The sequence below is a fragment of the Oncorhynchus clarkii genome, chromosome 5 (genome assembly GCF_045791955.1).
Source record: "Oncorhynchus clarkii lewisi isolate Uvic-CL-2024 chromosome 5, UVic_Ocla_1.0, whole genome shotgun sequence".
Classification (NCBI taxonomy): domain Eukaryota; kingdom Metazoa; phylum Chordata; class Actinopteri; order Salmoniformes; family Salmonidae; genus Oncorhynchus; species Oncorhynchus clarkii.
In genome coordinates this window covers 71,856,872-71,928,960 of record NC_092151.1, presented here as the reverse complement: position 1 = coordinate 71,928,960, position 72,089 = coordinate 71,856,872, and the positions used below count along the sequence as shown (strand labels likewise).

General features: G+C 43.7%; 3 protein-coding genes and 2 pseudogenes across 3 annotated transcripts in view; 2 read left to right on the top strand and 3 right to left on the bottom strand.

Annotated features, from left to right (window-relative positions):
• Positions 1-10,048, top strand: part of LOC139409749 (cadherin-24-like) — a 24,530-nt gene extending 14,482 nt beyond the window's left edge. The window contains exons 6-13 of the mRNA XM_071155135.1: positions 1,095-1,351; positions 1,501-1,637; positions 1,799-1,920; positions 6,429-6,546; positions 6,825-7,133; positions 7,294-7,480; positions 7,585-8,026; positions 8,179-10,048. Coding sequence (XP_071011236.1) covers positions 1,095-1,351; positions 1,501-1,637; positions 1,799-1,920; positions 6,429-6,546; positions 6,825-7,133; positions 7,294-7,480; positions 7,585-8,026; positions 8,179-9,078 — 2,472 coding nt within the window. The 3' untranslated portion in view covers positions 9,079-10,048. The remainder of the gene's footprint in view (positions 1-1,094; positions 1,352-1,500; positions 1,638-1,798; positions 1,921-6,428; positions 6,547-6,824; positions 7,134-7,293; positions 7,481-7,584; positions 8,027-8,178) is intronic.
• Positions 10,049-12,828: 2,780 nt separating this feature from the next.
• On the bottom strand, positions 12,829-15,357 carry LOC139409341 (magnesium-dependent phosphatase 1-like; annotated as a pseudogene).
• A 6,622-nt stretch (positions 15,358-21,979) lies between these two features.
• LOC139410203 (collectrin-like) lies at positions 21,980-27,469 on the bottom strand. Its single transcript, XM_071155666.1, has 6 exons — positions 27,101-27,469; positions 26,373-26,431; positions 26,074-26,159; positions 25,523-25,639; positions 25,083-25,277; positions 21,980-24,991 (listed from the first exon to the last, which is right to left on the bottom strand). The coding sequence occupies exons 1-6, from the start codon at positions 27,171-27,173 to the stop codon at positions 24,859-24,861; spliced, it is 663 nt and encodes a 220-aa protein (XP_071011767.1). The 5' UTR covers positions 27,174-27,469; the 3' UTR covers positions 21,980-24,858.
• Positions 27,470-32,563: 5,094 nt separating this feature from the next.
• LOC139410202 (ciliary microtubule-associated protein 2-like) lies at positions 32,564-35,611 on the top strand. The gene is made up of 10 exons (XM_071155665.1): positions 32,564-32,613; positions 32,737-32,824; positions 33,386-33,559; positions 33,640-33,759; positions 33,974-34,114; positions 34,494-34,637; positions 34,724-34,897; positions 35,054-35,185; positions 35,266-35,396; positions 35,524-35,611. The coding sequence occupies exons 1-10, from the start codon at positions 32,564-32,566 to the stop codon at positions 35,609-35,611; spliced, it is 1,242 nt and encodes a 413-aa protein (XP_071011766.1).
• A 4,755-nt stretch (positions 35,612-40,366) lies between these two features.
• LOC139410201 (delta(24)-sterol reductase-like) lies at positions 40,367-50,563 on the bottom strand (annotated as a pseudogene).
• Positions 50,564-72,089: the final 21,526 nt, after the last annotated feature.

The window sequence follows — 72,089 nt, the reverse complement described above, 5'->3', positions numbered from 1 at the left end:
AGCTGGCCACCTTGGTTAGCGTGCACTGCGCCCGGCCCGCCACAGGAGTCGCTGGTGCGCGATGAGTCAAGGATATCCCTACCGGCAAAGCCCTCCCTAACCCGGACGACGCTGGGCCAATTGTGCGTCGCCCCACGGACCTCCCGGTCGCGGCCGGTTGCAACAGAGCCTGGGCGTGAACCCAGAGTCTGTGGTGACACAGCTGACGCTGCAGTACAGCGCCCTTAACCACTGCGCCACCCGGGAGGCCCTGGAAACAGTAATTTAACAGTTTTCCCTTGCAATCCTGTTGTGTGGTTGCACGAGTCCTGCAAATTTAAAGACATCCTCCGGAACATTGGTGACTACTAAGTATTTTTTAAACCTCCCGCTTTTGACCACCAAAATCCCTAATTTGAAGGCAACTGTTTTTCTGGACGCTGCTCCATTTTCCCCCGCATGGGCCAGACCCCAAGCAATTCGAGTTCAACCAATGAGCTTCAGCCCCTCGCCATATGAGTGACAGCTAGCAAGATGCACATGATGCACACAGAGCAGAGCACGAGAGAAAATATGTGATGTACTACCCAATTTTTGGGGGACATATTTTGTCTCGAGTGCTCCTTTCTAACCTACTGGCTAAAAAGTATACAAGAGTTCCAGAGAATCCCTTTAATTATCTCAAACAAAACATTGTCTCACTGTGGATAACTTGAAAATAAGTAATAGACAAAAAGGGGATTCAAATACAATGGAATTTATGCACAACTAATTCATAAATTAAATATTCCGACTAGCAGTTGAATTTAAATCACCAACCGGAAAATAGGCTGTGAGCCTGTGTATTTTTCAGTGTGGTGTTGAGTACATGGGGCATCGCAAGCTCCATTTAACAAAGTTTGTGTGACAAGCGTGAGAGTATGAGATAGGATGAGGTGATGATGAGTGAATGTGGGAGCAAAATAATTATGGAACAAGGGTAGGAAAAGGGCATGATGAAAAGAGGGAAAGAAAGAGTGTTCGAGTTAGGGAGGGTGATAGAGAGGAAGCAAAGGAGATAAAAATGGTTCTAGAAAAGTATAGTAAAACATAATTGGCTGTATTTCTCTCCTCAGTTGCTGGACTATGAGAGTCGCAGTTCATTCTCATTCTCAGTGGAAGTTGTGAACCCCATGGTGGATGCACGGTTCCTACGGAAGGGACCCTTTAAGGACTGTGCGACCGTATGGGTCATGGTCCTCAACGCAGACGAGCCCCCCCGCTTCTCCCGATCCCGTTACCGTCTGGACGTGTCTGAGAACTGTCCTCCTGTCTGCAGCGTGGGCCGAGTATCTGCTGTTGACCCAGACACAGGACAAAGCACAAACATCAGGTAGGCTACACTCACTTAGTCAGCCCGTCAGTCTGTCTGTTCGTCCGTCAGTCCGTCCATCTGTCTGTGTGTCTGTCACTCACTCACTCACTCACATTTTCTTTACTCAAACTATTCTCTCTCCCCCTCCCCTCCCGTCTCTCTCTCAGGTACTCCATTGATCCCCAGTCTGACCTGGAGGCTCTGTTCCGTATTACTTCTGACAGCGGCCTTATCACCACGGTGATGGAGTTGGACCGGGAGCGTGAGCAATGGCATAATATCACTGTCATCGCCACACAGAGAGGTATGAGGTTCAAGTCCTTTCAGACCCAGCTGCCCACAGACAATACCTTCACTCTGGCTTAGTACAGAGTCATGTTTTCCCTCATATCACTCATTGTAGCCCTGGTGATGGCTGTGATGAAGTTGAAGTTAAACTCACTAGGCATTCCTTTCCTTTTCTAGACAATCCAAACCTTGTGACCAGGGTTGTGGTTGCCATAGAGACACTGGACCAGAATGATAATGCACCAGAGTTGGACAGACAGTACACAACATCTGTGTGTGACTCCAGTACCCCTGGACAGGTCAGTGCTGCTAACACTTACCCATGTAACTTTGACACTCCACTTTATCAATCTGTCTATCTACAGCCCTGCATGCTGAAAACCTTAATGCTAATTTCTGATTACAACCTTCAGTACAATTATTTGTAGAAGTCTTTGAAGATTTCCTATTCCTTTTATTGCGTCTCCTTTTGACTCAAGAGCAATTGATGTCAGATCACTGTTTCTGTTTTTCTTCTTCACCTTATTGGTGTAATGAGTCCTGTTTCTCCAGAGTTATTTTTCTCCATTGCCATTGGCTGAGTTATTATTATCAAATTTTTATCCAATGCCATTGGACACCAGCTGGCTGGTGTGTTTACGGACATATTCAATCAATCCTTATCCCAGTCTGCTGTTCCCACACGCTTCAAGAGGGCCACCATTGTTCCTGTTCACAAGAAAGCTAAGGTAACTGAGCTCAATAACTACCGCCTCGTAGCACTCACTTCGGTCATCATGAAGTGCTTTGAGACGTGCTTTGAGACGGCAACTGCTCCACTTATAACCGTAAGGCTCTCCAGAGCGTAGTGAGGTCTGCACAACGCATCACCGGGGACAAAATACCTGCCCTCCAGGACACATACACCAACCGACTAGTCAAGGACCATATCACCTCCACCCTAACTGACACCCTAGACCCACTCCAATTTGCTTACTGCCCCAATAGGTCCACAAATGACGCAATCACTCTGCACACTGCCCTAACCAATCTGGACAAGAGGAATACCTATGTAAGAATGCTGTTCATCGGTTACAGCTCAGCATTTAACACAATAGTACCCTCCAAACTCGTCATTAAGCTCGAGACCCTGGGTTTCGACCCCACTCTGTGCAACTGGGTCCTGGACTTCCTGACAGGCCGCCCCCAGGTGGTGAGGGTAGGTAACAACATCTCCACCCCGCTGATCCTCAACACTGGGGCCCCACAAGGGTGCGTCCTCAGCCCTCTCCTGTACTCCCTGTTCACCCACGACTGCGTGGCCATGCACATCAAGTTTGCAGACGACACTACAGTGGTAGGCTTGATTACCAACAACGACGAGACACCTCCTACAGGGAGGAGGTGAGGGCCCTCGGAGTGTGGTGTCAGGAAAATAACCTCACACTCAATGTCAACAAAACAAAGGAGATGATCGTGGACTTCAGGAAACAGCAGAGGGAGCAGCCCCCTATCCACATTGACGGTACAGTAGTGGAGAGGGTGGAAAGTTTTAAGTTCCTTGGCGTACACATCACGGACAAACTGATATGGTCCACCCACACAGACAGCGTGGTGAAGAAGGTGCAGCAATGGCTCTTCAACCTCAGGAGGCTGAAGACATTTGGCTTGTCACCAAAAACACTCACAAACTTTTACAGATGCACAATCGAGAGCTTCCTGTCGGGCTGTATCACCGCCTGGTACAGCAACTGCTCCGCCCATAACCGCAAGGCTCAGTACAGGTGCATCAAAGCGGGGACCGAGAGACTGAAAAATAGCTTCTATCTCAAGGCCATCAGACTGTTAAACAGCCATCACTAACATTGAGTGGCTGCTGTCAACACACTGACTCAATTCTAGCCACTTTAAACAATGCCACTAATGTTTACATACCCAACATTACTCATCTCATATGTATATACTGTACTCTATACCATCTACTGCATCTTGATGTAATAAATGTATCACTAGCCACTTTAAACAATAGCACTTTATATAATGTTTACATACCCTACATTACTCATCTCATATGTACAGTGCCTTGCGAAAGTATTCGGCCCCCTTGAACTTTGCGACCTTTTGCCACATTTCAGGCTTCAAACATAAAGATATAAAACTGTATTTTTTTGTGAAGAATCAACAACAAGTGGGACACAATCATGAAGTGGAAAGACATTTATTGGATATTTCAAACTTTTTTAACAAATCAAAAACTCAAAAATTGGGCGTGCAAAATTATTCAGCCCCTTTACTTTCAGTGCAAGAAACTCTCTCCAGAAGTTCAGTGAGGATCTCTGAATGATCCAATGTTGACCTAAATGACTAATGATGATAAATACAATCCACCTGTGTGTAATTAAGTCTCCGTATAAATGCACCTGCATTGTGATAGTCTCAGAGGTCCGTTAAAAGCGCAGAGAGCATCATGAAGAACAAGGAACACACCAGGCAGGTCCGAGATACTGTTGTGAAGAAGTTTAAAGCCGGATTTGGATACAAAAGATTTCCCAAGCTTGAAACATCCCAAGGAGCACTGTGCAAGCGATAATATTGAAATGGAAGGAGTATCAGACCACTGCAAATCTACCAAGACCTGGCCGTCCCTCTAAACTTTCTGCAAAAGACCTGAGACTGGGACGGAGATTTGTCTTCCAACAAGACAATGATCCAAAACATAAAGCAAAATCTACAATGGAATGGTTCAAAAATAAACATATCCAGGTGTTAGAATGGCCAAGTCAAAGTCCAGACCTGAATCCAATCGAGAATCTGTGGAAAGAACTGAAAACTGCTGTTCACAAATGCTCTCCATCCAACCTCACTGAGCTCGAGCTGTTTTGCAAGGAGGAATGGGAAAAAATGTCAGTCTCTCGATGTGCAAAACTGATAGAGACATACCCCAAGCGACTTACAGCTGTAATCGCAGCAAAAGGTGGCGCTACAAAGTGTTAACTGGCTGAATAATTTTGCACGCCCAATTTTTCAGTTTTTGATTTGTTAAAATGTTTTGAAATATCCAATAAATGTCGTTCCACTTCATGATTGTGTCCCACTTGTTGTTGATTCTTCACAAAAAAATACAGTTTTATATCTTTATGTTTGAAGCCTGAAATGTGGCAAAAGGTCGCAAAGTTCAAGGGGGCCGAATACTTTCGCAAGGCACTGTATATATTGTACTCTGTACCATCTACTGCATCTTGCCTGTGCCGTTCGGCCATCACTCATTCATATATTTTTATGTACATATTCTTATTCATTATTCATATTCTTATTCATTCTTTTACACTTGTGTGTATAAGGTGGTTGTTGTGAAATTGTTAGGTTAGATTACTTGTTAGATATTACTGCATGGTCGGAACTAGAAGCACAAGCATTTCGCTACACTCGCATTAACATCTGCTAACCATGTGTATGTGACAAAACAAATCAAATTTGATTTGATTTGGAGTTGTGTGGCTGTAACCAGGTTTCCATCCAACCTTTTTTCATGTGATTAAAGTACATCAGATAAAACATGTAATGATGGAAATTTGTAAGTAAAATGTCCGGTCTGGAGCGTGAAGTCACGAGTGTTGTTGGACGGCTACTGCGTAGCAACTGTTCTTATTATACCTCAGTAGTAGCAACCTAGCGGTGCCAAAAGCCCTGGTCTGACCTAGAAAGCCTATGTAAATTACGATCATCAGAACGGCCAAACACCCCCAAAAATTTACCCCCATTTTGGGATCTAAAATGGCCTTATTATGATCAAATTCGATCCCCACTGTGAATTATTTTCAAGTTCGCTACAAATCGAGATTAAATAGAGATCCATTCTGACTACTACATTTGTTGTCACGCAGGACTACATGCTGACCCAGACCAATCATGGGCTGGTAGGCTACAATGAGGTTCCTAGTTAACTCTCTCAGGCAAGATGAAAACATTTACATCAACCTTGATCCTGTGCTAGTTACGGTCACTTTCACCATGATTTTATGGTGCCATTCAAACCCATTCAGCAATATCAAAGATTTTTATAACTAACCCAAGATAGACCACAGCCTGTCGTTTCCAATGGGAGCAAATTAATCATAGTGGGCAAAACAAGCAAGGAGGTGGGCCAAGCCAAGCACGAGTTAGCGAGATCCTTTTGGAATGTTCTAGCATGTATTTGAATATTTCCGTTAGGAAACGCCTACTCTATGAAGTGAGCGTGTGCAATAACTAAATTCTCCCTTGCACTCCTACTAAACAATAAAACAAATTGAAACTTTAGCAAAGGGAAAAGTTTACCAATCTTAGTCCACTACAGATTATAGTTTTCAGGAAAAGAAAACTGTATTGAGATCAAATGTTTCATTGATGAGAGAATTAGCAGAATGACAGCCAAAATCCATCTGTCTCCATCTTCTCCCACTTCTGGCCACTGGGCCATTTGTTGGTGAGGGAAAATGTCAACCGGAGGCTTCAGATTTATACATCTGTTGAAACATCTAGCTCATTGTTCTATCTGTGGCAATATGGCGTTCTTCAAATTCAAATACTTCCGTCTTCATACGCCATCGAGAGTTTTCCAAAGGAATACATGGATGACGTCAGCGCTATCACCATCTACTGGCTTTAATGTCAATGCTTCATGCACAGAATTTTATCCGCAACAAGTCAATTTGATGGAATCACATCTCTGGTGGGAAAATGTACATGCAGATATTTGAATATTCGTATGAAAATCTGTCGCCAATTGGATGGAAACCTAGCTTGTGAGGTCCAATAGAAGTTCTCCTCTCTCTGCTCTGTCTCGCAGGTTGTTCAGGTGGTGAGGGCAGTGGATAGGGACCAGGGAGGACAGGCCGTCACCATCCACTTCAGCATCCCTCCAGAGTTCAGCTCTGCTCTAAACCTCACCATCAGGGAGAGTGGAGGTGAATTATAGCCATGTTCAACCTCTATGTCAAGCTGTCACCCTCCTCAAACCCCTTATTTCAAATCAGAAATTCTGCAACTGGATTATCATTGACAATATGCTTATTTTTATTTTACATGCTTGATGACAGTGCGCCTGCATCTTACAGTGACGATATAGACCTGTTGAATTTAACTGAAATTCCTATTATGACGTATAACTGGAGAATGGCATTCATGTACAAGTGACCTGATGACTGACTTGAGTTTCTGGTGTTATTGTCTTATTCAATCCCAGGTGCCACAGCCAGCCTTGTTCTCCAGTCGGCACTGCAGCCCCTCCCTGACTTCTCCTTCTCCCTCCTCACCCTGTATGTGCCCATTGTGCTGCGGGATGGGGCGTCTGGCCTCACCAACACCGGGACGGTCACTGTGAACGTATGTCCCTGTCTGAGAGGGGGCATGCGGGCCGAGGAGCAGGGGAGACAGAGGGACAGGGGCTGGGAGAGACAGACGGTATGCCTGCCCCGGCCCTCAACCTCTCCATCACTGATCTTCAGTATGGTCACCCTGCTGGCCCTGCTGGCCTGTGTCACTACACTGCTAGGTAAGACTTGAGGTCTACTGTCTGATGTATAGTACACATGCCTGTTTCTACTGTTCTCAGTATACTGCCTGTGTCTGTCTGAAGATCAGTATCCCGTGAAATGGACTGCAGTGTCAGTGTGTGGTATTTACGATAATGTGCCTCTCTCTCTCTCCCCCAGTGGTGTGTGCTCTGTCTCTGCGGCATCAGAAGCAAGACTCCCACTCCCCATTTGAGGAGGAGGATGTGAGGGAGAACATCATTACCTACGATGACGAAGGGGGAGGGGAGGCAGACACTGCTGCCTTTGACATCACCGCGCTCCAGAGCATGCACAGAGTAGAGAGCATGCAGGACAGCAGGAACATGTGAGCTGTGACGTCTGTTTGTGTGCGTGTGTGTGTGAGCATGCGTGAGGGAGTGTGGGCGTGCACGTGTCTCTGTGTTGCTCTGCCTTATGCTCTTCCCCCAGATGGTACACCCAGCAGAATCAGGCCAGGGACATGACGTACAGCTGGAGCCGGACCCCACACTCTACTGCGGACCCACAGCGTCCAGGCTCAGCCCCTGTATACGGACGCCTCTGCTACAGCATTCACACCCTGCCTGTCCTCAGAGACTGTCACAAGGGGCCAACACCGTTCCAGTCAGGTCTGCAGCTGGCCAAACCGATGGGAACCTATGAGCTTCCTGGCAATCACATGGATAATAACTCCCTAGTCATCCAGAACCAGGGCACCTTTGATCTACTGGAGCCTGAGGCGATTCATCTCAACTCTGCTGAGCCATGGTGCCCCAGCAGAGATGGACCAGAGATCTGGGTGGCTAACAGCAGACCCACAGAAAAAGAGGGAGGCAGGGAGACCAACACTGACACCCAGCAGCAGCTGCATCCAGAGCAGGGCCCAATCAGAGTCAGATATTAGCTTTCATATATAATGGATGTAACAATGTTGTTATTATCAACCTCAGCTGTCTCAATATTATTTTTGTAAATCTCTCAGGCTATTTTTCATTTTAAAGTATTTGATAATCGTTATAAAAGTATTGTGTATTTCCTCCCCAGGCACAGCCTGAGTCTGTACTGACAGATGAAGCACTGGTTCTGACCTATTCTGTCCCAAATGGCTCATCCTCTCAGAGTCACAGCAGCAGCATCTCTTCATCAGAGCAGCAGGAGAACAATCCAGACCTCATTCCCTCCCACACTACCACCACCACCGGAGCTTCTAGCTCTGCAGTAGAAGACACAGACACAGATTCCTCTTCTCTCCCCAGCTCAGAGAAGAATGAATACGCTGTTGGTGTTAGCCAGATAAATACTAATCACATCCACACTAATCTACTGGGGGACTCAACATACAGCATTGTGGGTTCACTAAACCAGGGCAGTGGAGGGATACCTGTGACTGGGACTACTTTGTATCCAGGCAGTGCAGAATTCCTGAACATGTATGCGCTGAGTAGGAGGGACCTGACCCCACAGCTACTACCCCTCTCTGGAGGCATGCTGGGATACGGCAGGGGGTGGGGTTGTGAGCGGGGACTGGTGGCTGACATGGTAGGGGGTGGGGCTAACTGTAACTCCTCCCTGCCTGTGAGGATGGAGGACTTCCTGAAGCACCGTCTGGACCAGGTGACCTTAGACCTATCCCAGCCACCCTACGACTCACTGCAGACCTACGAGTTTGAGGGGGGGGACTCCCGAGCGGGGTCGCTGAGCTCACTGGAGAGCGAGGGAGAGAGAGAGGAGGAGAGGGTGAGGGAAACAGTAGACAAGTTGGACCAGAAGTTCCAAAGGCTGGTGAAGATAATCAAAGAGAGAGAACAAGAAAAGGAGTTTGACAGAAGGTCAGTGGAGGAGGAGACACTGGTAGGAGATAGAAGCCAAGGTTTGGTTGTCAATGACACAAGCAAAACAGAGAGTGTGGGTGAAGAAAAAGAGGTCTCAAGGTGGGATTTTTAGAGAACCTGCGAATCAAAGACACTGAGTAGCAGTTTGAAAAGGAGAGAGACTCCAACGGATTCAATTTAAAAGCAATGCGAGGGTGTTATGCACAACTTCAGAGAGAAAGTTATGTTCTGTTCAATGACTAAACTTCCTGCTCATTGGCAATGCAGCACAGCCGAGACATGCCAGAGGATCCATTCAGCACACCTCATGAACTCACCCTTCTGTGTTTATTAAAGAGCATATAAAATCCGTCACTTTTAGACTTCTCTTGTAACTGATATGAATAATTCACTTAGCTAAAGTTATGAAAAATTAACTTTCTGAAATATTGATTCCCAGCCCTGAAAGCCGCATTGTTGGAAAATAGGCCTCATGAAAAATGTAATGGAATTGTGATATTTAATATTGATAGTTTAATAGGGGCACTCTCACTCAGAACACTGTGTTCCCAAATGCATCATTTAAACTGAATTGAACCAATTTAAAAAGCACACTTTACATGGAGTTAATATAAACATATAGGCATGACTGAAGAATCTGTCCACATTACATCCAGTCAAATGGAAGCTGTTCTGATGACATCATCTTAGTAGACACCATGTAGTATACAGGTGCTATGTTGCTTCACAATCAGGAGGGAGCTCCTCTGAATTGAATTGTGTAGCCAACAAGCTATGTATTGTGTAACTCCCAGTAATTATAATCCCAGTAGTAAATTATATGAAACACTATGCAATTTGCACACATACCTGAGATAATATGTCCTTGAAGGAGCCTTGTAAAAAGTGTCATGTTTCCTACTATAGCGACATGATTATGTGCATTTTGTAAATATCAACCTCTGCAATGTGGTGATTATTCAGTGGAGGATTTCACACAAACCAAGAAAGCGTCCCTTTATGAGTAACACTGTCATTATTTCACTCACTGAATACAAGAAATGACACCCATAATTTGAAGTGATTAAATGGTCGTTGTTGAATATGTCTCGTGACATGTTATTTCCCCCAGATAGTTCAGATATAACATTTTGGGCAATATAAACCTGTTCATTGATTTTAGGGCTGTAGTGATATTCTGGTCTGCTTTCATATTTGCAACTCTTCCTACTACACAAGCTGGCTCTTTCTTTAAACCTGAGATGGAACTGGGAAAACATTCACACGCAATCTTACTGTTGACTATACTATGAATCATTTAACTGAAGAATGATTCATATGACCACCAATCAATATTTCCCACCAAAAGATCAAGATGATCTGATTTGCAAACAATATGGCTAATTTCTACTACTACTGCAAAACTCATCGCTTTTAGAATGAGCTATTAAAATGATAACAATGTTACTTTCGATTACTATGTGACGACTACATTTAGCATAGACCAGGAGCCTTGGTCAAACTGACATTTGTTTGTTCCACCAGGCCTCTATGTAATCACCAAGGGGAATTAAATCTCAATCAACCAACCATCTTAATGAGAATTAGATTTGTACTTGATACATTTGACAACAAAAATCCTTAGTTCTTTGGGTAGAAAAATTAGGTGTGGAGATTGTCCTGGGGCTTCTAGGAAGAATAGGCAATGAGAAAGAGGAGTAAATTAAAACTATGAATGAATAGTCTAAGGCTAAATTAGAGAAAATAACAGTGCATAAATTATAGAACATGCGAGTTGAGTATTGAGGTTAGAGCGTTGGACTAGTAACCGGAAGGTTGCAAGTTCAAACCCCCGAGCTGACAAGGTACAAATCTGTCGTTCTGCCCCTGAACAGGCAGTTAACCCACAGTTCCTAGGCCGTCATTGAAAATAAGAATTTGTTCTTAACTGACTTGCCTAGTTAAATAAAGGTAAAATAAAAAAATTAGCATGACTATGTACAGTTGATATGGAATAGAAAATTAATTAATATGGAAATAAGACAAAATGAAGCCAGCTATATTCATTAAAAAAAAATATATATATATATTTTCTCTGCAACAGTAATAATAAGTGTAATAGAATTGGTCAAATTAAAAAACAAGACAGAGAACGTTATTTCATGTACCTTGAATTCCAATTCAACACATTTATAACATATTGATTGCATGGCTCTGGCCACCCTTGAAGTATCGTTGATTATACACATAAAAAGCCATGAAGAAAACATTCGTCCATCTTCTCAAACATTGCTCTCATCTTGCAGTAACACTGAATGAAGTGAAGTAATGAGGTTTGAGATCACAGCCTGGAGTTTAAAAAAATTCTGTATGAATCAGGTTTGTGGCAGTACAACAATGTCCCAAGAGGTAAAGTATACAGTGGCTTGCAAAAGTATTCACACCCCGTAGCATTTTTTCCTATTTTGTTGCCTTACAATCTGGAATTAAAATCGATTTTTGGGGGGTTTGAATCATTTGATTTACACAACATGCCTACCACTTTGAAGATGCAAAATATTTTTTATTGTGAAACAAACAAGAAATAAGACAAAACATTTTTTGCCTTGAGCGTGCATACCTATTCACCCCCGCAAACTCAATACTTTGTAGAGACACCTTTTGCAGCAATCATAGCTGCAAGTCTCTTGGGGTATGTCTCTATAAGCTTGGCACATCTAGCCACTGGGATTTTTGTCCATTCTTCAAGGCAAAACTGCTCCAGCTCCTACACGTTGGATGGGTTCCGCTGGTGTAGAGCAATCTTCAAATCAAATCAAATGTATTTGTCACATACACATGGTTAGCAATGTTAATGTGAGTGTAGTGAAATGCTTGTGCTTCTAGTTCCGACAATGTAGTAATAACCAACGAGTAATCTAACCTAACAATTCCAAAACTACTACCTTATACACACAAGTGTAAAGGGATAAAGAATATTTAAGTCAGACCACAGATTCTCAATTGGATTGAGGTCTGGGCTTTTCCTAGTCCATTCCAAGACATTTAAATGTTTCCCCTTAAACCACTTGAGTGTTGCTTTAGCAGTATGCTTAGGGTATTGCCCTGCTGAAAGGTGAACCTCCGTCCCAGTCACAAATCTTTGCAAGACTGAAACAGGTTTCCCTCAAGAATTTCCCTGTATTTAGTGCCATCCATCATTCCTTCAATTCTGACCAATTTCCCAGTCCCTGCCGATGAAAAACACCCCACCCCCTGTGGTCAGGGTGATGAGAGGTGTTGGGTTTGCGCCAGACATAGTGTTTTCCTTGCTGGCCAAAAAGCTCAATTTTAGCCTCATCTGACCAGAAAATCTTCTTCTATATGTTTGGGGAGTCTTCCACATGCCTTTTTGGTGAACACCAAACGTGTTTGCTTATTTTTTTCTTTAAGCAATGGCTTTTTTCTGGTCACACTTCCATAAAGCCCAGCACTGTGGAATGTACGGCTTAAAGTGGTCCTATAGACAGATACTCCAATCTCTGCTGTGGAGCTTTGCAGCTCCTTCAGGGTTATCTATGGTCTCTTTGTTGCCTCTCTGATTGGTCGGCGAGTTTTGGTGGGCGGCCCTCTCTTGGCAGGTTTGTTGTGCTGCCATATTCTTTCCATTTTTTTAATAATGGATTTAATGGTGCTCCATGGGATGTTCAAAGTTTCAGATATTTTTTTATAACCCAACCCTGATCTGCACTTCTTCACAACTTTGTCCCTGACCTGTTTGGAGAGCTCCTTGGTCTTCATGGTTGGTGGTGCCCCTTGCTTAGTGGTGTTGCAGACTCTGGGGCCTTTCAGAACAGGTGTATATATATACTGAGATCATTTGACAGATTATGTGACACTTAGCTTGAACACAGGTGGACTTTATTTAAGTAATTATGTGAATTCTGAAGGTAATTGGTTAAACCAGATCTTATTTAGGGGCTTCATAGCAAAGGGGGTGAATACATATGCAAGCACCACTTTTCTGTCATTTTTAAAATTTCCCTTTACCAATTTGGACTATTTTGTGTATGTCCATAACATGAAATCCAAATAAAAATCAATTTAAATTACAGGTTGTTATGCAACAAAATAGGAAAAACACCAAGGGGGATGAATACTTTTGCAAGGCACTGTATGTATTGCATCAACTCTGTCCTCAAGTCCTCATTTTGCACCCTGGGAGAACTGCAGAAGCGCTTCATTGACTAATTTCATAGTCACTCCTTCAGGGACCAGAACACAGTGCACACCTGAGAGAGAAACCAGAGTTCAGGGACCAGAACACAGTGCACACCTGAGAGAGAAACCAGAGTTCAGGGACCAGAACACAGTGCACACCTGAGAGAGAAATCAGAGTTCAGGGACCAGAACACAGTGCACACCTGAGAGAGAAACCAGAGTTCAGGGACCAGAACACAGTGCACACCTGAGAGAGAAACCAGAGTTCAGGGACCAGAACACAGTGCACACCTGAGAGAGAAATCAGAGTTCAGGGACCAGAACACAGTGCACACCTGAGAGAGAAATCAGAGTTCAGGGACCAGAACACAGTGCACACCTGAGAGAGAAATCAGAGTTCAGGGACCAGAACACAGTGCACACCTGAGAGAGAAACCAGAGTTCAGGGACCAGAACACAGTGCACACCTGAGAGAGAAACCAGAGTTCAGGGACCAGAACACAGTACACACCTGAGAGCGAAACCAGAGTTCAGGGTAAGTTAAAGTACTTGTGTTGTTATCTCCTTTGGGTGTGAATGGTTTATGCAATATACAGTACTTGCTAATTTGCTATACTTCAAAACAGATGTCATGTCATAATGTCCGTGGTCAACTCATGATATGGAATCATTTTAAATCATCTATATTTTGAACTACCCTGTTGTGCATGCATTTTAATGACTTTACGAAATTATAAATTGGTTTGAGTTGAGGTGGAAAGTTATGAAAGTTGTACCTAGTCGACTGACTGCTGTGATGTTCCTGTGTTCGTCATCAAAGAACATCATCTCACTGAATTTGAATCCACTGTCTGCCTGGAGCCTGAACAAAGACACAATGAGAGTGAGTTCCACTATAAACACTCTTTCACGGCCAGACATGAACACAAACACACACTTCCATCCTCACAGAAGAATCGTCCAGTGGTAGTGGTCGTTAATGCTGCATTCACATGCTAGAAATGTCAGATTTGCTAATTTGTTTAACGTGGCACGTGATTAACTACAACCAGTTATAGCAAGTCAGAAATGTCAGAGTTTCCTAGTTCCAACTAGCACGTGAACACGGCAATCTCAAATTCAGACACTTACTTTTTGAAGTGAGGGACCTTTGACCCCGGGTATATTTCCTTGAAGGATATGTATTGGTTGAGATTGAAGAGGGACAACAGCTGATTGGCTCCATCTACCTCATCTGTGCTGAGAAATATAAATAAAATGTTGATTTACAATATACATATACATGTTATTTCAAACAATCATCTAGAGGCTAAAAACAGAAATGCCTGTTGTCTAAACACATTTTACATAGATGTTAAAACATATTTTTAATCAGGATTATAAAATAGCATGATTTTGTTTTACAATTCGTTGATCATTGTATGAACTGACCGTGATGCCACTCCAATCTGGATCCCTTGGCCATGTAGAGAAGTCAATATGTCCACTGTTTCGGGGAACAGTTGGAATTTTCTCCCTCCGTGCATTCAACACCACTCCCCTGTCGGGAAAGGCAGATGAGATATTATTTGAAATTTGAAAAGACATGGCTGATGTGTGTAAGAGTTGGAAGGGAGAGGATTTAGAGAAAGATATAGCCTAAAGCCATCATTAGCTTGATACTCAACAAGATTTTAACCAATAAACTCACTCTTTGTCTTTGTGAAATTGTGGGTCCACATAGCTATTCACCCAGAAGGGCCAAAGAGTATAATCTGAGATAAGGAAAAAACAAAACAGAGATTATGGAGGATGACAGAAACACATGACAGATAGCTACTTTAGCTGTAACAATATTCTTGTTCTGCTTTGGTATTAGCAAGATTTGCTATTTGTTGAGTCTTCATTCTCATAACATTGCTAGCTAGCTACACAGCTAGATAAAGTTAGCTAGCTAACGTTACAGTAGTTATATTTTCAATTTACCCAGGTCAAACACAACAAACTTTGGTTTGGACATAGCTAGCTATTTCCTGAGTTAAGCAGTAACTGTTTCAATTATCTAGTAGCTAACTGACCCTGATAATCGTAAAATCTACGACAAGCTAGCTACATCCAGTGTGGTAGTTGTGGTTATGTGCTCAGAAGATCTAGATGCGGAAGTAAAAGTACAAATAGATCACATTGGTAGCTATACCAGTGATACTTTGAGGAGATGGGGAAACTACATTGGAATCGTATCTGCCAGAGCACAGATTAACTGATGAATTTACGAACGCAAAACATCCTTTGAATATGACATGTGTCAGTAAAGGTTGACAAAAAACGGAATTAAATTGTTGCTAGCAACACAGTTACAGCCACTAACGCTCTAGATAACATGAACACAGCCTAACTAGTTCTGCTATGGCGAGCAAAATTGTCAGAGTGAAGTGTTCTCAATGTCTGGAAGTAATTTACGTTCGCAAGCTATCAACCCCCCCAAAACACTAGCAGGCTATCCAACTTTAGTCAGTTACATTGGGCGCTTGACTGCCTTTGGTATGTTCGTAATTTCATCAGTTATTCTGCGCTCAGGCACACTCAGGCGAGAGTGCTCTGAAATCGGAGTAGATAGCGAATTTACCAACGCACCCTTTTTGAGGTCAGAACGCTCGGATCAACACTGAGCGCTAGCTCAAAAACCCAACATTAGCATGAATTTCGTGAAAAACAAGTACAACATTACAAATATTTTCCGATATGTAAGATATTTAACTTATCTGTAATATTGTGTCGTTTTTGAATAGTGACATTGCGTACTTTCGATGAAAATAGTCAGGTTTGTCTACTCATACCCTGACTTTGAGAAGGACTTGCGGGACGATTTGCTTAGCAACCGCGTGATGCAGAATGACAACGTGAACGCGATTGGACGACAGCCAGTTTGGTGGGGCGTGAGCTCGCCAGTTTGTAGTCCTAAAACCCGAAAATAGTTACCTCTGGTTCGTTCCGCCATCCCTATGGGAAAAAAATGAATGGGGGAAGAATGGGGATTTGGAATAAACGCAGAAAATAAGGTACGAGGTTAACACATGCTTAGGAGATATTATACGGTTTCTATGAGATAATAGCAGTCAGTTTACATGACCATTGTTAATTATGAAGCCTTAATTCACAAAAAGTGACGTTAACTGATGAAGATAATCTCATAGAGCAAAACGTATAAACTATCCGATGCCTGTGTTTACCACATACCTTATTTTCAGCGTTTATCCAAAAACCCTATAAAACGCCAATAATTTTCATCATAGGCTTTGTCCAATGAACCATGTTAGAGTTAGTGCCTACAAAAAGACGCAATTACTATTTATCTGTCTATACGGTCCTCAATTCAAAGTCCAATGGGGTGTCCTTTTTTACATGTTTTATTTATTTCACCTTTATTTAACCAGGTAGGCTAGTTGAGAACAAGTTCTCATTTACAACTGCGACCTGGTCAAGATAAAGCAAAGCAGTTCGAAACATATAGCACAGAGTTACACATGAAATAAACAAACATACAGTCAATAAATACAATAGAGAAAGTATATATACAGTGTGTGCAAATGAGGTAGGATAAGAGGGGTGAGGCAATACATAGGCCATAGTGGCGAAATTATTACAGTATGTATGGCAAATTAAACACTGGGATGATAGATGTGCAGAAGATGAGTGTGCAAGTAGTGGTACTGGGGTGCAAAGGAGCAAAATAAATACAATAATACAATAAATGGTGCAGAGGGGGAAAAATATATATATAAATCAAATAAATAACCATATGGTGATGAGGTAGTTGGATGGGCTATTTACAGATAGGCTTTGTACAGGTGCAGTGATCTGTGAGCTGGTGCTTAAAGCTAGTGAGGGAGATATGAGTCTCCAGCTTCAGTGATTTTTGCAGTTAGTTCCAGTCATTGGCAGCAGAGAACTGGAAGGAAAGGCAGCCGAAGGAGGAATTGGCTTTGGGGGTGACCAGTGAAATATACCTGCTGGAGCGCGTGCTGCGGGTGGGTGCTGCTATGGTGACCAGTGAGCTGAGATATGGCGGGGCTTTACCTAGCAACGACTTATAGATGACCTGGAGCCAGTGGGTTTGGCAACGGATATGAAGCTCAGAGGGAAGGGACCTTTGTCTTTCAATTAAATTCAAATGGTTTTATTGGCATAGGAAAAATGTGTACATTGCCAAAGCAAGTGAAATAGAAAATAGACAAAAATACATTTAACAAGGGAAATAAACAATCAGAAATGAACAGTAAACATTACACTCACAAAAGTTTTAAAAGAATAGACATGTCAAATGTTATATTATTGGTTGTAAAAATGAGCAAATAATTGAAGTACAAAAGGGGAAAATATATAAACAGATAAATATAGGTTGTATTTACATTGGTGTTTGTGCTTCACTGGTTGCCCTTTTTTGTGATGGCACACTGTGGTATTTCATGTAATAGATGTGGGAGTTTATCAAGATTGGATTTGTTTTCAAATTATTTTGGGGTCTGTGTAATCTGAGGGAATCTAATGGGTTTTGAGAAGGTAACAAGGAGAGAGGAGTATTCAATTGAGATCTTTCCACACTTTAGCGAAACCATCTTCGGTATACACTTATCGACCAGCAGAGGTCATACTTCAGTCTGTCGATGGTCTCCGTAGGCCTACAATACATGCTTTGGAGGTGGAAGTTATCCCCTTATCTATCAAATGAATAGCCATAATAAGACTGCAAACCCACATGATAATATAATCACTATACACACACATACACATGGATTTTGTGTTGTAGAGTAGTGGCACACACTTAATGTGTTGTGAAATGTATTGTAATGTTTTTACAATTGTATAACATCCTTAATTTGGCTGGAACCAAGGAAGAGTAGCTGCTGCCTTGGCAAAGGACAATCTAATCGACCTTGGCTCATATTACACATATATAGCTAAAACAACTGTATGTCCTAAACAACTGTATGTTCTGACCGCATGGCTAAAACCTCCCCCTTGTGTCTAGAATAAGAAATGGCTATGATGTGGGAAGAAAACAATTCAGCCAGTGAACAGAATGTTCTCAAACAAATGACTCACAGAAGCTTTCCCTTTGTAACATGTCCTTTCTGGAGAAGGATCAAAGGCACTTGAGCGCCACACTTGAGGTTGTTGCAAGCTGCTTTAGTTGCTGATGCTACATTTGATTCAAAAAATCTAAGGCCCTTGTGTGTTCCACTACCAGAGCTGAAACTGGTAGAATACCTACCCATTAGAGGTTGTAGGAAGTTAATTGCCACCCATTTTGTCACACCCTGATCTGTTTCACCTGTCTTTGTGATCGTTTCCACCCCCCTCCAGGTGTTGCCCATCTTCCCCATTATCCCCTGTGTATTTATACCCGTGTTCTCTGTTTGTCTGTTGCCAGTTCGTCTTGTTTGTTCAAGTCAACCAGCGGTTTGTGTCACAGCGCCTGCTTTTTCCAGTCTCTCTTTTCTCGTCCTTCTGGTTTTGACCCTTGCCTGTCCTGACTCCGAGCCCACCTCCCTGCCCCTGAGCAGGCCTGCCGACCTGTACCTTTTCCCCCCTCTGGATTATCGACCTCTGCCTTACCCTGAGCCCGCCTGCTGCCTGGTACCATTGCCCCACCTCTAGTTTACTGACACCTGCCTTGACCTGTCTATTGGCTGCCCCTGTTGGAATATTAAACTATTGTTTATTTGATGTGGTCTGCATTTGGGTCTTACCTTCATACCTGATTTTACTTTTTTATTTTTTTATTTAACCAGGTAGGCCAGTTTACAGCTGCGACCTGGCCAAGATAAAGCAAAGCAGTGCGACAAAAACAACAACAGAGTTACACATGGGATAAACAAACATGCAGACAAAAACACAATAGAAAAATCTATGTACAGTGTGTGCAAATGTAGTAAGGTTAGAGAGGTAAGGCAAAAAGTAGGTGATAGATGGAGAGCCAATCACCTGTTTTTAGCTCAGTGTGCCCCCATTTTCGAGCTTCAGCCCTCCTCCTTCCCCTTGGATTCGCTCCAAAATAGCCTACCTCATCACGCTGATGTCTGAAAGGGCTCTCACCTGGGCTACTACCATATGGGAACAGCAGCCGGCCGTATGTGCGAGCCTGGAGGGGTTCGTGGGAGACGTGAGGAAGGTCTTTGATGCCCCGTTCTCCAGGAGAGAAGCTGCCCGGAAGCTAATCTAGCTCCGGCAGGACGCCCACACTGTGGCCGACTATGCGGTGGATTTCTGTACTTTGGCAGCGGAGAGTGTGTGGAACCCGGAAGCACTGTTCGACATGTTCCTGCACTGCGTCTCGGAGGAGGTTAAGGACGAGCTTGAGGTTTGGGAGTTACCCACTGATTTTGATTCCCTCATCGCTTTGACCATCCGCATTGATGGGCGACTGCGGGAAAGACGAATGGAGAGGAAATTCGATTTCACTCCTACGTCCAGGGATTCCACCTTGCCTCCGAGTCATCCCGGAAGTCACCGGCGGTCCCGTGGCCGAGAGCACCCGAGATATCCTGACCTTCCTCGAGAATTACAGTGGAGGGCTGAGGCACTGTTTCCCAAGCCCATGCAACTAGGCAGGGCTGGGCTGTCGCCAGCGGAACGGCAACACCGGAACAGCACAAGGAACTGTCTGTATTGTGGGACTTTTGGTCATTTTGTGTCCTCGTGCCCAGTAAAAGACCAGGCTCACCGGTAGGAGCAAGTACTCTTGTGGGCCATATGAGGAACTTTTCTGCTTCCCTTACTTGCACCCCTTTTCATGTCATTCTGCTGTGGGGAAACCAGTCCAAATCTCTTCGGGTCTTCATTGACTCTGGGGCCGATGAGAGCTTTTTGGAGGCGACACTGGCTTCCGAGCTGAACAGCCCCTCTCCATTCCCGTGGATGTTAGAGCATTGGATGGGCGCTCTATAGGTCAGGTCACCCATAACACCAATCCCATCAACCTACGGGTGTCAGGGAATCACAGCAAGATCATTCAGTTCCTGCTCAACAATTCCCCCCAGATCCCCATGGTTCTGGAATTCTCCTGGCTCCAGCGACAAAGCTCACTCATCAACTGGTCTACGGGTGTCATCATGGGCTGGAGTCGGTTCTGCCACGCCCATTGTCTGAAGTTGGTGCAACCTTCCCCAGGCCATCTTCCTGGGTCCTCGGAAGTGGTTCTGGATTTCTCCGCCATTCCCGCGGAGTACCAGGATCTCCGGGAGTTGTTCAGCAAGTCCTGGGCCACATCCCTTCCGCTGCACCGCCCCTGTGACTGCGGGATTGACCTTCCCCCTAGCACCACACTGCCCCGGGGGCGTCTGTACTCGCTGTCGGGACCTGACAACTCCGAAGGGGCCACTGTGTTCTCCAAGCTGGATCTACATAATGCCTACCACCTGGTGCAGATACGAGAGGGGGACGAGTGGAAGACTGCCTTCAACACGGCCAGCGGCCACTACGAATATCTGGTCATGCCCTTTGGTCTCACCAACGTCCCTGCTGTGTTCCAGGGTCTGGAGAATGACGTTCTCCGCAACATGCTGAACCGGTTCGTCTTCGTCTACATTGAAGACATCCTCGTCTTCTCTCACTCTCCCCAAGAACACTAGCTCCATGTCCGGCAGGTTCTCCAGCGCCTTCTGGAGAACCAATTGTTTGTTAAGGTGGAAAAGTGTAAGTTCCATCGCTCCACCATTCCCTTTCTGGGCCACATCATCTCTGCTGGGAGCGTCAAGATGGATCCCGAGAAGGTGAAAGTGGTGGTGGATTTGCCTCAGCCTACGTCCAGGGTGCAGCTGCGATGCTTCCTGGGGTTCGGCAATTTTTTCGCCGCTTAATCCAGGGTTACAGCACCCTAGCCTCCCCCTGTTTGCCCTCACCTCTACCAAGGTTCCGTTCACGTGGTCTACGGCCACGGACAGGGCGTTCAGGGACCTTAAACACCGCTTCACCACGGCTCTGATCCTGGTTCATCTGGACCCTTCCCGTCAGTTCGTGGTGGAGGCCGATGCTTCGGATGTCGGAGTGGGGTCTGTTCTGTCCCAACATTCTCTACTGGACCTTAAACTACATCCCCGCGCTGCCTTCTTCCACCACCAGAGAGAGAAATTACGATATGGGGAATCGGGAGCTTCTCGCAATGAAGATGGCATTGGAGGAATGGAGGCACTGGCGCGACGGGGCGGAACATTCGTTCATTGTGTGGACCAACCACAAAAACCTAGAGTATCTCCGCACCGCCAAGTGCCTCAACTCCAGGCAATCGAGATGGGCCCTGCTGTTTATCCGGTTCAACTCTTCCCTCTCCTACAAGCCAGATATTCTGTCTCGCCACTATAATCCCACGGCTACCACCCCGGAGCCCAAGACCATCCTTCCCAGCTTGTGCCTGGTGACGGGACTCAGCTGGGAAACAGGTCCCAGCCGTACCCTGGGGGAGTCCCAGATAACCGGATGTTCGTGCCTGATGCTGTCCGCTCCGCTGTCCTGGAGTGGGCCCATTCCTCGAGGCTTGCCTGCCACCCAGGCTCCCGGCGGACCCTGGCCTTTCTGCGACAATGCTTTTGGTGGCCTAACACGGTTCAGGGCGTTGCCGCATTTGTCGCCGCCTGTACAGCTGACCCCACATCTACCCCTTATGCATGTGTAATTGCAGGCATTGACTGAATGTGTGTTGCATCATGTGTCCATAATCTTTCGTCGTATGCTGTAGCTGAATAGAGGTAACACTTTTTTTTTTTTCCCAGGTAAATTGACTGAACACATTCTCATTTACAGCAGCGACCTGGGGAATAGTAACAGAGGGGGATAAATGAGCCAATTGGAAGCTCAAGTCCTTAATGAAGTTTAATTTGCTTTAATCTCAACAAACTGGAAAGGTTCCATCTAAATCACAGATGGTTTGCACATCCTCTGATTCACACGATTTGTATATTTTTCCATAATTTAGCAATCTACAGTAATATCAAAATGGCCATTATGTCAAACTACTAGAACATCCACTATAAAACCTATTTAAAGTTTAAACCAATCTGTTCACGTGTTCTTCCCCAGTGGTTCACATTGTGCAAAACAAGCAGTAAAAAACATTAATAGGCGTTTAACACTTAACTACATGCATTTCTTAGTTAAATCAATTATCGTGGGGTTTTCCTCCCTCTCAAATACATTTATTGAACTGTTGCTCCATTTGGATTATTTTCAGATCTGCGATCACTGAGAAGAAGCATTCATGATCTCTAAATGAACATGCTTATGGATTCTTTCTATGTTTTCACAGTTTTGACAATATTAAAATTGTAGACCATTGTCACCTCCTTGGTTTGCAGAAATACTTAACTAAAGCCATGGATAACCCATACTGTACAGTTGAAGTTGGAAGTTTACATACACTTAGGTTGGAGTCATTAACTTGTTTTTCAACCACTCCACAAATTTCTTGTTAACAAACTATAGTTTTGGCAAGTTGGTTAGGACATCTACTTTGTGCATGACACAAGTAATTTTTTCAACAATTGTTTACAGATTATTTCACTGTATCACAATTCCAGTGGGTCAGAAGTTTACATACACCAAGTTGACTGTGCCTTTAAACAGCTTGAAAAATTCCAGAAAATTATGTCATGGCTTTAGAAGCTTCTGATAGGCTAATTGACATCATTTGAGTCACAGGTGTACCTGTGGCTGTATTTCAAGACCTGCCTTCAAACTCAGTGACTCTTTGCTTGACATTATTGGAAAATAATAAGAAATCAGCCAAGACCTCCACAAAATAAAAACATTTGTAGACCTCCACAAGTCTGGTTCATCCTTGGGAGCAATTTCCAATTGCATGAAGGTACCACGTTCATCTGTACAAACAATAGTATGCAAGTATTTCTTTTATTTTAACTAGGCAAGCCAGTTAAGAACAAATTCTTATTTCAATGACAGCCTAGGAACCGTGGGTTAACTGCCTTGTTAAGGGGCAGAACAACAGATTTTTACCTTGTCAATTCGGGGATTCAATCTCGCAACCATTACGGTGTACTAGTCCAACGCGCTAACCCCTAGGCTACCTGCCGCCCCAGTATAAACACCATGGGACCACGCAGCCATCATACTGCTCAGGAAGGAGACGCGTTCTGTCCCCTAGAGATGAACGTACTTTGGTGCGAAAAGTGCAAATCAATCCCAGAACAACAGCAAGGGACCCTGTGAAGATGCTGGAGGAAACCGGTACAAAGTATCTATATCCACAGTAAAAACTAGTCCTTTATCGACATAACCTGAAAGGACGCTCAGCAAGGAAGAAGCCACTGCTGCAAAACCACCATAAAAATCCAGACTACGGTTTGCAACTGCACATGGGGACAAAGATCGTACTTTTTGGATAAATGTTCTCTGGTCTGATGAAACAACAATATAACTGTTTGGCCATAATGACCATCGTTGTGTTTGGAGGAAAAAGGGGGATGCTTGCAAACCGAAGATCACCATCCCAACCGTGAGGCACGGGGGTGGCAGCATCATGTTGTGGGGGTGCTTTCCTGCAGGAGGGACTAGTGCACTTCACAAAATAGATGGCATCATGAGGTAGGAAAATTATGTGGATATATTGAAGCAACATCTCAAGACATCAGTCAGGAAGTTAAAGCTTGGTCGCAAATGGGTCTTCCAAATGGACAATGACCCCAAGCATACTTCCAAAGTTGTGGCAAAATGGCTTCAGGACAACACAGTCAAGGTATTGGAGTGGCCATCACAAAGCCCTGACCTCAATCCTATAGAAAATTGGTGGGCAGAACTGAAAGAGCGTGTGCGAGGAAGGAGGCCTTACAAACCTGACTCAGTTACACCAGCTCTGTCAGGAGAAATGGGCCAAAATTCACCCAACTTATTGTGGGAAGCTTGTGGAAGGCTACCCGAAACGTTTGACCCAAGTTAAACTATTTAAAGGCAATGCTACCAAATACTAATTGAGTGTATGTAAACTTCTGACCCACTGGGAATGTGATAAAAGAAATAAAAGCTGAAAGAAATCATTCTCTCTACTATAATTCTGACATTTCACATTCTTAAAATAAAGTGGTGATCCTAACTGACCTAAGACAGGGAATTTTTTACTAGGATTAAATGTCTGAGTTTAAAATCTGAGTCTAAATGTATTTGGCTGAGGTGTATGTAAACTTCCGACTTCAACTGTAACTGAATTGTGATATTTGCCATACCACAAAAATAAAGTAAAAAGGAAACCCAACCATATAATCTTGTGCTTGATTTATAAACTACCACTGAGATAATGTTTATTCATTCATTGAGTATAAACAAATATGCAATACACCTTTTCATACATATACAATTGGATTGAACCCACTGGGCAAAAGCTGCTTGAATCAACGTTGTTTCCACATCATTTCCACAAAAATTCAATGTGATGAAGTTAAATCAATGTGGAAAACTGATTGGATTTTTTAAAAGTCATCAACATAAGGGATTTTTTTTCTTTTTTTCACAAAACTTTTAACCTAAATCCAATGTCATGTTTTGTTGATTTCACATTGAATTCACATTAGTTGAAGGCTACCCGTCTTACTGTTCTTTTCACTTATTTATTTACCTAGTGGCTAGAGTCTTTTTTTACCAAATCTCATAGCCGCTGCAGTTTGAAACTGTACACAGTGCATAAAGGGGTCTTTGGAGTGCTTACTTGGCAGCATTGTACGGGAAACCTTTACAGCTTTGTAAAGCGATCATCATCTGTGAATCCTCTATTGTAAGTGCCATCCAGGTTGATGCCATTCTCCACTCCTTTCACCTGCATGTCCTCTTCATCCTGCCCATCCTCTGTCATCCCTTTCTCTTTCCTAGATCAAGATGAACCATCAACACCAGTTAAATAACCAAACATATCATTATGAACAGAAAGACTGAAGTATTGTCAAAGGGTGGACTCACCGTCTCTTTTGAAGCAGAGAGGATACGAGCAGGGCAATGATTCCAGCACACACAGCACCTATGACCACTCCAAACACGATGAGCCAGGGAGGGGTGTCAGGGTTGACTGGCGCTGCTAGTGTAGGGTAGATGCCCAGAAACTCCAGGGTCCTATCTGACAGGAGGAAGGCATTGTTGATGCGATGCCTTGACATCCTGTTGGTTATAGAAGGGGTTCATTTAGGTCCAGATAGTACATCTCTTCTTTTACAGGTCTGTTATCTCAAACTGTACTTGAATCTGTCTAAATACCGCTTGCCTTGTGTTTCACATTGTAAGCATAATATCTATTTTCTGTTTTATAAGGTATTTAGGTGGATGCTTATGTTCATTTTCTTACTTTAGTTTTATCCACAGGTGTAGACCAGAACATTTTCTTTTAAAGTAGACCAGAGCATTACCTCACAGCTTTCTCCACATCTGCCTTAGGAATAAGCATGGTGGTGTTGTCTGGTGATGTCACCACAAACCAGAAGGACACCCTCGAAGTCTGAACACACAGGATAATGTTGTCGACACTGGAAAAGTCCCACAAACATCATAATGCCAGAAATGCCATGTTGACAGCATTACACAACACACCAGGAAGACAATTTTATTGACTTAAACAGAAGTCATAAAACATGCTCACAGGAAGGCTGGAAATAAACCTTTTTTTTAAGAAGTGAAAAAACATATTTGGCCATATACAACAACCCCCGAGGTGCCTTATTACTATTATAAACTGCTTACCAACTTAATTAGAGCAGTAAAAATAAACATTTTGTCATACCTGTGGTATACAGTGATATACCACGGCTGTCAGCCAATCAGCATTCAGGGCTCAAACAACCCAATTTATAATGTACTACATACATGCTGATGTACTGTAGCATGTGCTTTGTATTGAGTTCAAACAGCGACTGATTAAATAATGTGTCAGACATTTTTCGGGCACTGTAGATATTCTTACTTGTATGTTTCCATTTGGAAGTGCCTCCTCATGGCAAAGGCCATAGTAGCTTGGAAAAAGAACATTTCACTCTGATTCCATTCATACTGCAGACAAAAAAAGTATCATCTCATCACCAATCACAATATTCAAACACATTTTTCTGTGTTGATAATGTTGAAAATAATAAATGAATAGCATTTCAAAGCTCTTGATCGATAGGACCCCTTCTGTATTTTAGAGCATATCACTGATTTCAGAGAACATTTCTGAAAATAATGGAATAATCTGCTGTATCTTTTGGTAAGCATAGTACTCACAGCATCCTCTCCCAAAGCAGTTTTGAGGCTGATGCGCACTTTGTAGCCATTTGGAGCATCTACAGAGAGAATAACAGTTTTTTTTATCTCTCTCCCCTACCTCAAATATTGTATGCTCAATGTTTTAGACATCATGAAACATTAGCATACAATAGTCTAGTCTAATAAGTCACGAAGATATTGACTTGAGTCACATCGGTTGATACAACTGTATAATAACAAAAAAACAGGACACCAATGAAACAAACAGTACAATAGCAAAAAACAGGACACCAACTAAACAAACAGTGAATAGGACACCCTGCTCATCTAGTCTCACAGTTCTTTATCAGGACAGTATGAAGGACACTATCTGTACCACAAACCATAAAGTATTTTAATATTTACTGCGTTCGCCCTCTGCCCACTCAGGCACTCGCTGCTGTTAAACTAGCCAAATGTAATGCAAAGACAAGATAACAACATCCTGTGTAGACCATTTGAAGTCATGAAAACACTCCCAACCAGTACCTTCTTCCTCAAGACTCTGAACAGCTGACATATTAAACTGTCTTTCTCCCTACATTAAACTATTGGAATATTAGCTGAAACAAACATTCATGGAAGCAATAAACTGGTATTGTACAAATTGTAATACTTACAAACTAAATAATAAAAACCAAACACCAAGTAATTCCAGCTATGAGGATGTGAGCGTCTTATGAACCTAGCTACTCTGAGTCACTCACCGCGCTGGCAGAGGTCTTGTGCCAGAGCAGGTGCCCCCACCTGGCAGAGCAGAAACAGGATCCACACCAACATCCCCTCCTGAGGATAAGAACAGAACTAAGAAAGAGTCTGCTGTGCTGCTGGCTCAGTCAAAGTCCCAGTGGTCAGACATTAAAGTTGAAGGAGCAGTCCAACAATGGAATCAAACAGACCTTGGAGTGGCCACTACCAGGTTTTATTGGTTAAACTATGACACACACAGCTGCTAGCTAAAACTCTCCCTGCCCACCTTTAAAAATGTAACAGCCCTATAACAATTGTCACCAACAGTACAGATAGCCTGCCCAAAGAGCAGAATGATGTGAGAACAGCAGTGCGTGCGCAGCAGTGTCAGCACTATTTGTCCAAGCCTCAGAGAATTGGAAGAGGTTTGATAATGTGAGAGGGAGGCAGACCCCGAGAAGATAAACACACAGACCTAGTCTTGTTTTGTTTACCCAGTGGGCCTGCTTTACTGCACAGATGGGATCTTAAAATGACCAGTATTGTTGCAGCACAATAATCATGCAGCAACAGGATCTTAAAGTTTAGTCCAGTCACACTTTTCCGCTGATGTAATGTTGCTTGATCAGTGGTTAGGCTATTAGCTGGACAAAATCAGGCTACTTGAAGTGCAATACTGTTAATATAACCGTGTGTTATTGCAGGGTTTCAGTGAATTTATGTCAATCATGCAGAACATGTTTCACAGGAAAATTCTCAGCGACAACCGAGTGATCAAATTCAGATCCCTCAACAAGGGTAGAGCCTAAGGGGAATTTGGCCAGACAAAATAATATAATTGACAATAATTGATAATACAGTACATCCTTGTAACAACCCACTCGTAGGAGGTTTGTAGCATCTATGAACATATTTTTAGTACTTTTCCCAACCTGGAGAGCTGACACCTTCAGACTTATGCTCCACCACAGGTCACACTGAGGTCAAGGAAGACAGCTGACACTTCTCTTCTGGGTGTTTACAGTTAATAATACCTTTATTACGAGTATCGGTGATTCTGTCCCAAATGGCATTCTATTCCATACATAGTGCACTACTTTTGACCAGAGCCCTATAGGGAATAGGGTGCCATTTGGGGGACACATCAGTGTCACATCAGCTTCTACAGTACTAAGGTAACATAACAAAGATGAAGGTAGACCTAATGTAACATTACACTTTTACAATTCAGGGAAACTGTCATGATTAACCATTCACACTTGCCCTGGATACATTACCTATAATGTGGTACATTTTTCACCAGTGAAGGTTTTTGTCAAGCACATCTTAGGTTCAAATTCAATCATTGATTGTTCATGAGAAACATGCGTTCACACATTACACTTGGTCTGCCTGTGGAGGATAGCTCTACTCTTCCAGCTGATTGCTGGCTATTAACACCAAATTAGCTGATTGCAAATCTATTTGGAAAGAAGAACATTCAGAAGCATATTAAATGTAATAGACTCCGGGTGAAGCCTCCTTGTTAGCTCATGAATACAAGACATACAATAACGCATTATCAGTAAATGATCTTTGCTCTCATAAAATGCTAGGGTATTTCACCATACAGGAAACACCCATCAGAAATTATACTGAAATCATTTTATTGAAAGATATATTGCTGGTTGAACTCCTCTCTTGAACTAAAACTGGGGTTGATGTGCATTTTGCAGTTTGAAGTTGAGGAGTCCCTGCAGGACAATTGTAGAATAGACTTCATGCTCTGTAGCCACTGAGGTATATTAAGTCTGTAGCCTATGCATGCTCAACTAACCAGTGGCATGTATTCGTGGATGCCAAGGGAAGCCTGTCACGCTCTGATCTGTTTCACCTGTCCTTGTGCTTGCTTCCACACTCCTCCAGGTGTCGCCCATCTTCCCCATTATCCCCTGTGTATATCTACCTGTGTTTTCTGTCTGTCTGTCTGTCAGTTTCCAGTTTGTCTTGTTTGTTCAAGCCTACCAGCATTTTGGGTCTCAGCTCCTGCTTGTTCCAGTTTCTCTTTTCTCGTCCTCCTGGTTTTTGACCCTTGCCTGTCCTGACCCTGTACCCGCCCGCCTGACCACTGCCTGCGCCTGACCCTGACTGCCGTCCTTTACCTTTGCTCCACCTCTGGATTACCGACCTCTGCCTGACCTGAGCCTGCCTGCCGTCCTGTACCTTGGCCTCTACTCTGGATTCTCGACCCCTGCCTACCTTGACCTGTTGTTTGCCTGCCCCTGCTGTTACAATAATCATTGTTACGTCACACAGTCTGCACTTGGGTCTTACCTTGATTCCTGATAAAGCCAGACTTCCCCAAAAAAGATATGAAATCATTTATCTTTCATCTCTCTGTGTTTCATAATTTTCATTCAACGCCCCTCTGTCTCTGCATGTGTAGGCCATCTATCTGATGCTGTCTTGTCCAAAAGAGAATGACATTGTTGCCACAAGTAGCATTGCATGCAAGGTAAGCCAGCAAGCATTTGGCCTTCCTTGATAAAAATAAATAATAAAAGCCAATCAGCATTCAGCTAAACTGAGTGAGCTCAACTATGAATGGTCTTCTTTTTTGGCGCACCAAAAAAAAGGGAAGCCAGTTTGGATTTGGCTTCTCTCCAATGACATTGCATTGAGAGCATATTTCATTGACAGAAACAACTTGAATTGTTGCATCTCATTGTGTTGTTGTCCTCCAGTTGCTAGCTTGCTAAAATGGTACCTTTTCTAAATTAGCAATGGAGATAAGGATTTGCACTTGTGGTTTTAGTTCATTCTCCGTACTGGCCAATGACTATTAAGGCGATTCTGATCAAACCATAAATTCATACATTGTGCCCCTAGTTGGACAGGATGAAAGTTCAATATGTAGCTAGATGTAGAAGGCTAATGTTAACTAGCTAACGATGAACATGAAATTAAGTTAGGCTAGCGAACAAGCATTTTAGCCAGGTAGCGGAACAACATAAAATAAAAGCTTGAACTGTATGACAGAGACCATTTTTCAAAATGAAAGATAGGAGGATGGCATTGGCATTTCTCTACAATTAGGGCGAGTCAACATGTTTTTCTACTTGCACAAACACACAAATCAGAACCATGGACAGCCACATCATATTTAGCTTAAGTTGATTGGACTAAATTGTTTTTGGTATATTTTAGTTGTCATTGTATTAGACTATGCATAGGTGATTTGATTATGTTGAAATGTTGAAGTTGAAATGGTGCTGGAATAGTGGAGGCAGCTCCTATTTTCTTTGAAACTTGTGGTAACTCTCCATGGTTTTAAATCAATAGTTGTTTAGTGGTCTGAAAATGTTGGGAACATTAACTTACATGACCATGCTGTAGGTCATGTAACTGTTTGTTGCATGCAATAAGCTTTGTGCACTTCACCCAACAGTGGTTGCTCTCTGGTTTTGTGAAGAAACAAAGGTTTGAATTATTCTGCCAGCGTCTTCATATTGTATCGGCCTTAGGCCTATATAACAAGCCATATGAACTAACAGGTTTTAGCGCAAACAACACAATTATAACAACCCATTGGCTATAATATGTTTTTTTATTCTTGCTTGGCTTCCCCAGTGATTTTACTCACGCACTGCTACTGCAACTAACTAGGGATTTCCGTGGGTTTGATATATAATTTACTGGTATTCAACTTTGTATGACGAGAGTTCTTTGTAGGCTACTTTCCTGTTTATTGTCTCCAGCATCATGATGATGATGTCAAGAAGCTGATATCGCATGCCCGGATCAGCACATTCGGAATCGCACATCCGGAACCGCCCTGCCAGGGTTGCCAGGTATAGCTAAGACTTTACTCCCAATGACTACTCAAAACCCGCCCACAAACCCTAAAAACTAGCCCACATTGTTTTTGCTGCAGCAAGACGAGTTGCAACATTTAGCCAATGAACCCTTTTTCCATTACGTTATCGAGGAAATTAATTAAGAAGGAATATCAAAGTCATTTGTAACGACATAAGAAGCTAAATTTGGTTTTCCATTAAAATAATTGGTCTAATTATTGCTGAAAATAATTGGTCTAATTATTGCGAGCTAATAATGTCGCCAGATAATGTTCCATCAATGGATGTTGATTTAACTAGTTTGACTGCTATGATTGTAAATTAATCCCTTATGTGTATGTGCATAACTATAGATACATCCAACAGGAGAGTTTGAGGGATGAAAGTTGGACAGATCATCTCGAAATCTCTGTGCAAGAAGCACTTGGACGAACGTCAACATAATGTTAAAACTATTTTCTGGTGATTGTGCCGTTATTATGTGCCAGATGTTAAGACTACAATATGGCCTATTAGCGAGATTGACTTGTCATTTCAATAGGCATAGGCTAGGCCCACTAAAATCAGAGTTTATGATTGTAATTCAATTTGGTTTAGTTATGTTAATCGCAGGTAGCCTATAGCCCCTGATAGCCTACAATAGCTTAGGCAAGCTTGCATAGTTCATATTGACAGACTAATGTATATAACATGAATAGCGAGGCGATTTAGAGTTAAGAAGTGCTTCTGTTGCCCGATAGCCTGCTGGAAGAGGCTACCGAGGATGGGGTCTTAATTTCGATCACTAAATCGTATATTAATCATATGGATATGAACTGAATAGGCCTATGCTTGTCAACAGCCAGTGTTTTTTGTTGTTGTTTTAAACCTGTAACTAATCTGGGAAACTAATCTGATTGACTGTTACCTTCAATCGAATGTATTGTAACGACCCTGGGTATCCCACTTCTGACACCAATGTTATGAAACAGCAGGGAGCAGGTCTCGAACCCTCGACCTTCGGAAAAAAAAGCATGCTCGTGCGGCATAGTCGATTTCCGCGGTTATAAACCCAGGGTCGTTACACTATTCTAACAGCTGATAGAGCTGTGATCATGATTGATAACTTCCAATTGCATTAACTAAACATGGCCATTAATAATTGCATAATAACACAAGGCTACAACAACAATAAACTGAAGTTATAGCCTATTTATTAATCAGTTTGCCAGCTCCGGTAGGCTACACAAGTGCAGCGCTCAGTCTCGCACACCCCTCCGCCCCCTCCCCACCACTAACACACTCAGCAACAGGCTGCCTTACTACCTGATAGTGAGCAGCAGGTCACAGTGAAATATTTGAAAGAAAAATGCCATGGCGGCCGCGGTGCAATTTAGAAGTAGCCCAAAAACCTGCAACCGGCGATCAATACAGTTTGACCGGCGACATCGTTTTGAAAGTAGCCAATCAGGCAGCAAACTGGAGATCGCAACCCTGCCTGCCAGAGTGCTGCTGTATAAAGAGAATAAAGATAGTATCTCCTAGCAACGCGAATTCTATCAACAATACGTTATGGGATATTCGTATACGTCACTGTTGCCATAGCTACGTCTCTGTCAAATACACAGGTTTCATTTCTTGTGTCAGGGGAGGCTAAAATAAACAATGGCTGAAAAAAAGTTCAAAGGAGCTCCGTTTGGAACACAGACATCGAGGTAAGACATTAGACAAGCGCCAAAAGGACGTGGAGAATCATGAAGATTAATAAGGAAAACAATATATATGTTGTTATCCGTAGCACTGCCGGCCTGATGTCTTACTGCAATGTGCGTTTGCAGGTTTGATGTGTCAGCGGTCCATCCAGCCAATAAGAGAGTAGGGACCTACACAGAGATCCCCTACTGCAAAAATATGACCAATGACCTGGTATGACTTGTAACTCCCAACCTCTCTCTCTCCCCCTCGATTCAATTCAATGGGAAACATATTGTAACGATCCTGGGTTTATAAGCGCGGAAATCGACCATGCCGCACGAGCATGCTTTTGCGACACAGTCGATAGCGCGCCGGACCTCGGGCTAGGCCTGTTTCATTACATTGGTGTTAGAAGTGATCGGACCTCGCATCCACGACAGTGCGTGTGCTTGGCTGGTGAGCGCGTTCCTGTAAGAGTAGAGTCGCAAGCTAGCGCGAGGGCGCGCTCTTTGAAAGGAGGGAGTAGTGTAACGACCCTGGGTTTATTAGCGCGGAAATCGACCCTGCCGCACGAGCATGCTTTTGCGGCAGTCGATAGCGCGCCGGACCTCGGGCTAGGGTTCGTGACATGCTCCCTGCCTGTTTCATTACAATATGTTTACATTGCCAAAGCAAGTGAAATAAATAATAAACAACAGTGAAATAACTCTTTCTCTCTCTCAAACGTCCTCTCTATGCTTCAAAATCATAACAAACATTTTCACTTATAAGGATATGTGTGTTGTTTGTCAGGAGAGGCGGCTGGGGCCGGGGTCCTATGATGCTGCAGGCCATGGGGACTTCAGTAAACGGTCGGTGGCAGAGCGGGCCAAAGGGCCGGGGTGGCAGAGGGCCCAGGAGACTGCCAGGTTGGCAGCCATACCTCACCTCCTCTACAGGGAGGCCTGGGAAAACAAACGCTTCCTGGTGGGTCACACACACATGCACGCATGTGTGCACACACACACACCTGACCCCTAACCTCTGTCTCTCTGTCTGTCCCATAGAAAACTAAAGTGGGTCCAGGAACCTACAGAGTAGCAGACTTTATAGAGGAGCTGCAGAAGAAACCAGGCAGTGTGAGAGGAGTGTGTGACAGCAGGGAAGAGCGGTTCAGAAATGCACAGGTACCACAACACACACACACACAGAGGTACCACAGTGCAGCACTAGAGGGCAGGAGGACACAATATGTTATACTCAGCATACTGTTGGTAGGTCACATGTTAACACCATGTTAATAGCAGGTGTAAACTGGCTACAAACTACTAAGATCAATCTTTCTCTGTGATACTCAAAGTGCCTTACACCCCAACCCCTTCTCAAACTCTGTGTTTACAGAGCTGGACGCCAGGCCCTGGTTGCTATGGTAATGGGGGTGTTCCATGGGCAGCGCTGGAGGAGAAGAGGTCGGGGTTAAATGGGGCTCCTAGCATGCACCTCAGCTCCTCACTGCAACGCTTCCCAGAAGGCAACAGTACAGTATGACAAACACAAACACAACACTATAACTGAAAACAACAAGGTATAGGTTACTTACGCAATAATGCACAAGGGGGTGTGGTATATGGCCAATATACCACGGCTAAGTGATGTTCTTAAGCGCGACACAACGCAGAGTGCCTGGATACAGCCCTTAGCCGTGGTATATTGGCCATATACCACAAACCCCAAGGTGCCTTATTGCTATTATAAACTGGTTACCAACATAATTAGAGCATTAAAAATAAATGTTTTGTTATGCCTGTGCTAAACGGTCTGATATGCCATCATGGCTGTCAACCAATCAACATTCAGGGCTCGAACCACACAGTTTATAAAACTCTCTATACTACAACTAACTGTGTGTGCATCTGTGTAGGACTGTGGGCTGAGTCCCTGTACCTATACTCTAAAGAGCAGCACAGAGGTGTTGTTGGCCAGCGGCAGCAGCAGGAGAGGTGCATATGACCTCTTCACTGGACCACGAGACAAACCCATCACCGCTGGATACTTCGCTACCCCGGTAACACACTCAAATCACACACACCTCAGAACACATCAAATTGCGAGGGACCACCATCAACTTATTGTGTGTGTGTACATGTGTAGAAGTGTGTAAATCTAACTCCAGGGGAGTACCCTAGTGGGTGTGGGGGCTTTGGAGAGGAGTTGTGTCGTCGTGAAAAGCGGAACCACGGTGTGTTTGGAATGTTGGATCAGTACCCAGTTGTTCCAACAGAGAGAATCTACCACAGCACCCTGTCCCAATGCCCTCGACCTGCTGTGAGTACCCTAACCTTTGACCCCTAACCCTGCCCCAATGCTCTCCAACCGTTCTAGCTAACCTTTAACATCCAACCCCTGCCCCAAAAAGTGAAAGAACAATATAATATATTTCTCTTCTCCCTCTATTCCTCCTTTCTATCCCTCTCCCCTCAGACGTTCCCAGGGCCAGGGTGGTATGAGGTCGTCTCTCCACAGTCCCGTCCAGAGAGTCACACCCATCCCCCCTTCCTCTCCTCTGCCCCCCGTGCCAGCCGTAGGACAGAAAGATTGCAGAATGGAAATTATGTGAGTTAAGCCTAACCTTCACCTCTAACTCTGACCTCTAACCCTGTCCCCTAAACTCTAACATCCTCTCTTCCAATCAGAGCATGGTTGGTCCTGGTCGTTATGACATTGCAGAAAAGGGGTGGAGTAAGACTGACAATGGCTACACCTCCTCCTTCAATTCCCGGACACAGAGATATCTTCACAAACCAGACAGAGACAAACACACACAGTAAGACACACACACACACACATACAGTGATACCTCACCTGAAATTAAAGAAATATCACATTTTCTATCAGTATACAGTGATTGTTGTGTTGTGTTGTGGGTGTGTGTATTGCTCTGTATGTTTCAGGGAGAGGTTGCGTGCGATAAATGTTCCGGTGGACAGACTGAGTTTCCTGGTGCAGCCTGGAAGGAACACTTTGATGAAATCAGCTTAGACACACACACACACACACAGAAGCAGCATGGAACAAAAACTCAGGATACATGTTTACAACCCATCAGATTTCAAGTTTAGTTTTTCAACTATATTAAAATCAATATTGATCAACATGAGATGTTTTTATGTTTGGTAGAAAGTAGTAGAGATTTACTGTGGACAAAACCAACTTTATTATCATCATACACCAACAAAAACATTTGTGGACAATAGCAGTGATCTCCTTTCTCTCTGCCAGGCAGTAGAAATAACCAGATTAGGGTTGGGGGTCAGAACAGGCAGTTGTTGGGGTTAGGGGTCAGAAGTTGTACACTACTCTTCAAAAGTTTGGGGTCAATTAGAAATGTCCTTGTTTTTTAAAGAAAAGCAAAACATTTTGTCCATTAAAATAACAAAAATACAGTGTAGACACTGTTAATGTTGTAAATGACTATTGCAGCTGGAAATGGCTCATTTTTAATGGAATATCTACATGGGCGTACAGAGTAGAGGTCTACCGATTCATCGGAATAGCTGATTAATTAGGGCCGATTTCAAGTTCATAACAATCGGAAATCGGTATTTTTAGATGCCAATTTTGCAAATTTGTATTATAATATATTTTTTTACAGGCAAGTCAGTTAAGAACACATTCTTATTTTCGATGACGGCCTAGGAACGGTGGGTTAACTGCCTTGTTCAAGGGCAGAACGACAGACTTTTACCTCGTCAGTTCAGGGATTCAATCTTGCAACCTTACGGTTAACTAGTCCAACGCTCTAACCACCTGCCTCACGAAGAGCCTGCCTGTTACGCAAATACAGTAAGAAGCCAAGGTAAATTGCTAGCTAGCATTAAACTTATCTTATAAAAACAATGAATCATAATCACTAGTTATAACTACACATGGTTGATGATATTACTAGTTTATCTAGCGTGTCCTGCGTTGCATATAATCGATGCGGTGCGCATTCGCGAAAAAGGACTGTCGTTCCTCTAACGTGTACCTAACCATAAACATCAATGCCTTTCTTAAAATCAATACACAGAAGTATATATTTTTAAACCTGCATATTTAGCTAAAAGAAAGGTTAGCAGGCAATATTAACCAGGTGCAATTGTGTTACTTCTCTTGCGTTCATTGCACGCAGAGTCAGGGTATATGCAACAGTTTGGGCCGCTTGGCTCATTGCGAACTAATTTGCCAGAATTGTACGTAATTATGACATAACATTGAAGGTTGTGCAATGTAACAGCAATATTTAGACTTAGGGATGCCATCCGTTAGATAAAATACGGAACGGTTTGTTTTGTTTTCAAAATGATAGTTTCCGGATTTGACCATATTAATCACCTAGGGCTCGTATTTCTGTGTGTTATTATGTTATAATTAAGCCTATGATTTGATAGAGCAGTCTGACTCAGCGATGGTAGGCACCAGCAGGCTCATAAGCATTCATTCAAACAGCACTTTCATGCGTTTTGCCAGCAGCTCTTCGCAATGCTTCAAGCATTGCGCTGTTTATGACTTCAAGCCTATCAACTCCCGAGATTAGGCTGGTGTAACCGATGTGACATGGCTAGGTAGTTAGCGGGGTGCTCTGTATGTGTAACGCTGCTTCGAGGGTGGCTGTTGTCGATGTGTTCCTGGTTCAAGCCCAGGTGGCGGCGAGGAGAGGGATGGAAGCTATACTGTTACACTGGCAATACTATAGTGCCTATAAGAACATCCAATAGTCAAAGGCATATGAAATACAAATCGTATAGAGAGAAATAGTCCTATAATTTCTATAATAACTACAACCTAAAACTTCTTACCTGGGAATATTGAAGACTCATGTTAAAAGGAACCACCAGCTTTCATACAGTGCCTTGCGAAAGTATTCGGCCCCCTTGAACTTTGCGACCTTTTGCCACATTTCAGGCTTCAAACATAAAGATATAAAACTGTATTTTTTTGTGAAGAATCAACAACAAGTGGGACACAATCATGAAGTGGAACGACATTTATTGGATATTCCAAACTTCTTTAACAAATCAAAAACTGAAAAATTGGGCGTGCAAAATTATTCAGCCCCTTTACTTTCAGTGCAGCAAACTCTCTCCAGAAGTTCAGTGAGGATCTCTGAATGATCCAATGTTGACCTAAATGACTAATGATGATAAATACAATCCACCTGTGTGTAATCAAGTCTCCGTATAAATGCACCTGCACTGCGATAGTCTCAGAGGTCCGTTAAAAGCGCAGAGAGCATCATGAAGAACAAGGAACACACCAGGCAGGTCCGAGATACTGTTGTGAAGAAGTTTAAAGCCGGATTTGGATACAAAAAGATTTCCCAAGCTTTAAACATCCCAAGGAGCACTGTGCAAGCGATAATATTGAAATGGAAGGAGTATCAGACCACTGCAAATCTACCAAGACCTGGCCGTCCCTCTAAACTTTCAGCTCATACAAGGAGAAGACTGATCAGAGATGCAGCCAAGAGGCCCATGATCACTCTGGATGAACTGCAGAGATCTACAGCTGAGGTGGGAGACTCTGTCCATAGGACAACAATCAGTCGTATATTGCACAAATCTGGCCTTTATGGAAGAGTGGCAAGAAGAAAGCCATTTCTTAAAGATATCCATAAAAAGTGTAGTTTGAAGTTTGCCACAAGCCACCTGGGAGACACACCAAACATGTGGAAGAAGGTGCTCTGGTCAGATGAAACCAAAATTGAACTTTTTGGCAACAATGCAAAACGTTATGTTTGGCGTAAAAGCAACACAGCTGAACACACCATCCCCACTGTCAAACATGGTGGTGGCAGCATCATGGTTTGGGCCTGCTTTTCTTCAGCAGGGACAGGGAAGATGGTTAAAATTAATGGGAAGATGGATGGAGCCAAATACAGGACCATTCTGGAAGAAAACCTGATGGAGTCTGCAAAAGTCCTGAGACTGGGACGGAGATTTGTCTTCCAACAAGACAATGATCCAAAACATAAAGCAAAATCTACAATGGAATGGTTCAAAAATAAACATATCCAGGTGTTAGAATGGCCAAGTCAAAGTCCAGACCTGAATCCAATCGAGAATCTGTGGAAAGAACTGAAAACTGCTGTTCACAAATGCTCTCCATCCAACCTCACTGAGCTCGAGCTGGAATGGGAAAAAATTTCAGTCTCTCGATGTGCAAAACTGATAGAGACATACCCCAAGCGACTTACAGCTGTAATCGCAGCAAAAGGTGGCGCTACAAAGTATTAACTTAAGGGGGCTGAATAATTTTGCACGCCCAATTTTTCAGTTTTTGATTTGTTAAAAAAGTTTGAAATATCCAATAAATGTCATTCCACTTCATGATTGTGTCCCACTTGTTGTTGATTATTCACAAAAAAATACAGTTTTATATCTTTATGTTTGAAGCCTGAAATGTGGCAAAAGGTCGCAAAGTTCAAGGGGGCCGAATACTTTCGCAAGGCACTGTATGTTCTCATGTTCTGAGCAAGGAACTTAAACGTTAGCTTTCTTACATGGCACATATTGCACTTTTACTTTCTTCTCCAACACTTTGTTTTTGCATTATTTAAACCAAATTGAACATGTTTCATTATTTATTTGAGGCTAAATTGATTTTATTGATGTATCATATTAAGTTAAAATAAGTTAAAATAAGTGTTCATTCAGTATTGTTGTAATTGTCATTATTACAAATAAATAAATAAAAATCGGCCGATTAATCAGTATCGGTGTTTTTTGGTCCTCCAATAATCGGTATCGGCGTTGAAAAAATCATAATCGGTCGACCTCTAGTACAGAGGCCCATTATCAGCAACCATCACTCCTTTGTTCCAATGGCACGTTGTGTTAGCTAATCCAAGTTTATAATTTTAAAAGGCTAATTGATCATTAGAAAACCCTTTTGCAATTATGTTATGCACAGCTGAAAACTGTTTTGCTGATTTAAAGAAGCAATAAAACTGGCCTTCTATAGACTAGTTGAGTATTTGTGGGTTTGGTTACAGGCTCAAAATGGCCAGAAACAAAGAACTTTCTTCTGAAACTCGTCTGTCTATTCTTGTTCTGAGAAATGAAGGCTATTCCATGTGAGAAATTACCAATAAACTGAATATCTCGTACAACGCCAGGAGACGTGGAGACGTGGAGGCGTCTCCAGACTCTGTCACGTCAGTCACATATGCTCAGTGTGAACCTGCTTTCATCTGTGAAGAGCACAGGGCACCAGTGGCGAATTTGACAATCTTGGTGTTCTCTGGCAAATGCCAAACGTCCTGCACGGTGTTGGGCTGTAAGCACAACCCCCAACTGTGGACGTCGGGCCCTCATACCACCCTCATGGAGTCTGTTTCACAGAAGTGTGATTGACTTGGAGTTACATTGTGTTGTTTAAGTGTTCCCTTTATTTTTTTGAGCAGTGTAGTTAACACAACAGTTTTCTAATGATCAATTAGCCTTTTAAAATGATAAACTTGGATTAGCTAACACAACCTGCCATTGGAACACAGGAGTGATGGTTGCTGAAATTGGGCCTCTGTACGCCTATGTAGATATTCCATTTAAAAAAATAGTCAGTTTCCAGCTACAATAGTCATTTACAACATTAACAATGTCTACACTGTATTTCTGATCAATTTGATGTTATTTTAATGGACAAAAAAATGTGCTTTTCTTTCAAAAACAAGGACATTTCGAAGTGACCCCAAACTTTTGAACGCTAGTGTACATCAAAACAGGCTGGTGTTAAGGCTGTATTTGTTTCATCAGCACATTCACATTCACTGGGCTTTACAATAAAAACAGGCTGAGAACACTCCTTAAAGGCTCTAATCTTCATCGTGTTACTAGTGGGATGGCAGATGTTAAAGGATCAGGGGTTAGTGGTCAGAGGTCAGAGTCGTGCAGCTTTGCAGATCTTGTCGTATACCTCAGGGAAAGCGTCCCGACAGCCCAGCTCCGGTGATTTTAACATCCTGACAAACTTTACCCAGAACTCACTACGCTCCATGTACTCATCAGCATACAGCATCTGGAACACACACACACACACACACAAAACTCACCCATGCACCTCTCTGACAAACTGCTCCAGCTGTCTACATGAAGTGTTTAACCCTGGGTTCTCCGTACACTCCGATGTCCACGTACAGCTCTGCCTCCTCACCTTTAGGATGAACCATCCCCCGGGCCAGGGGGAGCACGAACGGACACAACCACAGAGGGTACACCTGCAGGGATGGACATACCAACTTAGTTACACCCCTACAATGAGACAGTTACACCCTTAAACGAGTTATACCAACTCAGTCACTCCCCTAAAATTAGATATACTGTTCCAACTCATTCACACCCCTAAATGAGATAAACCAACTCAGTCACACTTGTGTGTATAATGTATTAGGGTATGTTACGTTGAGGAAGCATGCTATGTGTCTTATGTGAAATGGACTAGTTTGTGTGTGTCTGTGTGTCTTACATGGATGTCCTGGTGAAAGCGTGCGATAGCGGTCTGGATGTGTTTCATGGGGACCAGCATGTCCTGCACAACATGGTGCTGCTCATACAGTTGTCAGATGGTCTCTCCCTGGGTCAGCTTCAACAGAGAGATCTTAGGAGGAACCATCCACCGGAACACTGGGACACTGGGTGGTTACCAAACGGGATGATGTCCTGGAGACAAAAACACACATTCATGTTTACAGCAATCAGCTTTCCAGCTCCACAGTTGTGTCCAGTAGGGAAACACATTTTAGTTTTCTATTTCAGAAAGATTGTTTATTATACGTCCCACAGAACACGACCCTCGTCTATGTCTCATATAACTGTCAGAGAAAAACTTGGCATAATTTCGAACATAATTTAAGGTTAAGGAACAATTACCAGCAAACCACACGTGGTTTCCTAATGGCAGCGTGTGTGTCTGTGTACATTAGGGAGACTAATGCAGAGTTATGTGCTGGGGAGGAGATGATGACATGCTGAAATCTGCAGGATAAAAGGGTCACTTTGTATCATCTGTCTAATGCACTGTGTGTGTGTGTATATGTATGTATATGTATGTACAGTGGGGCAAAAAAGTATTTAGTCAGCCACCAATTGTGCAAGTTCTCCCACTTAAAAAAATGAGAGAGGCCTGTAATTTTCATCATAGGTACACTTCAACTATGACAGACAAAATGAGAAAAAAAAATCCAGAAAATCACATTGTAGGATTTTTAATGAATTTATTTGCAAATGATGGTAGAAAATAAGTATTTGGTCACCTACAAATAAGCAAGATTTCTGGCTCTCACAGACATGTAACTTCTTCTTTAAGAGGCTCCTCTGTCCTCCACTCGTTACCTGTATTAATGGCACCTGTTTGAACTTGCTATCAGTATAAAAGACACCTGTCCCCAACCTCAAACAGTCACACTCCAAACTCCACTATGGCCAAGACCAAACAGCTGTCAAAGGATTGGGAAGACTGAATCTGCAATAGGTAAGCAGCTTGGTTTGAAGAAATCAACTGTGGGAGCAATTATTAGGAAATGGAAGACATACAAGACCACTGATAATCTCCCTTGATCTGAGGCTCCACGCAAGATCTCACCCCGTGGGGTCAAAATGATCACAAGAACAGTGAGCAAAAATCCCAGAACCACACGAGGGGACCTAGTGAATGACCTGCAGAGAGCTGGGACCAAAGTAACAAACACACTACGCCGCCAGGGACTCAAATCCTGCAGTGCCAGACGTGTCCCCCTGCTTAAGCCAGTACATGTACAGCCCCTCTGAAGTTTGCTAGAGAGCATTTGGATGATCCAGAAGAAGATTGAGAGAATGTCATATGGTCAGATGAAACCAAAATATAACTTTTTGGTAAAAACTCAACTCGTCGTGTTTGGAGGACAAAGAATGCTGAGTTGCATCCAAAGAACACCATACCTACTGTGAAGCATGGGGGTGGAAACATCATGCTTTGGGGCTGTTTTTCTGCAAAGGGACCAGGACGACTGATCCGTGTAAAGGAAAGAATGAATGGGGCCATGTATCATGAGATTTTGAGTGAAAACCTCCTTCCATCAGCAAGGGCATTGAAGATGAAACGTATATTATTTGTAGCCGTCTATTTACCAACCACCACAGACCGATGCTGGAACTCAACCAACTCTATAAGGCCATCAGCAAACAAGAAAATGCTCACCCAGAAGCGGCGCTCCTAGTGGCCAGGGACTTTAATGCAGTTTTACCACATTTTTACCAGCATGTCACATGTGCATCCAGAGGGAAAAAAAACTACAGACCACCTTTACTCCACACACAAAGATGCATACAAAGCTCTCCCCCACCCTCCATTTGGCAAATCTGACCAAGTCTGTAATGCCTACAGGTTTCAAGCAGACCACCATTGTCCCTGTGCCCAAGGAAGCGAAAGTAACCTGCCTAAATGATTACTGCCCGTAGCACTCCCGTTGGTAGCTATGAAATGCTTTGCAAGGCTGGTCATGGCTCACATCAACAGCATCCTCCCGGATACCCTAGACCCACTTGAGTTCGCATACCGCCCTAACAGATGACGCAATCTCAATCGCACTCCACACTGCCCTTTCCCACCTAGACAAAAGGAACACCTATGTGAGAATGCTGTTCATTGACTACAGCTCAGCGTTCAACACCATAGTGCCCATGAAGCTCATCACTAAGCTAAGGACCCTGGGACTAAACACCCCCCTCTGCAACTGGATCCTGGACTTCCTGACGGACAGCCCCCAGGTGGTAAGGGTAGGCAACAACACGTCGGCCACGCTGATCCTCAATACTGGGGCCCCTCAGGGGTGTGTACTTAGTTCCCTCCTGTACTCCCTGTTCAACCACGACTGCATGGCAAAACACGACTCCAACACCATCATTAAGTTTACTGACGACACAACAGTGGTAGGCCTGAGAACTGACAACGACGAGACAGCCTATAAGGAGGACTGTTTTCTCTGCTACCGCACGGCAGGCGGTACCGGAGCGCCAAGAATAGGACTGGGGGGCTCCTTGGCAGCTTCTACCCCAAGTCATGGGACTGCTGAACAATTAATAAAATGGCCACCAGACTATTTACATTGACACCACCCCCCCTCCTCCATTTGTTTGGTACGCTGCTGATACTCGCTATTTGCTGTCTATGCATGGTCACTTCACCCCTACCTACATGTACAGATTGCCTCAACTGGCCTGTACCCCCACGTACTGACTCGGTACCGGTATCAACCTGTATGTGGCCTCGTTATTGTTATTTTATTGTGTTACTTTAACATTTTTTACTTTAGTTTATTTGGTAATTATTTTAACTTCTTGAACTGCATTGTTGGTTAAGGGCTTGTAAGTAAGCATTTCATGGTAAGGTCTACACTGTATTCGGCGCATGTGACAAATAAAATTTGATTTTATTGTGTGTGTGTGTGTATGTGTGTGTATGTGTGTACCTGGAGCTGTGGTAGTAGTGGCGTAGAGGGATGTACTCCACTGCTGTGTCGTTCTCTGTCAGGTATCTCTCAACGTGCTTGAAGAACCACGGCTTATAGTGCAGGCTGATCCTGTTGATCTGAAACACACACAGACACACACAGTGCAGGATTATGGTTAGATCTTGCAGACAAACAGCACTCTTCTCCTCCATTGTCCTTCTGAGAGTACCTTATCATTCTTCCTCTATTTCTCTCTCTTTCTCTCTCTCACCGTCAGTCATAGTGCCAGTCATGATAACAACTTTGTCAAGTGAGTACTGCAGTCCTTCTACAAATGTGTTGTTCTTGTCCTCAGACGCCTCACTGAAACGACGGCAGATGTTCTCCAGCCCTCTGATTGGCTCATACTGCCGACGAACCCAATACCTTGCCGGGACGATCTTTATCTCTGCAGCAACCAGGAACCCCAGAGTTCCACAGGACCATGGAACTGCGTGGAACAGGTCAGAGTTCTCTTCCTGTTAGAGAACATACACACACACACACACACACACACACACACACACACACACACACACACACACACACACACAGAGAACATCAGTTCCCCTTCTGTAAGAGCAGAAGCAATCCTCCTTCTTTCTCCTTTCCTTCTCTCTCGCTCTCTCTGGTTGTACTGTGGACCCTTTGTTTCCAGATTAACTGCCATTTCCAGTGGTGTTGGCTTTATGTTTTCTAAAGGACTATAGGTCTGTAGCATTGCTCTGTGAGCTAAGGACTGGAGGCCTGTAGCCTTGCTCTGTGAGCTAAGGACTGGAGGCCTGTAGCCTTGCTCTGTGAGCTAAGGACTGGAGGCCTGTAGCCTTGCTCTGTGAGCTAAGGACTGGAGGCCTGTAGCCTTGCTCTGTGAGCTAAGGACTGGAGGTCTGTAGTCTTGCTCTGTGAGCTAAGGACTGGAGGCCTGTAGCATTGCTCTGTGAGCTCCAGAACTGGAAGCCTGTAGCATTGCTCTGTGAGCTCCAGAAATGGAGGCCTTTAGCATTGCTCTGTGAGATACAGAACTGGAAGCCTGTAGCATTGCTTTGTGAGCTACAGAACTTGAAGCCTGTAGCATTGCTCTGTGAGATACAGAACTGGAAGCCTGTAGCATTGCTCTGTGGGCTACAGAACTGGACGCCTGTAGCATTGCTCTGTGAGATACAGAACTGGAAGCCTGTAGCATTGCTCTGTGGGCTACAGAACTGGAAGCCTGTAGCATTGCTCTGTGGGATACAGAACTGGAAGCCTGTAGCATTGCTCTGTGGGATACAGAACTGGAAGCCTGTAGCATTGCTCTGTGAGATACAGAACTGGAAGCCTGTAGCATTGCTCTGTGGGATACAGAACTGGAAGCCTGTAGCATTGCTCTGTGAGATACAGAACTGGAAGCCTGTAGCAATGCTCTGTGGGCTACAGAACTGGAAGCCTGTAGCATTGCTCTGTGGGATACAGAACTGGAAGCCTGTAGCATTGCTCTGTGGGCTACAGAACTGGAAGCCTGTAGCATTGCTCTGTGAGCTACAGAACTGGAAGCCTGTAGCATTGCTCTGTGGGCTACAGAACTGGAAGCCTGTAGCATTGCTCTGTGGGCTACAGAACTGGAAGCCTGTAGCATTGCTCTGTGGGCTACAGAACTGGAAGACTGTAGCATTGCTCTGTGGGCTACAGAACTGGAAGCCTGTAGCATTGCTCTGTGAGCTACAGAACTGGAAGCCTGTAGCATTGCTCTGTGAGCTTCAGAACTGGAGGTATTGCTCTGCTCCGACACCAAGGTTCTCTTAAAGATCTGAGCAGTAAAGAGAGCTTTGCTCACCTCAGTGCAGCGGACCAGGCTGCCGTCAGCCAGCACCAGCTCAAAGGCAACACAGATGTGCTGGAAGAGTCCGTAGATATGAGAGGATGACTCTATACCTGTACCCATCACCAGACCTGTAGATGGAGAACGAGAGGGAGAAAGAGGGAGGGATGGGGTGGGGTGGACGGGTAGGCTTGATTATTCAGTAAACAAAAGACAGTTGGGGCACACTAGTGCTCAGGGACACAGTCAATTTACAACACCAACAATACAGGACACATAGACAAACAAAACAACAACACTAGGGACTTAGGGAACTCAATCTCCTCACAGGTGAAGCAGAGAGCAGCGTAAACACTCAAACAGTTTATCGCGTGTGTGTGTGTGTGTGTCATTCTCTGTGGTGCTCCAGATTAATCTACAGCATGCTGAAGAGAAAACATTAAGCTGTTGCTCTAACATTTATGGATCCGGAAAACCATTATGGAATCTGATCCAGGAGTGCTGTGCACTCTGAAGCCATTTCCTCTGAGTTTCACCCTCGGAACTCTACCATCTATAAACAATTGATCCTCTGATCCAATAAGAGAGGGTGATGATGCTCCCAACAGGAAATAAACAACCCTGATGGATAAGATGCCATGGAAACACTCAGCTACAGAGGGGTATACTACAAAGCAGAATCAATGAGTTAGCCAGCTAACCTTGATCAACAACCAGAAATAACTATTGATTTTCTGGTTCATTAAGAAAACTAAAAGTAGATATGTGTTTTTGGTTGTTGAGTCAATTAGTCCATGCCCATTTCAAGCTTATCTAAAAAAAAAAGGGTTATTTCAGAATAGATAGGCAAGTCAGCTGACTAACTCATTGATCCTGCTTTGTAGTATACCCCTCTGGATGACAATCAGTCAGTTGTTCTATAGAACAACAACAATAACAACAACATATACCACCATATATATATATATATATATATACACCATACAACACAGCCGAACAACAATATATATACCCAATGATTCATATATACGCTAGATGACTGATATGGGGCGCTGGGTTGAAGCCACCGTGCAACCAGAAGTGTTCCATACACACAAAAAGCTATTTTCTCTCAAATTTTGTGCACAAATTTGTTTACGTCCCCGTTAGTGTGCATTTCTCCTTTGCCAAGATAATCCATCCACCTGACATGTGTGGCTTATCAAGAAACTGATTAAGCAGCATGATCAGTATTTCTATCCGTAATAAAGCCCTTTTGTGGGGAAAAACTCATTCTGATTGGCTGGGCCTGGCTCCCCAGTGGGTGGCCCTGGATGCCAAGTGGGTGGGCCTATGCCCTAGAATCGATAGATTAGGGCCTACTTTATTTATTTCAATTGAGTGATTTCCTTATATGAACTATAACAAGGTAAAATCTTTGAAATTGTTACATGTTGCGTTTATATACAGTACCAGTTAAATGTTTGGACACACCTACTCATTCAAGAGTTTTTCTTTATTTGTACTATTTTCTACATTGTAGAATAATAGTGAAGACATCAGAATTATGAAATAACACATATGGAATAATGTAGTAACCAAAAAGGTGTTAAACAAATCAAAATATATTTCATATTTGAGATTATTCAAAGTAGCCAACCTTTGCCTAAATGACAGCTTTGCACACTCTTGGCATTATCTGCCCCTAACTCGGACAACTCTGGACCAATTGTGTGCCGCCCTATGGGACTCCCTATGTGAACCCCAGGCTGTAATGATGCTGCAACACTGCGTGTTTTAGACCGCTGCGCCACTCGGGAGGCCTGTGTTTATGTCACGACTTCTGCCGAAGTCGATGCCTCTCCTTGTTCAGGTGGTGCTAGGCGATCGACGTCACCGGTCTTCTAGCCATCATTGATCTATGTTTAATTTTCCATTGGTTTTGTCTGGTCTTCTTACACACCTGGTTCCAATCCCATTCATTATATGTTGTATATTTAACCCTCTGTTTCCCCTCATGTCCTTGTCAGAGATTGTTTATTGTTATGTTCATGTTTTATGGATTGGTGTGCGACGGGTTCTTGTACCCACATTTATTTTATTATGGACTGTGTTTTAAGTTATTAAAATACTCCATTTATACCAAGTTGAATTCTCCTGTGCTTGACTTCCCTGCTACCTACATACACGACGTGACAGTTTATATATTTTTGTTCAGTATACATTTTATTAAGTGAACTAAACACTAAAATTTAAATAAATAGATGTAAAAACATTTTCCTTCAAGTATAATTTTACTGTCCCCACTACAACAACAAAAATACTTAAATACATATAATTTTGTCCTTAATTGAAATAGTGTAGAATTCCATTCATTCCTATAGAGGACTGCTCCTACTGGGGAGTGCCAATATGGCCGACAGTTGGCCAGGTTAAAATGCTGGCTACAGACGAAGGTGCTCCCACGTAAAATAGTGACGTCAGGGCCCTCATCTCTTCTAATTGCTCTCACCCCGCTGTCACGGAAAGTTGCATCCTTGGGAAGTCGTGAAAGCTGAGATATGGTTTTTGTTTGTTGTTGGAACAAAAAGGGACACTACAACAGCATCGGTGAGAGGATTGTGCCGCCATTATGCAAGCTTGATAATTCTGCGCTGTTGCTAGCGACCAGAGCATAAACCAGAACATAAACAATACCACTTTGCTGAACTTCCGTTCTACAAACCTAGAAGCGTGAATGAAGCCAATGGCCAATACATAGCATCAGCAATCTGGGGTTTATATACATCGTTGCATATACCACCATATATACCATATAACAACCATACAACAATATATACATTATATACCATATAACTCAAAACCATACACAAAAACATATACCACCATACACTATAAAACCTGAGCCAACAATATATACTGATGATATGCAGATATAATGATAATGATATGCATAGCGTACCGACAGTGAGGTCGTCCAGTTCTGGCAGCACAGGCAGAGTCCAGCCCAGGGAGTTACCGACAGTGAGGTCATCCAGTTCTGGCAGCACAGGCACAGTCCAGCCCAGGGAGTTACCGACAGTGAGGTCGTCCAGTTCTGGCAGCACAGGCAGAGTCCAGCCCAGGGAGTTACCGACAGTGAGGTCGTCCAGTTCTGGCAGCACAGGCAGAGTCCAGCCCAGGGAGTTACCGACAGTGAGGTCGTCCAGTTCTGGCAGCACAGGCAGAGTCCAGCCCAGGGAGTTACCGACAGTGAGGTCGTCCAGTTCTGGCAGCACAGACAGAGTCCAGCCCAGGGAGTTACCGACAGTGAGGTCGTCCAGTTCTGGCAGCACAGGCAGAGTCCAGCCCAGGGAGTTACCGACAGTGAGGTCGTCCAGTTCTGGCAGCACACGCAGAGTCCAGTCCAGGGAGTTACCGACAGTGAGGTTGTCCAGTTCTGGCAGCACAGGCAGAGTCCAGCCCAGGGAGTTACCGGCAGTGAGGTCGTCCAGTTCTGGCAGCACAGGCAGAGTCCAGCCCAGGGAGTTACCGACAGTGAGGTCGTCCAGTTCTAGCAGCACAGGCAGAGTCCAGCCCAGGGAGTTACCGACAGTGAGGTCGTCCAGTTCTGGCAGCACAGGCAGAGTCCAGCCCAGGGAGTTACCGACAGTGAGGTCGTCCAGTTCTGGCAGCACAGGCAGAGTCCAGCCCAGGGAGTTACCGACAGTGAGGTCGTCCAGTTCTGGCAGCACAGGCAGAGTCCAGCCCAGGGAGTTGAGGAGAGCAGTGATCTGACCCATGTTGACCAGGGGCTCCACACGAACCACCTGTTGTACATATACTTTCCCGGATCATACAGGTTTACACACACCTACACACTTTTATATACAGAGCTACAGCGTGTGAGTGTGTTTGTCCTATCTGCCTCTGTGTGTCCACCTCCAGTATGTCCATCATGTTGATCATGATGTTCTTGTTAGTCTTCTTGTATTTCCCACCTCTGAGAGAGACAGTCAGCCAGACAGGTCGACCTGTACACATGAGAGTCTTCCCCCCCTCCTTCCTCCACACGTGTAACTGCAACCCACACACAGTATCATACTGTATGTATTATGGCATCTGCCTAAAGGTCTGGACCTTTATGGCACAGAAGGCACTGCACTTTCTCTGGGGTCTCTGATTAAAGCCCTACTCCTGCTATTCCCTATAAATCACTACAGAGCATTCGATGGAAGAAATAATTTAAACTTTGTAAACGACAGAAGGAAATACAGTATCTGATGCCATGCTCAAATACTGAGCTCCCGGAATGCACACACACACTGAACTCCAAGACCTATGCAGTGAATGCTGCAGTTTGTTATTCCTCTCATTCATTCCCAAATCCCTCGTTCTTTCCAAAAATATCTTTAGGAAGAGAGGGATTACAGTCTTTCCTCACCCCAGGAACCTCACAGCACTCTCTCTCTCACGCACGCGCACACACATTGTCGATGTAATTTAGCCACGTGGATTTATCTGTCTCTGGATGTCCCGCACGCGCTGGTCGTGCTGTTTTGGCGCGGAACACATTTTGAAGATGAGCCACGCGCGCATGTAATAAGAGCGGCAGCAGAAATAGACAGACGAATATCCATCTCTGGTGAACGATCACGTAGTCTAAGCCTTTCACCTTGATCCACAACAGAAAGAGAACTACCAGTCCACCGAGATACAACAACAGATCCATCCTCCCTGCGCTGCTGGTCGACTGGCCTGATGATGGTCTAGTTAAGACTGTTCCAGAGAATAACTCCCTTCTAGGAACAATCTATCTTTTATTGCCTTTAGTTGGGATGCAATGCAAGATTTCTAAACTTCTTCTTTTTAAAATCCACATACATTATCTATGCCAACACATACACACACATAAATGCACACATCACTACATAGACAGACAGGTGGGTGAATATTGAAGTTAGAATCCTGCCACTCCTGTCGTTTTCTCTGATAGGCGAGTCTAGCTGTGTGGTCGGCTAGCCCCGCCTCTGGCCGGCGTTCATTGGCTAAAGACGCGTCAATCGGGATGACTCCATGTGCTACGTTGGCGCGCTTCGTCCAATCAGAGAGCAGAAATCCCGTCACACCATTCCCCCAGCGCAGTGTCAATAAAAAAAACTTGGTTAAAACCATTCAACTAAACTGATATCAAACTAGGCCTACAGTGGTTAACCATTATTTATATAACCTATTTATTATAATATTATTATATTATTATTATTATTGTTATTATTATTATTATATAACAATATTACTGCCATAAACCAGGTAATAAAACTACACTGATTATTACATGAAACCCTAACCAATGCAACATCTAATGCATTTAACTATAGTGCTTTCAGTAAATATTCACTACCCTTAACTTTTTCCACATTTTGTTGTGTTACAGCCTGAATTTAAAATTGATTACATTGAGATTTTTTTGTCACTGGTCTAGACACAATACTCCATAATGTCAAAGTGGAATAATGTTTTTTGAAATTTTTACAAATTAATAAAAAATGAAAAGATTAAATGTCTTGAGTCAATAATTCAACCCCTTTGTTGTGGCAAGCCTAAATACATTCAGTAAAACGTTCCTTAAAAAGTCACAGAAGTTGCATGGACTCACTCTGTGTGCAATAATAGTGTTTAACATGATACCATGATACCTTACACACAATTATATGTAAGGTCCCTCAGTGGAGCAGTGCATTTCAAACACAGATTCAACCACAAAGACCAGGGAGGTTTTCCAATGCCTCACAAAAAAGGGCACCTATTGGTAGATGGGTAAAAAAAAAGAAAGAGAAAAAAAGCAGACATTTAATAGCCCTTTGAGTATAGTGAAGTTACTAATTACCCTTTGGATGGTGTATCAATAAACCCAGTCACCACAAATATACAGGCATCCTTCCTAACTCAGTTACCGGAGAGGAAGGAAACCACTCAGGGATTTCACAATGAGGTCAATGGTGACTTTAAGACCATTACAGAGTTTAATGGCTATAATAGGAGAAAACTGAGGATGGGTCATCAACATTGTAGTTACTCCACGATAGTAACCTAATTGATTAAAAAGAAGGAAGCCTGTACAGAATAAAACATATTCCAAAACAGGCATCCTGTTTGCAACAATGCACTAAAGTAATACTGCAAAACAAATTGGCAAAGCAAGTAATTTGATGTCCTGAATACAAATTGTTATGTTTGTGGCAAATCCCCAAATAACATTTATTTTCAAGCATTGTGGTGGCTGCATCATGTTATGGGTATGCTAGTAATCATTAAGCGTTGGTGAGTTTTTCAGAATAAAAAATAAATTGAATGGAGATAAGCACAGGCAAAATCCTAGAGGAAAACCTGGTTCAGTCTACTTTCCACAGACACTGGGAGATGAATTTACCTTTCAGCTGAACAATAACCCAAAACTACACTGGAGTTGCTTACCAAGAAGACAGTGAATGTTCCTGAGTGGTCGAGTTACAGTTTTGACTTAAATCTACTTGAAAATCTATTACAAGATTTAAAAATGGTTGTCTAGTAATGATCTACAACCAATTTGACAGAGCTTGAAGAATCTTGAAAATAATAATGGGCAAATGTTGAACAGTCCAGGTGTGGAAAGCTCTTCTAGACTTACCCAGAAAGACTCACAGCTGTAATTGCTGCGAAAGGTGCTTCTACAAAGTATTGACTCAGGGGTGTGAATACCTACGTAAATTAGATATCTGTATTTAATTTTCAATAAATGTACAAACATTTTTAAAAACATGTTTTCACTTTGTCATTGTGGGATATTGTGTGGGGAAAAAATCCTGTAACACAACAAAATGTGGAATAAGTCAAGGGGTATGAATACTTTCTGAAGGCACTGTATTCTGAAATCAAACCAGAAAAATAATACCATATAGGTGTGTATACAGCTGTGGCCAAAAGTTTTGACGCAAATATTAATTTCCACAAAGTTTGCTGCTTCAGTGTCTTTAGATATTTTTGCCAGATGTTACTATGGGATACTGAAGTATAATTACAAGCATTTCATAAGTGTCAAAGGCTTTTATTGACAATTACATGAAGTTGGTGCAAAGAGTCAATATTTGCAGTGTTGAACCTTCTTTTTCAAGACCTCTGCAATCTGCCCTGGCATGCTGTCAATTAACTTCTGGGCTACATCTGATGGCAGCCCATTCTTGCATAATCAATGCTTGGAATTTGTGGGGTTTTGTTTGTCCCCCCACCTCTTGAGGATTGACCACAAGTTCTCAACGGGATTAAGGTCTGGGGAGTTTCCTGCACATGGACCCAAAATATCATTTTTTTGTTCCCCGAGCCACTTAGTCATCACTTTTTCCTTATGGCAAGGTGCTCCATCATGCTGGAAAAGGCATTGTTCGTCACCAAACTGTTCCTGGATGGTTGGAAGAAGTTGCTCTCAGAGGATGTGTTGGTACCATTCTTTATTCATGGCTGTGTTCTTAGGCAAAGTTGTGAGTGAGCCCACTCCCTTAGCTGAGAAGCAACCTCACACATGACTGGTCTCAGGATGCTTTACTGTTGGCATGACACAGGACTGATGGTAGCGCTCACCTTGTCTTCTCCGGAAAAGCTTTTTTCCAGATGCCCCAAACAATCGGAAAGGGGATTCATCAGAGAAAATGACTTTACCCCAGTCCTCAGCAGTCCAATACCTGTACCTGTTGCAGAATATCAGTCTGTCCCTGATGTTTTTCCTGGAGAGAAGTGGCTTCTTTGCTGCCCTTCTTGACACCAGGCCATGATGTCAGCTGGTCCTTTTGTGGCAGGGCTGAAATGCAGTGGAAATGTTTTTTGGGGATTCAGTTCATTTGCATGGCAAAGAGGGACTTTGCATTGAATTGCAATTAATCTGATCTCTCTTCATAACATTCTGGAGTGTATGCAAATTGCCATCATACAAACTGAGGCAGCAGACTTTGTGAAAATGTATATTTGTGTCATTCTCAAAACTTTTGGCCACAACTGTACACAGCTTTAGTGACATCTATGAACTGTCACAGTGATGGGAGGGAATTCTGACTGATTGGTTTCAATTAAGGTGTTTTCACAACTTCAATGAAAATCTGTTTAATTTACTTTCAATTGTTGGGTCAAATAAAAAGGAGTGAACATGAAAGCACACATACACCCAGGCATGCGCGCACACACACACACATGAATGGAGCGTTACTAGGATGGTGAGTGGTACACACCCATTAGACAGAGGGTGGGGCGCCAGTAAGGATCCTTAATGGTTTCTGCTGTCAGCTTGTCTGTCTCTCCAGTCCGGAACACACACACACACACACACACACACACACACTCGCATACACTCTCTTCCTCTCTTTCTCTCTCTCTCTCACTCACACACATGCTCAGCCCTCCCGGGCAATGCTCTCCTGCTTTCAGAGAAAATCTGCCTTTATCTAAGAAACTGTATTATATTGTCAGTTTTTCATGCGAGCCTCTGGATATCATTGGAAAATGTGTCTCTATTATTCTAAAAGAAATTGATGGAGATCATGTCATGTTTTGTCTTAATTTCGTTATCCAGCCTGGAAGGAACAAAATACCAACATTTCACCCATTTTATTTGTCTTAATACCTGGAGGTAACGGGACTCTGTGGGAATGTTTTTAAACTTGAACTCTCCTTTAACTTCAGCTCCATTCATCATATCATTGCTTCTTGAATCCCAAATAACCGACACGGAAGCACACTTAGAATTGGACCTGGTCCCATGGAACTGACCGGGACAGAGCATGCCTAACGGGGGTTAGGGTTATTTACCAGGGGATTACTCCACTGGGAAGACTAATATTTTCCATCCCTGGTGGTCCTATATGGAGGGAGATGCCTTCCCTACAGCACAGGGACTAACAAACACCATCCCCGGGGTCCCGGAGCGATGCCTTCCCTCCACCAAGCAGCCATCTTCCTCGGATTCTTCCTCATTGTGACAGGTGGCTCCACTGCCTTTCTCACCTCCCCTCAGGTGGGTACTATAAAGAAATACAATGTGAAATGTATTACTATTAAAATTAATGTTAATATAAATATGATGTTGTTATGATTGTAGAGTCGCTTGCAGGCCTTCTCTCTGTGCTGCGTGGTTCTGGGAGCCATCATGCTGATTCTGGGGCTGTTCTGGGCCATGAACAACAAGAACCACGTAGACTACAGCCAGGGAGAGTACCCAAACATCCCCCACTATCCTCACCAGGGACAACACCCCAACTACCCCTATCCAAACCCAGACCTCAACTACCTTGGCCGGTACGCCCATCCTGACCTGGGCCACGTCCTCTTCAGCCACCCTGGTCCTGTTAGACACTTCCCAGAGTCACAATCAGCCCTGCTGCAGAGGTGTGTATATCATCCTTCTTGAATTGGTATTGTTGAATTTAAAGGTCTAATGCAGCCGTTTTTATCTCAATATCAAATCATTTCTGGGTAACAATTAAGTACCTTACTGTGATTTTTTTTCCAATTAATATGGTGAAAATGAAACAAAAATAGCTTCTTACCAAACAGAAATCCCTCATGCAAGAATTTTGCAAGGACTGCAAGGACTGTCCCACCAAAACAGGCAGACATTTCAGGCGGTATTGTCAAACAGTTCTTACACTGAAGGGCATTATAATAATTTTTACAATTTCACAGTATTATTCTAGACTCATAGTGTGGAAATATACTCACCGGACAGTTTATTAGGTACACAATCCCATTCACAAAAATGGATCACTCCTACAGACAGTGAGTCACCTGGCCATGGCTTGCTATATAAAGCAGGCAGATATGCATCAAGGCATTCAGTTACTGTTCGATTAAATGTTAGAATTGGCAAAGAAAAAGTGACCTTAGCAACTTTGAGTTTTGTATGATTGTCAGTGCCAGCGCGCCGAATCTAGTATCTCAGAAAGCCCCCCCTCCTGGGATTTTACCGCACGACAGTGTCAAGGCGAGGGTTTACCGAGAATTGTGCGACAAGCAAAAAAACATCCAGCCAGCGGCAGTCCTGTGGGCAAGAACAGCTTGTTGATGAGAGAGGTTGAAGGAAAATGGCAAGAATCGTGCAAGCTAACAGACAAACAGACAAATAATGGCGCAGTACAACAGTGATGTGCAGAACGACATCTCAGAATGCACAACTTGCCGATCTTTGTCACGGATGAGCCATTGATTTCCCACCTGGACAAAAAGGAACACCTATGTGAGAATGCTATTCATTGACTACAGCTCAACGTTCAACATCATAGTGCTCTCAAACCTCATCACTAAGCTAAGGACCCTGAGACTAAACACCTCCCTCTGAAACTGGATCCTGGACGCCCCCAGGTGGTTAGGGTAGATAACATCCCTTACCACGCTGATCCTCAACACGGGGGCCCCTCAGGGGTGTGTGCTCAGCCCCCTCCTGTACTCCCTGTTCACTCATGACTGCATGGCCAGGCACGACTCCAACACCATCATTAAGTTTGCAGATGACACAACAGTGGTAGGCCTGATCACCGACAACAAGGAGACAGCCTATAGGGAGGAGGTCAGAGACCTGGCCATGTGGTGCCAGGACAACAACCTCTCCCTCAATGTGATCAAGACAAAGTAGAGGATTGTAGACTACAGGAAAAGGAGGACCGAGCATGCCCCCATTCTCATCGACGGGGTTGTAGTGGAGCAGGTTGAGAGCTTCAAGTTTCTTGGTGTCCACATTACCAACAAACTATCATGGTCCAAACACACCAAGATAGTTGTGAAGAGGGCATGACAAAGCTTATTCCCCCTCAGGAGACTGAATAGATTTGGCATGGGTCCTCAGATCCTCAAAAAGTTCTACAGCGCACCATCAAGAGCATCCTGACTGGTTGCATCACTGCCTGGTATGGCAACTGATCGGCCTCTGACCGCAAGGCACCACAGAGGGTAATGCGTACGGCCCAGTACATCACTGGGGCCAAGCTTCCTGCCATCCAGGACCTATATACCAGGCGGTGTCAGAGGAAGGCCCTAAAAATGGTCAAATAATCCAGCCACCCTAGTCATAGACTGTTCTCTATGCTACCACACAGCAAGCAGTACTGGAGCGCCAAGTCTAGGTCCAAAAGACTCATTAACAGCTTCTACCCACAAGCCATAAGACTCCTGAACAGCTAATGAAATGGCTACCCAGACTATTTGCATTCCCCCCTCTTTTATGCTGTTACTCTCTGTTTATTATCTATGCATAGTCACTTTAACTCTACCTACATGTACATATTACCTCAATTACCTCGACTAACCGGTGCCCCTACACACTGACTCTCTACCGGTACCCTCGTAATATAGCCTCGTAATGGTTATTACTGCTGCTTTTTAAATATTTGTCACTGTTATTTTTTACTTTTTACTTAAATCTTATTTTTACTTAAAACTGCATTGTTGGTTAAGGGCTTGTAAGTAAGCATTTCACTGTAAGATCTACACATGTTTTATTCTGAGCATGTGAGAAATAAAATGTGATTTGATTTGACCATTGCTTCAGCATGGACCAACATCCATGTAAACATTTCCCACAACTTGTAGAATGCCCCGAATAATTCAGGCTGTTCTGTAGGGAAAGGGTGTCCAACCCAGTACTAGATGGGTGTACCTAATAAACTGTCTATTGCCTTCGGAAGGTATTCATACCCCTTGACTTTTTCCACATTTTGTTATTTTACAGCCTTATTCTAATATGCATTGAATTGCTTTCCCCCCTCATCAATCTACACACAATACCCCAAGTTTTTTTTTTACATTTTCGCTTATTTATAAAAAAATAAAAATGGAAATCTCACATTTACATAAATATTCAGACCCTTTACTCAGTACTTTGTTGAAGCACCTTTGGCAGCGATTACAGCATTGCGTCTTCTTGGGTATGACGCAACAAGCTTGGCACATCTGTATTTGGAAAGTTTCTCCCATTCTTCTCTGCAGATCCTCTCCAGCTCTGTCATGTTGGATGAGGAGCGTTGCTGCACAACTATTTTCAAGGCTCTCCAGAGATGTTTGATCAGGTCTGGGCTCTGGCTGGGCCACTCAAGGATATTCAGAGACTTGTCCCGAAGCCACTCCTGCGTTGTCTTGTCTGTGTGCTGTTCATTTATCACGGTACTCCACTTTGTTTACCTTTGTTTATCTGTCGGCCCTAGCCCCAAACTCAGGCCCGGTGTGTAGTTTACCGGCCCTCTCTGCCCATTCATCGCCATTTTACCTGTTGTTGTTGTTTTAGCCGATTAGCTGTTGTTGTCTTACCCGTTGTTGTCTTAGCTAGCTCTCCCAATCAACACCTGTGATTGCTTTATGCCTCGCTTTATGTCTCTCTCAAATGTCAATATGCCTTGTATACTGTTTAGGGTAATTATCATTGTTTTAGTTTACTGCGGAGCCTCTAGTCCCACTGTACATGCCTTAGATACCTCCCTTGTCCCACCTCCCACACATGCGGTGACCTCACCCATTATAACCAGCATGTCCGGAGATGCAAGCTCTCTTATCATCACTCAGTGTCTGGGCTTACCTCCGCTGTACCCGCACCCCACCATATCCCTGTCTGCACATTATGCCCTGAATCTATTCTACCACGCCCAGAAATCTGCTCCTTTTATTCTTTGTCCCCAACGCTGTAGACAACCAGTTTTGATAGCCTTTAGCCATACGCTCATCCTACTCCTCCTCTGTTCCTCGGGTGATGTGGAGGTAAACCCAGGCCCTGCATGTCCCAGGCACCCTTATTTGTTGACTTCTGTGATCGAAAAAGCCTTGGTTTCATGCATGTTAACATCAGAAGCCTCATCCCTAAGATTGCTTTACTCACTGCTTTAGCACACTCCGCCAACCCTGATGTCCTTGCCATGTCTGAATCCTGGCTAAGAAAGGCCACCAAAAATTCTGAGATTTCCATACTCAACTACACATTTTCCATCACGATAGAACTGCCAAAGGGGAAGGAGTTGCAATCTACTGCAGAGATAGCCTGCAAAGTTCTGTCATACTTTCCAGGTCTATACCCTAACAGTTCGAACTTCAATTTTAAAAATTAATCTCTCCAGAAATAAGTCTCTCACTGTTGTCGCCTGTTACCGACCCTCCTCGCTCCCAGCTGTGCCCTGGACACCATATGTTAATTGATCACTCCCCATCTAGCTTCAGAGTTCGTACTGTTAGGTGACCTAAACTGGGATATGCTTAACACCCCGGCAGTCCTACAATCTAAGCTAGATGCCCTAAATCTCACACAAATCATCAAGGAACCCACCAGGTACAACCCTAAATCCGTAAACATTGGCACCCTCATAGACATTATCCTGACCAAGTTGCCCTCCAACTTGACCTCTGCTGTTTTCAACCAGGATCTCAGCGATCACTGCCTCATTGCCTGTATCCTCTATGGGTCAGCGGTCAAACGACCACCCCTCATCACTGTCAAGCGCTCCCTAAAACACTTCTGCGAGCAGGCCTTTCTAATCGACCTGGCCCGGGTATCCTGGAAAGATATTGACCTCATCTCGTCAGTCGAGGATGCTTGGTCGTTCTTTAAAGGTAACTTCCTCACCATCTTAGATAAGCATGCCCCTTTTAAAAAATGCAGAACTAAGAACTGTAAGGATCTGGGGGTATCTGGTGCAGAGGAGTCAGGCGCAGCACAGCAGAGATGTGTAACACAAGGAACTTTACTAAAAATGTCCAAATACATTAAGTAATACCAAGCCCACGAACATCGGACCGAACTTACAATAAAACAATCACTCACAAAAACCATGGGGAAAACAGAGGGTTAAATAATGAACATGTAATTGGGGAATTGAAACCAGGTGTGTAAAACAAAGTCCAAACAAAACGTCCTCCACCGGCACCCTGCATCTCTCCTCTGGACCGTGCTCCTCCCACTCCACGAGGTACTGAAGGCCCCTAGCCCGGCGCCTCGAGTCCAGAATGCCTCGAACATATATCCAGATGTCCAGAGGGGGCGGAGGAACCTCCCGCACCTCAGACTCCTGGAGTGGACCAGCCACCACCGGCCTGAAGAGAGACACATGGAACGAGGGGTTAATACGGTAATCTGGGGGAAGCTGTAACCTGTAGCAAAGGTCTCCTCCGAGTGCTTAAACCATTCGTCCACCGCAGAAGCCTTGATCTGGCTCTGATGCCAAGGTGCCAGAAACGTCTGATACCCCAGTACTCACTGGAAGGGGGAGAGGTTAGTGGAGTTTTGGGCCATCTCTGCCCAGGGGATGAACGCCGCCCACTCCCCCGGACGGTCCAGCCAATAAGACTGCAGAAACCTACCCCATCCTGGTTTACTCTCTCCACCTGCCCGTTACTCTCGGGGTGAAAACCCAAGGTAAGGCTGACCGAGACCCCCAGATGTTCCACGAACACCCTCCAGACCCTGGACGTGAACTGGGGACCTCGATCAGACACTATATCCTCAGGCACCCCGTAGTGCCGGAAGACGTGTGTAAACAGGGCCTCCGCAGTCTGTAGGGCTGTAGGGAGACCGGGCAAAGGAAGGAGACGGCAGGACTTAGAGAACCGATCCACAACGACCAGGATCGTGGTGTTACCCTGTGAGGGAGGAAGATATGTGAGGAAATCTACCGATACATGCGACCACGGCCGCTGTTAAACGGGTAAGGGCTGTAACTTCCCTCTGGGCAGGTGCCTAGGGGCCTTGCACTGGGCGCACACCGAGCAGGAGGAAACATAAACCCTCACCTCCTTGGCCAAGGTGGACCACCAGTACTTCCCACTAAGACAGCGCACCGTCCGACCGATGCCAGGATGACCAGAGGAGGGTGACGTGTGGGCCCAATAGATCAAACGGTCGCGGACAGCAGATGGAACGTACAGACGCCCAGCTGGACACTGGGGGGAGGGAGTGGGCTCTGCACGTAATGCTCGCTCAATGTCTGTGTCCAGCTCCCACACCACGATGCCACCAGGCAAGGTGCCGGAAGTATGGAAGTGTAATCTATGGACCGCTCCTCTGCGTCATACATCCGGGACAGTGCGTCTGCCTTAGCGTTCTGGGAACCTGGTCTGTAGGACAGGGTGAAAACAAAACGGGTAAAGAACATGGCCCACCTTGCCTGGCGAGTGTTCAGTCTCCTCGCCACCCAGATTTACGGTGGTCAGTCCAGATGAGAAAAGGGTGTCTCGCCCCCTCAAGCCAATGTCTCCACGCCTTCAGAGCCTTGACAACAGCCAACAGCTCCCGGTCCCCCACATCATAGTTTTGCTCCGCCGGGCTGAGCTTCTTCGAAAAGATAGAACAGGGGCGGAGCTTCGGTGGCGTACCCAAGCGCTGAGAGAGCACGGCTCCTATTCCAGCCTCGGATGCGTCCACCTCCATTATGAACGCCAAAGAGGGATCCGGATGAGCCAGCACGGGAGCCGAGGTAAACAGAGCCTTCAGGTGACCAAAAGCCCTGTCCGCCTCAGCCGACCACTGCAGTTGCACCGGTCCCCCCTTCAGCAGTGAGGTAATGGGAGCCACCACCTAACCAAAGCCCCGGATCAACCTCTGGTATTAGTTGGCAAACCCTAGAAACCGCTGCACTTCCTTTACCGTGGTGGGAGTCGGTCACTCTCCATCTCCACCCCTGAAGTGGAAATGCGGTACCCTAAGAAGGAGACGGACTGTTGGAAGAACAGACATTTCTCAGCCTTGACGTACAGGTCATGCTCCAACAGTCGACCAAGCACCCTGCGCACTAGGGACACATGCTCGGCGCGTGTAGCAGAGTATATCAGAATGTCGTCGATATACACCACTACCGGCCTCCCGGGTGGCACAGTGGTTAAGGGCGCTGTACTGCAGCGCCAGCTGTGCCACCAGAGACGCACAATTGGCCTAGCGTCATCCGGGTTAGCAAGGGCTTGACCGGTAGGGATATCCTTGTCTCATCGCGCACCAGCGACTCCCGTGGCGGGCCGGGCTCAGTGCACGCTAACTAAGGTTGCCAGGTGCATGGTGTTTCCTCCGACACATTGGTGCGGCTGGCTTCCGGGTTGGGTGCGCGCTGTGTTAAGAAGCAGTGCGGCTTGGTTGGGTTGTGTATTGGAGGACGCATGACTTTCAACCTTCGTCTCTCCCGAGCCCGTACGGGAGTTGTAACGATGAGACAAGATAGTAGCTACTAAACAATTGGATACCACAAAAAAAGGGGTAACACATTTTTTTTTTTTAAGGAAGAAAAAAAAAAGATCTACACCCTGCCCGTGCTGGTCCCGGATATTCTCGTCTACAAATGCCTGGAAGACTGATGGAGCATTCATCATCAACCTGTATGGCATGACGAGGTACTCATAGTGCTCTGAGGTGGTACTAAGTTAGGTTGTAAGCGCTCCTGATATTCCAAATTTGTGAAGAAGCGCTCCCCGTGCATTGACTCTATCGCACTGGCTATGAGAGGCAGCGGGTAGCTGTACCTCACAGGGATTTGGTTGATACCTCGATTTGGTTGATACCTGCACAGGCGCAGACCTCCATCCTTCTTCTTCACAAAAATAAACTGGAGGAGGCAGGTGGAGTGGAGGGCCAAATGTACCCCTGCCCTAGGGATTCGGAGACATATGTTTCCATAGCCGCCATCGATAAAAGACAGTACTGTGGTGCTAAACGATATAATAACCGCCATCGATAAAAGACAGTACTGTGCAGCCGTCTTCATCGACCTGGCCAAGGCTTTCGACTCTGTCAATCACCGTATTCTTATCGGCAGACTCAATAGCCTTGGTTTCTCTAATGACTGCCTCGCCTGGTTCACCAACTACTTTGCAGACAGAGTTCAATGTGTCAAATCAGAGGGCACAGGGTTCAATTCTCGGGCCGACTCTTTTCTCTGTATATATCAATGATGTCGCTCTTGCTGCAGGCGATTCCCTTATCCACCTCTATGCAGACAACACCATTCTGTATACTTCTGGTCCTTCCTTGGACACTGTGCTAACTAACCTCGAAACGAGCTTCAATGCCATACAACACTTCTTCCGTGGCCTCCAACTGCTCTTAAACGCTAGTAAAACCAAATGCATGCTTTTCAACCGTACGCTGCCCGCACCTGCCCGCCCGACTAGCATCACCACCCTGGACGGTTCTGACCTAGAATATGTGGACAACTATAAATACCTAGGTGTCTGGCTAGACTGTAAACTCTCCTTCCAGACTCATATTAAACATCTCCAATCCAAAATCAAATCTAGAATCGGCTTTCTATTTCGCAACAAAGCCTCCTTCACTCACTAGGGTAAGTTTGGCGGCGTAAAACTGACTATCCTGCCGATCCTCGACTTCAGCGATGACGTTTTGTTACCAAATCACCTTATTCCACCCACCACTGCTACCTGTACCACTGCGACCCTCACTACATACTCATCGCCAGACCCACTGGCTCCAGGTCATCTATAAGTCTATGTTAGGTAAAGCTCTGCCTTAGCTCAGCTCACTGGTCACGATAACAACACCCACCCGTAGCACACGTTCCAGCAGGTATATCTCACTGATCATCCCCAAAGCCAACACCTCATTTGGCCGCCTTTCCTTCCAGTTCTCTGCTGCCAGTGACTGGAACGAATTGCAAAACAATCGCTGAAGCTGGAGACTTTTATTTCCCTCACCAACTTTAAACATCAGCTATCTGAGCAGCTAACGGATCGCTGCAGCTGTACATAGTCCATCTGTAAATAGCCCGCCCAATCTACCTACCTTATACCCCATACTGTTTTTATTTACTTTTCTGCTCTTTTGCACACCAGTACTTCTATTTGCACATCACCATCTGCTCATCTATCACTCCAGTGTTAAATTTCTAAATTGTAATTACTTTGCTACTATAGCCTATTTATTGCCTTACCTCCTCACGCCATTTGCAACCCTGTTTTCTACTGTGTTATTGGCTTGATTATTGTTTATTCCATGTGTAACTCTGTGTTGTTGTCTGTGTCACACTGCTTTGCTTTATCTTGGCCAGGTCGCAGTTGTAAATAAGAACTTGTTCTCAACTAGCCTACCTGGTTAAATAAAGGTGAAATAAAATAAAAACATTTTAAAAACTAGTCTACCTGGCCACTCTACCATAAGGGCCTGATTGGTGGAGTGCTGCAGAGATGGTTGTCCTTCTGGAAGGTTATCCCATCTCCATAGAGGAACTCTAGAGCTCTGTCAGAGTGACCATCAGTGTCACGACTACTGAAGGTGGCTCCCCTTCCCGTTCGGGTGGCGCTCAGCGGTCATCGTCACCGGCCTACTAGCTGCCACTGATTCTTTCCTCCCCCTCCTTGTCTGTTTATTGGTTACACCTGTTGTTTATTTGGTGATTAGTTGGGCTTTATTAGCCAGCCGGCCCGCCTGCTCTTTGTGCGGGATTGTTTGTGTGACTAGTGTGCACGTTTCAGGTTAACGTGTTTCCTGTTCGAGGGTTTTTGCTGGACTGTTTTAGTCCATTTGCTTTGTGTGCGCCCTGTGTTTTCGTGGGGTGGCTCATGTTCACCGTTTGTGCATTAAATAGCACTACCCTGAACTCTCTGCTTCCTGCGCCTGACTTCACACCCACTACACCCAGATCGTTACAATCGGGTTCTTGGTCACCTTCCTGACCAAGGCCCTTCTCCCCCGATTGCATAGTTTGGCCAGGCGGCCAAAGTTCTTCCATTTAAGAATGATGGAGGCCACTGTGTTCTTGGGGACCTTCAATGCTGCAGACATTTTTTGGTACCCTTCCCCAGATCTGTGCTTCGACACAATTTGGTCTCGGAGCTCTACGGACAATTCCTTCGACCTCATGGCTTGGTTTTTGCTCTGACGTGCACTGTCAACTGTGGAACCTTATATAGACAGGTGTGTGCCTTTCCAAATCATGTCCAATCAATTGAATTTATCAAAGGTGCACTCCAATCAAGTTGTAGAGACATCTCAAGGATGATCAATGGAAAGCTACATTTCGAGTCTCATAGCAAAGAGTCTGAATACTTGTGTCACGTTCGTGTGTAACAGACCAAGGCGCAGCGAATGTTGAGTTCCACATCATTTATTAATAGTGAAACTTAGCAAAAACAATAAACTAATAACGAAACATGACGACAATGGAGTGCTGACATACAACTACCCATAAACAATATCCCACAAACACAGGAGGAAAATACAGCTACTTAAATATGATCCCCAATTAGAGACAATGATTACCAGCTGCCTCTAATTGGGAATCATACAAATCATCAACATAGAAATAATAACCTAGAACCCCACTTAGAAATAATAAACCAGAATACCCCCCAGTCACGCCCTGACCTACTTTACCATAGAGAAACAATGGCTCTCTATGGTCAGGGTGTGACATTATGTAAATAAGGTATTTCTAAAACCCTGTTTTTGCTTTGTCATTATGGGGTATTGTGTGTAGATTGCTGAGGATTTGTATTTAATTAATCAATTTTAGAATAAGGCTGTAACATAACAAAACGTGGAAAAAGTCTGAATACTTTTCGAAGGCACTGTATAAAACAGGAATATCACATGTTTGGCTGCACTGGGCCTTTAAAGTGCATAAAAGGTCAATTCAAGTTCACAACGCACTGTGCACGTACTGCAACTGTTCTTTATGTGGGTGTGTGTTTGTGTGTCTAGTTCCGAGCACCAGCAGCGAGGTGTGAATGGGGGTGATGATGTGGACTACCCCCCACTCAGCCCCCCCTCCCACTATCCCCACTGGCTGGGCCCCCCACCTCCCTACGAGGTCGCCATCAAGAACACCTGTAGCTCCACCCACTTGCGCCGTGCCTACTCAGACGGACACCTGGCCTCGGAACCCCTGTTTGGCCAATCACGGGAGATCAGCTTTGAAGTGTGACATCACTTCAGACAGGCCCACACACTGCCTCCACCAACCACACCGCAAGAGGAACACTGTGGCCACACCCTTCACTTAGGCTCCTCTAATCAGCTGTCAACCCAGAGTTAGTGACAGGAATAGGAGATGGACCTGAATCAACACGTATAGCAGCATGTCTCTGTCTGTCTTCAACAACCTGTAGTTTAGCATGTTTTCACAAAATGCCTTTCAAATGACATACACACATTTTCACATTTTTCATATACTTTACTACACTCAGGGCCTCTCCCTGCCTCCACTAGCTCGGGAACAGTATATGCATGTGTAACAGAATATAAAACTGAAATACTGTTAAATTATGTAAAGTTCAACAAAATAGTATGAATACTTGGATTTAATTAATATAATCTAATCCTATTGAAATCCACATGAAAAATCCAGATGTGATACATACATGTGTGTACAAGGACATCTAGTGGTCAGTCCCCTGATGATCTCCCTGTCCTGCCACCAGGGTATCCGTCCCAAGACACCTCCTGAAGCGATTCACCAGGAGGAGAATAGAATGGTGCTCAGAGACACCAACTTCCTACATTCTTAGATTTTTTTTCTCCAAAAGGGTTATTTGGCTGTCCCCATAGCATAACCCCTATTGGTTCCAGGTTGAACCCTTTTGGGTTCCATGTAGAACCCAGAGATTCTTCAAAGGGTTTTCCTAAGGGGACAGTCGAAAAACCCCTTAAGGTCCTAGATAGCACCTTTTTTTATAAGAGTGTACAGCTAGGGCCCCATCCCTGGTGCTGATTACCTTCACAATAACGTCACTAATCAACAATAGGGAACATCATCAACATCAATGGATAGATAAAGAAAGAAACAGGCTTCACATACACAAACAGCCCAGATGTATCTCCTTGGCTGGCAAGTACTTCATCACGTTTTAATGATTACATGATGGTACTTTATAAATACACATACTGTTATTCTGTGCAATTTGGTTGTATAAGTTTGGGAATTAGATCCCAGGTTAGGTTATATTTCAATAACCATATGCTAGTAGTAGAGAAACCCGACTGGCTAGTCAATCATTACAGTATAATCACTGAAGATTATAATACCCAGATGAACAGAGGTTTGTATGTTGACTGGTTGTATGTTCGGCTTCAGAGATAATATCCTACATAGGCCAACACATTTGAACTAGTCTATTGATCATTAATTACACCACACAATAGGAATGGCATATCCCTCTCTCTGTCACGCCCTGACCTTAGATATCTCTGTTTTTTCTTTATATTTTGGTTAGGTCAGGGTGTGGCTAGAGTGGGTATTCTAGTTTTGTTCATCTAGGGTTAGTTTTGTTCTTCTATGGTTTTTGTATTTCTGTTGGCCTGATATGGTTCCCAATCAGAGACAGCTGTTTATCGTTGTCTCTGATTGGGGATCATATTTATGCAGGCCTTTAGGCAGCATATGGTGATTGAAATATAACCCTTTCTGGTGTGGGATCTTGACTATGTGTAGTTGCCTGTCAGCATTATTGTATAGCTTCACATTTCGTTTGTTATTTTGTTAGTTTGTTCGGTGCGCCTTGGTCTCCTTCATACGACGATTGTGACACTCTCCGTCCGACCGTCCGTCCGTCCGTCTGACTCTTAATTCAATTCAAAGGGCTTTATTGGTAGCGGAAACATGTTACATTGCCAAAGCAATGACAAAAGTGTCTCTCGCTCTCTCTTTCACACATACACACACATCCTACTGGGCACACCACATAATTTCAAAGTGAATAGTTGGGTAATATTTGGTTGAGACATTGTTCAATGAGATAACAACCTATATTCAACCAATTAAAAAGACAGCCAAAACTTAGTTGAATTTCCATTTTAATAGGCTATTTATTGTATTTCAAGTGATATTGAATTGTGTTTGGTTATCAAAGCAACCAAAAATCGTAATTTGAAGGAGATTAATCTTCTGCTTGGATAGTTCCATCTGTGCCACTGACTTAGTCTGGCTTTAATTCTAGTTTCTCTACAAATTAAAAATGTACTGGATGTGTTGGATTCATTACTCCATCTCAACCAACAATCTAAGTTAAAGAATAAGACTAAATCAAATCAATCTTTAAATGCATTGAAATGCCTATTCTTTAACTTAGATTTTTGGTTGAGATGGAGACGTGAATCTAATATATCAATATCAATTTGTAGACAAACTGGAATTAAAGCCTATTAAGTCAGTGGCACAGATATAACTAGCAGAAGACACGTCCTTCAAATGTTGATATTTGGTTCTGTTGACAACCAAACACAATTCAATATCACTAAAGATCATACATTTGAAATCAACCAGAGCTTGAAACTATAGGCCTTTTTGTATCTTCAATGTTTTGTTGAATTCTGGGTTGAATTGAAACAATAGTCTTAAGAAGTATTGACATCCCTTGACCACATTTTGTTATGCTATAGCCTGAATTTAAAATGGATTAAATTGAGATTGGCCTACACACAATACCCCATAATGTTAAAGTGGATTCATGTTTATATATATACAGTGCCTTGCGAAAGTATTCGGCCCCCTTGAACTTTGCGACCTTTTGCCACATTTCAGGCTTCAAACATAAAGATATAAAACTGTATTTTTGTGTGAAGAATCAACAACAAGTGGGACACAATCATGAAGTGGAACGACATTTATTGGATATTTCAAACTTTTTTAACAAATCAAAAACTGAAAAATTGGGCGTGCAAAATTATTCAGCCCCCTTAAGTTAATACTTTGTAGCGCCACCTTTTGCTGCGATTACAGCTGTAAGTCGCTTGGGGTATGTCTCTATCAGTTTTGCACATCGAGAGACTGAAATTTTTTCCCATTCCTCCTTGCAAAACAGCTCGAGCTCAGTGAGGTTGGATGGAGAGCATTTGTGAACAGCAGTTTTCAGTTCTTTCCACAGATTCTCGATTGGATTCAGGTCTGGACTTTGACTTGGCCATTCTAACACCTGGATATGTTTATTTTTGAACCATTCCATTGTAGATTTTGCTTTATGTTTTGGATCATTGTCTTGTTGGAAGACAAATCTCCGTCCCAGTCTCAGGTCTTTTGCAGACTCCATCAGGTTTTCTTCCAGAATGGTCCTGTATTTGGCTCCATCCATCTTCCCATCAATTTTAACCATCTTCCCTGTCCCTGCTGAAGAAAAGCAGGCCCAAACCATGATGCTGCCACCACCATGTTTGACAGTGGGGATGGTGTGTTCAGGGTGATGAGCTGTGTTGCTTTTACGCCAAACATAACGTTTTGCATTGTTGCCAAAAATTTCAATTTTGGTTTCATCTGACCAGAGCACCTTCTTCCACATGTTTGGTGTGTCTCCCAGGTGGCTTGTGGCAAATTTTAAACAACACTTTTTATGGATATCTTTAAGAAATGGCTTTCTTCTTGCCACTCTTCCATAAAGGCCAGATTTGTGCAATATACGACTGATTGTTGTCCTATGGACAGAGTCTCCCACCTCAGCTGTAGATCTCTGCAGTTCATCCAGAGTGATCATGGGCCTCTTGGCTGCATCTCTGATCAGTCTTCTCCTTGTATGAGCTGAAAGTTTAGAGGGACGGCCAGGTCTTGGTAGATTTGCAGTGGTCTGATACTCCTTCCATTTCAATATTATCGCTTGCACAGTGCTCCTTGGGATGTTTAAAGCTTGGGAAATCTTTTTGTATCCAAATCCGGCTTTAAACTTCTTCACAACAGTATCTCGGACCTGCCTGGTGTGTTCCTTGTTCTTCATGATGCTCTCTGCGCTTTTAACGGACCTCTGAGACTATCACAGTGCAGGTGCATTTATACGGAGACTTGATTACACACAGGTGGATTGTATTTATCATCATTAGTCATTTAGGTCAACATTGGATCATTCAGAGATCCTCACTGAACTTCTGGAGAGAGTTTGCTGCACTGAAAGTAAAGGGGCTGAATAATTTTGCACGCCCAATTTTTCAGTTTTTGATTTGTTAAAAAAGTTTGAAATATCCAATAAATGTTGTTCCACTTCATGATTGTGTCCCACTTGTTGTTGATTCTTCACAAAAAAATACAGTTTTATATCTTTATGTTTGAAGCCTGAAATGTGGCAAAAGGTCGCAAAGTTCAAGGGGGCCGAATACTTTCGCTGCATGTAGAAAAGAAAAGAGCCCCAATTAGGGGTTAGTGTAGTCCAGTAAAAAAGGTCTGGTTTAGATGAAAAACTATTGCCCTGTGTCCCTGTTCATAGGGGTATGAGAGACTCGTCACTGGTAGAATTGAGTTGGCACTTTATTGGCCAAAACACCCATAGACCCACAAGGTTGAGGTTACTCATGGACAGTAATTAGTGATACTTTTTTTTTGCATTGATGTAAAATGTTGCTTTTTGGGATAAAAATAAATAGAATAGAGCTAAACACAGGCAAAATCATAGATGAAAACCTGGTTCAGTCTGTTTTCCAAAAGACACTGGGAGACAAATTCACCTTTCATCAGGACAATAACCCCAAACACAAGGCCAAATATACACTCTAGTTACTTACCAAGATGACATTGAATGTTCCTGAATGGCCTAGTTACAGTTTTGACTTAAATCGGATTGAAAATCTATGGCAAGACAATATCACTTTCTAGCAATGATTGACAACCAACTTGTCAGAGCTTGAATAATAAATAAATATATAACATGTGCAAATATTGTACAATCCAGGTGTGCAAAGCTCTTACAGACTTACCTAGAAAGACTCACAGCTGTAATTACTGCCAAAGGTGATTCTAACATGTATTGACTCAGGGGGTTGAATACTTATGTAAACAAGATATATCAGCGTTTTATTTCTCATAAATATTTTACAAATGTTAGAATTACACCGTATTTTGTGTAGATTGTTAACAAAAAATGACAATGAAATACATTTCCATCCCACCTTGTAACACAACAACATTTGGAAAAAGTCAAGGGGTGTGAATACTTTCTGAAGTTACTGTAGGCCTAAATAGCATCATTAATGATATATGAGTGATAAAGTATGGTGACATTTAATTTGCTCTGTTAAACTTACCCTTTGGAATGACTTTGGTAGCAACAGTGAATCTCCTTTATTAAGTGGAGATCTCTCAACAATCACTCTCACAATAGTAATAGCCAGTGACAAATATCAGGGCTGGTCTTGAATAAAACCCTGGGTGGGAGACCAAAGGGTAGCTCTCCAGTAGGAGGTGCTGCCCAGCCTTGAGTTTTCTTTCTGATAGTGGATATAACATTGAAGATCTGACATTATTTTAAAGGTTTGTCTATGTTGAAGTTTGGTTACCAAAATGACAATCTTGTGGTTGAAATGTCACCTCAAAATAACTATGGTACTTGTCTACGGAGCAGCAAGAGGAACTGCCCCTCCCTACCTTCAGACTATGCTCAGACCCTACACCCCAAATCGAGCCCAGCCCAAGCTCTTCTCTGTCCTGCACCCCAATGTTGGAACAAGCTTCAAAATGAAACTATGGCAGCAGAGTCCCTGCCCATCTTCCGAAAACACAAAGAGTATTTTAAATAATCTCACAGCACCCCCAAAAAATGCCTTTCGTAAACTACAATTTTTCTTCCTTACTAGCTCTGACTTTGCTGATAGCTATTTTATTGAGGGAAAATGTATTTACTATGACTGTGATATGCGGTCGTCCCACATATTTTAAAATGAATGCACTAATTGTAAGTCGCTCTGGATAAGAGGCTAACAGCATCTGCTAAATGTCACATTTTTTAAAAGCAAACATTCTTTTCACGACACTTTAGTAAGGTTAGGAGAATTAACATAGCAGGTTAGGAGACTGAGGTCAGGAAAATTGTTTGGGTTATCAAAAATGCTCTCCTAACATGCTACGAACACTTTGCATCAAAGTGGGGTGAAAAGACCGAGGTAAAGACAGTTTCAAGTTCGATATTCGACGGATATTCGTGCTTTCAAACCTCAATAGCTTCCAAACCACTTGAGCAACAGACTCCAAATAAGTGTCATGATGTTGGAAACATTGCGCACAACATTGCACAGGTCTTATTTTCACGATTTAGACATTAATTTGCTTTCCAAAGCTAATAAACATGTGGAAATGTGAGCAGCTTCTTGTATTCCTAATTTAATTAGTTAGGGAGTGTGAACAAAGTACAAACTTTTTTTACATTCGAATTTCAATAGCTCCTTGGTCATGTGACATACTTACTTCAAACAAGGTTCAGAATTTCCACTGACTACTCCCTTTAGATTGTCAATTTTCATCTCACAAGATTTTACATGAATTTTTCCAAATGTAAAGTTTCAATAGCTCCTAGGTCGTGTT

Bases quoted from the DNA above. Each gene is read 5' to 3' on its own strand.
- LOC139410203 (XM_071155666.1), bottom strand. From the start codon at position 27,173: ATGTTGGTGTGGATCCTGTTTCTGCTCTGCCAGGTGGGGGCACCTGCT. The intron at 26,160-26,372 runs GTGAGTACTATG...TTTTGTCTGCAG, and splicing joins CTGCTTTGGGAGAGGATGCT to TATGAATGGAATCAGAGTGA. The intron at 25,278-25,522 runs GTAATGCTCTGG...TATAACCAACAG, and splicing joins GATGTGGAGAAAGCTGTGAG to GATGTCAAGGCATCGCATCA.
- LOC139410202 (XM_071155665.1), top strand. From the start codon at position 32,564: ATGGCTGAAAAAAAGTTCAAAGGAGCTCCGTTTGGAACACAGACATCG. The intron at 33,760-33,973 runs GTACCACAACAC...CTGTGTTTACAG, and splicing joins AGCGGTTCAGAAATGCACAG to AGCTGGACGCCAGGCCCTGG. The intron at 35,397-35,523 runs GTAAGACACACA...TGTATGTTTCAG, and splicing joins GACAGAGACAAACACACACA to GGAGAGGTTGCGTGCGATAA.